At 62.7% G+C, this 60,948-nt stretch overlaps 1 protein-coding gene across 2 annotated transcripts; it reads left to right on the top strand.

Moving 5' to 3' along the window:
* The first annotated feature begins 2,563 nt into the window (after positions 1–2,563).
* On the top strand, positions 2,564–31,603 carry RRP12 (ribosomal RNA processing 12 homolog). 2 transcript variants are annotated; one of them, XM_077823350.1, is made up of 34 exons: positions 2,564–2,757; positions 10,495–10,727; positions 11,815–11,898; positions 12,466–12,542; positions 12,975–13,080; positions 13,463–13,579; positions 13,853–13,991; positions 14,270–14,397; positions 14,761–14,859; positions 15,013–15,104; positions 15,292–15,403; positions 15,628–15,713; positions 15,956–16,070; positions 16,744–16,886; positions 20,122–20,243; positions 21,020–21,084; positions 21,233–21,395; positions 22,465–22,619; positions 23,124–23,191; positions 23,589–23,682; positions 23,968–24,126; positions 24,244–24,324; positions 24,659–24,764; positions 25,171–25,278; positions 25,739–25,896; positions 26,682–26,773; positions 26,981–27,133; positions 27,484–27,653; positions 27,935–28,051; positions 28,576–28,625; positions 28,873–28,951; positions 29,373–29,440; positions 30,075–30,157; positions 31,136–31,603. In XM_077823350.1, exons 1-34 carry the CDS (start codon positions 2,619–2,621, stop codon positions 31,236–31,238), a joined length of 3,864 nt encoding a protein of 1,287 aa, XP_077679476.1. In that variant the 5' UTR covers positions 2,564–2,618; the 3' UTR covers positions 31,239–31,603. The 2 variants fall into 2 exon arrangements, with proteins under 2 accessions (XP_077679476.1, XP_077679477.1); XM_077823351.1 differs by having other exon boundaries at positions 2,574–2,757; positions 27,935–28,063.
* The last annotated feature ends 29,345 nt before the right edge of the window (positions 31,604–60,948 follow it).

Raw genomic sequence — 60,948 nt, 5'->3', positions numbered from 1 at the left:
TTTGAAAACTCGTGGCGAACCGGGGAAGTCCCGGATGACTGGAAAAAGGCTAATGTAGTGCCAATCTTTAAAAAAGGGAAGAAGGAGGATCCTGGGAACTACAGGCCAGTCAGCCTCACCTCAGTCCCTGGAAAAATCATGGAGCAGGTCCTCAAGGAATCAATCTTGAAGTACTTGCATGAGAGGAAAGTGATCAGGAACAGCCAGCATGGATTCACCAAGGGAAGGTCATGCCTGACTAATCTAATCGCCTTTTATCATGAGATTACTGGTTCTGTGGATGAAGGGAAAGCAGTGGATGTATTGTTTCTTGACTTTAGCAAAGCTTTTGACACGGTCTCCCACAGTATTCTTGTCAGCAAGTTAAGGAAGTATGGGCTGGATGAATGCACTATAGGGTGGGTAGAAAGCTGGCTAGATTGTCGGGCTCAACGGGTAGTGATCAATGGCTCCATGTCTAGTTGGCAGCCGGTGTCAAGTGGAGTGCCCCAGGGGTCGGTCCTGGGGCCGGTTTTGTTCAATATCTTCATAAATGATCTGGAGGATGGTGTGGATTGCACTCTCAGCAAATTTGCGGACGATACTAAACTGGGAGGAGTGGTAGATACGCTGGAGGGGAGGGATAGGATACAGAAGGACCTAGACAAATTGGAGGATTGGGCCAAAAGAAATCTGATGAGGTTCAATAAGGATAAGTGCAGGGTCCTGCACTTAGGACGGAAGAATCCAATGCACCGCTACAGACTAGGGACCGAATGGCTAGGCAGCAGTTCTGCGGAAAAGGACCTAGGGGTGACAGTGGACGAGAAGCTGGATATGAGTCAGCAGTGTGCCCTTGTTGCCAAGAAGGCCAATGGCATTTTGGGATGTATACGTAGGGGCATAGCGAGCAGATCGAGGGACGTGATCGTCCCCCTCTATTCGACATTGGTGAGGCCTCATCTGGAGTACTGTGTCCAGTTTTGGGCCCCACACTACAAGAAGGATGTGGATAAATTGGAGAGAGTCCAGCGAAGGGCAACAAAAATGATTAGGGGTCTAGAACACATGACTTATGAGGAGAGGCTGAGGGAGCTGGGATTGTTTAGCCTGCAGAAGAGAAGAATGAGGGGGGATTTGATAGCTGCTTTCAACTACCTGAAAGGGGGTTCCAAAGAGGATGGCTCTAGACTGTTCTCAATGGTAGCAGATGACAGAACGAGGAGTAATGGTCTCAAGTTGCAGTGGGGGAGGTTTAGATTGGATATTAGGAAAAACTTTTTCACTAAGAGGGTGGTGAAACACTGGAATGCGTTGCCTAGGGAGGTGGTGGAATCTCCTTCCTTGGAAGTTTTTAAGGTCAGGCTTGACAAAGCCCTGGCTGGGATGATTTAACTGGGAATTGGTCCTGCTTCGAGCAGGGGGTTGGACTAGATGACCTTCAGGGGTTCCTTCCAACCCTGATATTCTATGATTCTATGATTCTATGAACACAGCAGGAATGGAACTGTAGGAGACAGTTTCTTTGCTCACAGGTCTGAGCCCCTTTCAGACAGCACTCTGCCCAAAAGCCCTCCACTCTCTCTTGGCTTTCATGGGGCCACGGTGCCGGTGCTTGTGTTGCTGTGTGTGGTGCTTCCTTGCTGCCTTTTCTCTCATCTTCTCTGGTCTTTCTGCCTCTTTCACAGACACCCAAACCTTCACAAAAGAATAGCCAGCGAAACCCTTCCACCCTCGTGTGGCTTTGTTTTGGGCGGTGACATGCCTGAGTTTGAGGTGGAGGCTGCTGTTGTTTCGGCCACCTGGGTCCATAAAAGAGCTGACTGGCTTCCTACCCGAAGGGCAGTGGTTATGCACAACATGCTCTTCTGAAACCCCAGCTCCCAGAGTCATGGGATTAGGTCCGACTCTCAGTTTCCTTTAAGGGTTCCAGCCCTAGCCGTGGTGGGTAAAGGCCTGGAAATGTGACCCCTAAAGGCACCAGCATTAGAAGGCCAATAAAAGGACCCACATTGAGTCTCAAACTCATCTCATGATTCTGGGGGCCCTGGTTCATGACTTTTAATGGTTGTGGTGACAAACCGGAGACGGCCACAACTCCCTCCGGAGCCCGTGGGGCTCAGCCCCTCTGACCCTCCGGCTCTGGCGGCTCCCGAAAGCCCCAAGGCCCCCAAGGGCCGTGGCCGGTTCCGAGAACTCAGGCTGTGACCGCTCTGGGCCGGCTCTGGGGCTCTCCGACGGGTGCTGTGTGGGCGCAGGGCGGGGCTCTAGGGCAGAAGCCCCCTGGGGCAGGGGCGGGGCTGAACTGGATGGGGGGAGCCCCTCAGTGCCACCGGTGCTGGGCCAGGCCCGTGGCACGCAGGGCACAGGGGCCAACGCAGCTGCCCCAGTTGTGCCCCCAGGCTCTCGGGGCGGGGGGCGGGAGCAGGCTGGCAGTGAGGGCGGAAGTAGTGGCCGTGGCCGACGAGGGGGGGAGAAAAAAAAAAAAATCCCGTCTGCCCGCAGTAAAGATGGCGTCCTGCCCAGACCGGAAGTGCCGCCACGCCCGGGCCGGAAGGGGCGGCAGAGAGGGCGGAAGTGGGCCGCACGTGGTTTCCGCGTGGCCGGCGCCGCGGCTGCTGTGTCCCGCCAGGCTCGCGATGGGCAAGGCCGGGAGGCTCCGCTCCGGGGCCGCCCGCAAGCTCCGGCGCTGGCAGAAGGGCCACAGCAGCGACAGCAACCCCGAGAGCCGCCGCCACCGCCTGGCCGCCCGCAGCCGCTTCTTCAGCCGGCCCGCGGGTGAGCGGGGGCGGGGCCCGGCTGGGAGCCGGGGGGGAGCGGGGGGCGGGGCTGGGGGGGCCAGGCAGGGGGAGAGGCTGGGGGAGTGGGGATGGCAGCGGGGGGCGGGGCTGGGGGCGCCGGGCTGGGGGGGCCAGGCAGGGGGCGGGGATGTGGGAGGCGGGGCTGGGGGGGCCAGGCAGGGGGAGGGGCTGGGGGAGCGGGGATGGGAGCGGGGGGCGGGGCTGGGGGCGCCGGGCTGGGGGGGCCAGGCAGGGAGCGGGGATGGGGGAAGCGGGGCTCCGGGGGGCCAGGCAGGGAGCGGGGATGGGGGAAGCGGGGCTCCGGGGGCCAGGCAGGGAGCGGGGATGGGGGAAGCGGGGCTCGGGGGGCCAGGCAGGGAGCGGGGATGTGGGAAGCGGGGCTGGGGGGCCAGGCAGGGAGCGGGGATGTGGGAAGCGGGGCTCGGGGGCCAGGCAGGGAGCGGGGATGTGGGAAGCGGGGCTCGGGGGGCCAGGCAGGGAGCGGGGATGGGGGAAGCGGGGCTGGGGGGACCAGGCAGGGAGCGGGGATGTGGGAAGCGGGGCTGGGGGGACCAGGCAGGGAGCGGGGATGTGGGAAGCGGGGCTCGGGGGACCAGGCAGGGAGCGGGGATGTTGGAAGCGGGGCTCGGGGGGCCAGGCAGGGAGCGGGGATGGGGGAAGCGGGGCTCGGGGGGCCAGGCAGGGAGCGGGGATGGGGGAAGCGGGGCTCGGGGGGCCAGGCAGGGAGCGGGAATGGGGGAAGCGGGGCTCGGGGGGCCAGGCAGGGAGCGGGGATGGGGGAAGCGGGGCTCGGGGGGCCAGGCAGGGAGCGGGGATGTGGGAAGCGGGGCTGGGGGGACCAGGCAGGGAGCGGGGATGTGGGAAGCGGGGCTCGGGGGGGCCAGGCAGGGAGCGGGGATGGGGGAAGCGGGGCTCGGGGGACCAGGCAGGGAGCGGGGATGGGGGAAGCGGGGCTCGGGGGGCCAGGCAGGGAGCGGGGATGGGGGAAGCGGGGCTCGGGGGGCCAGGCAGGGAGCGGGGATGGGGGAAGCGGGGCTCGGGGGGCCAGGCAGGGAGCGGGGATGGGGGAAGCGGGGCTCGGGGGGCCAGGCAGGGAGCGGGGATGGGGGAAGCGGGGCTCGGGGGGCCAGGCAGGGAGCGGGGATGGGGGAAGCGGGGCTCGGGGGGCCAGGCAGGGAGCGGGGATGTGGGAAGCGGGGCTGGGGGGGTCAGGCAGGGAGCGGGCATGTGGGAAGCGGGGCTGGGAGGGTCAGGCAGGGAGCGGGCATGTGGGAAGCGGGGCTGGGAGGGCCAGGCAGGGAGCGGGGATGTGGGAAGCGGGGCTGGGGGGGCCAGGCAGGGAGCGGGGATGTGGGAAGCGGGGCTCGGGGGGCCAGGCAGGGAGCGGGGATGTGGGAAGCGGGGCTGGGAGGGTCAGGCAGGGAGCGGGCATGTGGGAAGCGGGGCTGGGAGGGCCAGGCAGGGAGCGGGGATGTGGGAGGCGGGGCTGGGGGGGCCAGGCAGGGGGAGGGGCTGGGGGAGCGGGGATGGGAGCGGGGGGCGGGGCTGGGGGCGCCGGGCTGGGGGGGCCAGGCAGGGAGCGGGGATGGGGGAAGCGGGGCTCCGGGGGGCCAGGCAGGGAGCGGGGATGGGGGAAGCGGGGCTCCGGGGGCCAGGCAGGGAGCGGGGATGGGGGAAGCGGGGCTCGGGGGGCCAGGCAGGGAGCGGGGATGTGGGAAGCGGGGCTGGGGGGCCAGGCAGGGAGCGGGGATGTGGGAAGCGGGGCTCGGGGGCCAGGCAGGGAGCGGGGATGTGGGAAGCGGGGCTCGGGGGGCCAGGCAGGGAGCGGGGATGGGGGAAGCGGGGCTGGGGGGACCAGGCAGGGAGCGGGGATGTGGGAAGCGGGGCTGGGGGGACCAGGCAGGGAGCGGGGATGTGGGAAGCGGGGCTCGGGGGACCAGGCAGGGAGCGGGGATGTTGGAAGCGGGGCTCGGGGGGCCAGGCAGGGAGCGGGGATGGGGGAAGCGGGGCTCGGGGGGCCAGGCAGGGAGCGGGGATGGGGGAAGCGGGGCTCGGGGGGCCAGGCAGGGAGCGGGAATGGGGGAAGCGGGGCTCGGGGGGCCAGGCAGGGAGCGGGGATGGGGGAAGCGGGGCTCGGGGGGCCAGGCAGGGAGCGGGGATGTGGGAAGCGGGGCTGGGGGGACCAGGCAGGGAGCGGGGATGTGGGAAGCGGGGCTCGGGGGGGCCAGGCAGGGAGCGGGGATGGGGGAAGCGGGGCTCGGGGGGGCCAGGCAGGGAGCGGGGATGGGGGAAGCGGGGCTCGGGGGACCAGGCAGGGAGCGGGGATGGGGGAAGCGGGGCTCGGGGGGCCAGGCAGGGAGCGGGGATGGGGGAAGCGGGGCTCGGGGGGCCAGGCAGGGAGCGGGGATGGGGGAAGCGGGGCTCGGGGGGCCAGGCAGGGAGCGGGGATGGGGGAAGCGGGGCTCGGGGGGCCAGGCAGGGAGCGGGGATGGGGGAAGCGGGGCTCGGGGGGCCAGGCAGGGAGCGGGGATGTGGGAAGCGGGGCTGGGGGGGTCAGGCAGGGAGCGGGCATGTGGGAAGCGGGGCTGGGAGGGTCAGGCAGGGAGCGGGCATGTGGGAAGCGGGGCTGGGAGGGCCAGGCAGGGAGCGGGGATGTGGGAAGCGGGGCTGGGGGGGCCAGGCAGGGAGCGGGGATGTGGGAAGCGGGGCTCGGGGGGCCAGGCAGGGAGCGGGGATGTGGGAAGCGGGGCTGGGGGGCCAGGCAGGGAGCGGGGATGTGGTAAGCGGGGCTCGGGGGGCCAGGCAGGGAGCGGGGATGGGGGAAGCGGGGCTCGGGGGGCCAGGCAGGGAGCGGGGATGGGGGAAGCGGGGCTCGGGGGGCCAGGCAGGGAGCGGGGATGGGGGAAGCGGGGCTCGGGGGGCCAGGCAGGGAGCGGGGATGGGAGAAGCGGGGCTCGGGGGGCCAGGCAGGGAGCGGGGATGGGGGAAGCGGGGCTCGGGGGGCCAGGCGGGGATGTGGGAAGCGGGGCTCGGGGGGGCCAGGCAGGGAGCGGGCATGTGGGAAGCGGGGCTCGGGGGGGCCAGGCAGGGAGCGGGGATGTGGGAAGCGGGGCTGGGGGGACCAGGCAGGGAGCGGGGATGTGGGAAGCGGGGCTCGGGGGGCCAGGCAGGGAGCGGGGATGTGGGAAGCGGGGCTCGGGGGGCCAGGCAGGGAGCGGGGATGTGGGAAGCGGGGCTGGGGGGGTCAGGCGGGGAGCGGGGCTGTGGGAAGCGGGGCTGGGGGGGCCGAGCGGGGATGTGGGAAGCGGGGCTCGGGGGGCCAGGCAGGGAGCGGGGATGGGGGAAGCGGGGCTCGGGGGACCAGGCAGGGAGCGGGGATGTGGGAAGCGGGGCTCGGGGGGCCAGGCAGGGAGCGGGGATGTGGGAAGCGGGGTTCGGGGGGCCAGGCAGGGAGCGGGGATGTGGGAAGCGGGGCTCGGGGGGCCAGGCAGGGAGCGGGGATGTGGGAAGCGGGGCTGGGAGGGCCAGGCAGGGAGCGGGGATGTGGGAGGCGGGGCTGGGGGGGCCAGGCAGGGGGAGGGGCTGGGGGAGCGGGGATGGGAGCGGGGGGCGGGGCTGGGGGCGCCGGGCTGGGGGGGCCAGGCAGGGAGCGGGGATGGGGGAAGCGGGGCTCCGGGGGGCCAGGCAGGGAGCGGGGATGGGGGAAGCGGGGCTCCGGGGGCCAGGCAGGGAGCGGGGATGGGGGAAGCGGGGCTCGGGGGGCCAGGCAGGGAGCGGGGATGTGGGAAGCGGGGCTGGGGGGCCAGGCAGGGAGCGGGGATGTGGGAAGCGGGGCTCGGGGGCCAGGCAGGGAGCGGGGATGTGGGAAGCGGGGCTCGGGGGGCCAGGCAGGGAGCGGGGATGGGGGAAGCGGGGCTGGGGGGACCAGGCAGGGAGCGGGGATGTGGGAAGCGGGGCTGGGGGGACCAGGCAGGGAGCGGGGATGTGGGAAGCGGGGCTCGGGGGACCAGGCAGGGAGCGGGGATGTTGGAAGCGGGGCTCGGGGGGCCAGGCAGGGAGCGGGGATGGGGGAAGCGGGGCTCGGGGGGCCAGGCAGGGAGCGGGGATGGGGGAAGCGGGGCTCGGGGGGCCAGGCAGGGAGCGGGAATGGGGGAAGCGGGGCTCGGGGGGCCAGGCAGGGAGCGGGGATGGGGGAAGCGGGGCTCGGGGGGCCAGGCAGGGAGCGGGGATGGGGGAAGCGGGGCTGGGGGGACCAGGCAGGGAGCGGGGATGTGGGAAGCGGGGCTCGGGGGGGCCAGGCAGGGAGCGGGGATGGGGGAAGCGGGGCTCGGGGGGGCCAGGCAGGGAGCGGGGATGGGGGAAGCGGGGCTCGGGGGACCAGGCAGGGAGCGGGGATGGGGGAAGCGGGGCTCGGGGGGCCAGGCAGGGAGCGGGGATGGGGGAAGCGGGGCTCGGGGGGCCAGGCAGGGAGCGGGGATGGGGGAAGCGGGGCTCGGGGGGCCAGGCAGGGAGCGGGGATGGGGGAAGCGGGGCTCGGGGGGCCAGGCAGGGAGCGGGGATGGGGGAAGCGGGGCTCGGGGGGCCAGGCAGGGAGCGGGGATGTGGGAAGCGGGGCTGGGGGGGTCAGGCAGGGAGCGGGCATGTGGGAAGCGGGGCTGGGAGGGTCAGGCAGGGAGCGGGCATGTGGGAAGCGGGGCTGGGAGGGCCAGGCAGGGAGCGGGGATGTGGGAAGCGGGGCTGGGGGGGCCAGGCAGGGAGCGGGGATGTGGGAAGCGGGGCTCGGGGGGCCAGGCAGGGAGCGGGGATGTGGGAAGCGGGGCTGGGGGGCCAGGCAGGGAGCGGGGATGTGGTAAGCGGGGCTCGGGGGGCCAGGCAGGGAGCGGGGATGGGGGAAGCGGGGCTCGGGGGGCCAGGCAGGGAGCGGGGATGGGGGAAGCGGGGCTCGGGGGGCCAGGCAGGGAGCGGGGATGGGGGAAGCGGGGCTCGGGGGGCCAGGCAGGGAGCGGGGATGGGAGAAGCGGGGCTCGGGGGGCCAGGCAGGGAGCGGGGATGGGGGAAGCGGGGCTCGGGGGGCCAGGCGGGGATGTGGGAAGCGGGGCTCGGGGGGGCCAGGCAGGGAGCGGGCATGTGGGAAGCGGGGCTCGGGGGGGCCAGGCAGGGAGCGGGGATGTGGGAAGCGGGGCTGGGGGGACCAGGCAGGGAGCGGGGATGTGGGAAGCGGGGCTCGGGGGGCCAGGCAGGGAGCGGGGATGTGGGAAGCGGGGCTCGGGGGGCCAGGCAGGGAGCGGGGATGTGGGAAGCGGGGCTGGGGGGGTCAGGCGGGGAGCGGGGCTGTGGGAAGCGGGGCTGGGGGGGCCGAGCGGGGATGTGGGAAGCGGGGCTCGGGGGGCCAGGCAGGGAGCGGGGATGGGGGAAGCGGGGCTCGGGGGACCAGGCAGGGAGCGGGGATGTGGGAAGCGGGGCTCGGGGGGCCAGGCAGGGAGCGGGGATGTGGGAAGCGGGGTTCGGGGGGCCAGGCAGGGAGCGGGGATGTGGGAAGCGGGGCTCGGGGGGCCAGGCAGGGAGCGGGGATGTGGGAAGCGGGGCTCGGGGGGCCAGGCAGGGAGCGGGGATGTGGGAAGCGGGGCTCGGGGGGCCAGGCAGGGAGCGGGGATGGGGGAAGCGGGGCTGGGGGGGCCAGGCAGGGAGCGGGGATGTGGGAAGCGGGGCTGGGGGGGGCAGGCAGGGAGTGGGGCTGGGGGCTGGGGGGGGGCCAGGCAGGGGGCAGGGCTGTGGGAAGCGTGGATGGGGGGGCCAGGCAGGGAGCGCGGATGTGGGAAGCGGGGCTGGGGGGACCAGGCAGGGAGCGCGGATGTGGGAAGCGGGGCTCGGGGGGCCAGGCAGGGAGCGGGGATGTGGGAAGCGGGGCTCGGGGGGCCAGGCAGGGAGCGGGGATGTGGGAAGCGGGGCTCGGGGGGCCAGGCAGGGAGCGGGGATGTGGGAAGCGGGGCTCGGGGGGCCAGGCAGGGAGCGGGGATGTGGGAAGCGGGGCTCGGGGGGCCAGGCAGGGAGCGGGGATGTGGGAAGCGGGGCTCGGGGGGCCAGGCAGGGAGCGGGGATGTGGGAAGCGGGGCTCGGGGGGCCAGGCAGGGAGCGGGGATGGGGGAAGCGGGGCTGGGGGGGCCAGGCAGGGAGCGGGGATGTGGGAAGCGGGGCTGGGGGGGGCAGGCAGGGAGTGGGGCTGGGGGCTGGGGGGGGGCCAGGCAGGGGGCAGGGCTGTGGGAAGCGTGGATGGGGGGGCCAGGCAGGGGGCGGGGCTGTGGGAAGCGGGGATGGGGGCGCCAGGTGGGGCTGCGGGACGCGGTGGGCCGCACTCTGTCCTTGAGGGGCCTGGGGCACAAGCCACCCAGTCGATCTTCACACCCAGCTCCTCCTGGTGCTGGGGCCCCCAGGCTGCTCCCCGTGTGGAGCCCCTTTCCCGGGTCTCCTGTGGCGCTAGGTGGTGCAGGCTGGCCCCCCTGGGGTGCTTGTAAGGAGACGCTGGGGCCTGCAGGGGGTGGGGCGGTCCTTGGGCTCTGGCCCAGTGCAGCGCTGTGGCTGAGTCCAGTTTCCAGCTCCCTGGGGGACGGGGGAGGGAGTGGGGCGCAGCATGGGGCTGGGGGGAACAGCTTGTCTATCGGGGTGCTGGTCTCGGGGCAGAACTGACCCGCACCGTGCCATGGGGCCTGCTGCTGGGCGGTTGGCAGGCTGCATTTGGCTGGCAGCTGTGGGATGTGCCCGCTGTCCCAGGTGGGGGTTGTGTGGGAAGATCACGGGCTCTGGGTCGGGGCCTGCCAGCCTGTGTGTCTGAGCGGAGCACAGCGGTCCCGATCCTGGCTGGGGCCTCTGGGTGCGACTGCACTGCAGCCAGTAACACCTCTGCGAAGGTGATGCAAAGCCTGACGTGCCGGGCCGCGGTCCCTGGACTTGAAAGATGCCAGGAAAACGTGCCTGGGTTATAAACCCCTTGGTGTCGTGAGCGCCGGGGGGCAGTGCTGGGAACCGGACCTGGCACCGACTCCTGTGCTGGGAGCTGCAGGAGGCCAAAGCACGGCCCGTGCCCTGGGGGTGTTGAAAACCCAGGTGCTGCGGGTAACGCTGGCTGGGATTTGTTTCTCTCACCCGTTTGGAAGTATCACCTCTCAGCTTGGGAAGGGAAATGCTGCTCTGGCAACGCACGGTTACCTGCCACAGCCAGGGCCACAGGTGGTGAGAGCTGCCTGCTACCTTGGCGGGAATCAGAAGCTACCTGGAAACTGCCAGCGTCTCCGCATTGCACTGGCTAGGAGATGGTGACAGGGCTCTTGAGTTCCAGGACCCCCCTGCCCTGACACAGCACAGCCAAGCACGCCTAAGGCTTTGCCTCCTGAGGGGGAGGAGGCTGGGCTGGATGGGCTGGCCTGGGGTGTCTGCACCCCAGTGAGCAGCCTTATAGACCCCCTGCTCCCTCGCTCACTGCTCTGCCTCCTCGGTGGTTCTGGCCCAGGGCTCTCGTTCCACACGCTGGAGATCTGTGACCCTGCCAGGCCGTCAGAGGTCCATGCGCTGCAGGCCTGGCCCGGCCCGGAGGACCCGTGCGAGGCCAGGTGTTGGGTGCATTGGCTGCATGGCAGTGTGAGGATTAGGGCGCCAGCCTGGGGGAGGGGAGGGAATTCGGGTGTTGGTCTGGCCGGCCCTGAGCATGTCCGTCCCACAGAGAAGAGCGACCTGACTGTGGATGCCCTGAAGCTGCACAATGAGCTGCAGTCGGGGTCCGTGGTCTCGGAGCTGCCGGGCCAGGGTGCCCAGCTCCGCATGGAGGAGGACGACGGACCCGCTGTCAGCGAGAAGTCCTCGCGCACCTTCCTGAGCGGCTTGAGCGACTGCTCCAACGTCACCTTCAGCAAAGTGCAGCGGTTCTGGGAGTCCAACTCCGCGGCGCACAGAGAGGTGGGCGGGGCGCTCAGCTTGCAGGCGGGGGAGACTCTGGCCTTTGCCTCGGGGGGCAGGGGGGATGTGCACTTTGGGGCCTTTGTGAGCACGTTGCCCCCTGCCCACGGGGGGGGTGGGGTGGCGTGTTCTGGTGCCAGGTTCTTGCCCCCCGGCCTGGCCCAGATGCTGTGGAGGGGTGGGGCGGCATGTTCTGGGGCCGGGTTCTTGCCCCCCAGCCTGGCCCAGACGCCGCAGAGGGAGAGGGGCGGTGTGTTCTGGGGCCGGGTTCTTGCCCCCTGGCCTGGCCCGGACGCCGCAGAGGGGGAGGGGCGGTGTGTTCTGGGGCCGGGTTCTTGCCCCCCAGCCTGGCCCAGACGCCGCAGAGGGAGAGGGGCGGTGTGTTCTGGGGCCGGGTTCTTGCCCCCTGGCCTGGCCCAGACGCCGCAGAGGGAGAGGGGCGGTGTGTTCTGGGGCCGGGTTCTTGCCCCCTGGCCTGGCCCAGACGCCGCAGAGGGAGAGGGGCGGTGTGTTCTGGGGCCGGGTTCTTGCCCCCTGGCCTGGCCCAGACGCCGCAGAGGGAGAGGGGCGGTGTGTTCTGGGGCCGGGTTCTTGCCCCCTGGCCTGGCCCGGACGCCGCAGAGGGGGAGGGGCGGTGTGTTCTGGGGCCGGGTTCTTGCCCCCTGGCCTGGCCCGGACGCCGCAGAGGGGGAGGGGCGGTGTGTTCTGGGGCCGGGTTCTTGCCCCCCAGCCTGGCCCAGATGCTGCAGAGGGGAAGGGGCGGTATGTTCTGGGGCCGGGTTCTTGCCCCCTGGCCTGGCCCGGACGCCGTGGAGGGGTGGGTGGGTGTGTTCTGGGGCTGGGTTCTTGCCCCCCGGCCTGGCCCGGATGCCGCGGGGGGGGGGGGGGGGGGGGCAGCGTGTTCTGGGGCCGGGTTCTTGCCCCCAGCCTGGCCCAGACGCCACGGAGGGGGAGAGGTGGCATGTTCTGGGGTCGGGTTCTTGCCCCCCGGCCTGGCCCGGACGCTGCGGAGGGGGTGGGGCGGCGTGCGCTGGGGCCAGGCCTGCGTCCTGTGGTGCTCACCCGTCCCTCTTGCATGCTCTCGCAGATCTGTGCCGTGCTGGCTGCAGTGACGGAGGTGATCCGCTCACAGGGCGGCACGGAGAGTGAGACCGAGTACTTCGCTGCGCTGGTGAGTGGTTGTTGTGTGTGGGGCAGGTCTCAGCTAGAGGTGGGGAGCAGCCTGTGCTGGGGGGCGCTGGAAGGGACTGTGACCTTCCCTCTGCACTGGGCTGTCCTGGGGTAGTTGGATGGGCTGCGTACGGCCAGAGGCTGCGGGGGTCTCCGTGAAGGGCCCTGGGTACTGTGGCAACAGAGCTCTGGCTAGGAGGGCCAGGTGCTGGACACCCCCCCTCCCCCTCCAGCTGTGCTCAGTGGGGCTGAGCCCTGGGGCAGGGGGGTGGTTCCTTCAGTGAGCCAGAGGTGAAGCCGTCAGGCAGTGTGAGTTTGGGGGACATGGACTCCACCATGGTGGGCCTGGGGTGTCCAGCCAGGGGTCCCGGCCAGGCGGTTGCCGTGCATAGAGGGATGGGCTGGGGATCCGTGAGTGGCTCTTGGTGGAGCCCTAGAGGCTGCCTGCTCTGCTATCCCTGCCATGGAGCGCCAGCTGGGTCGTGGGCACTCCCTCCCGCCGCCCCCGTGCTCGCCCCGGCCAGGCCCGGCAGCGGGGTCGCCCCACTCACCCCAGCTGTGTTGCCAGATGACGACGCTGGAGGCCGTGGAGTCGCCGGAGTCGCTGGCTGCTGTCGCCTACCTGCTCAACCTGGTGCTGAAGCGGTGAGTTGCCCCCGCCCATGGGTTAGTCTCACTGCCCCGGGGGGTCGGGGCCTGGGCAGGGTGAGGCAGCGGCCAGGGATGGAAACAAGGTGTAGGGGACAATGCAGGGTGCTGCTTGCAGGCTGGCTGGGCTGGGAGGAGGCATGGGGCGGGGGGCTGCAGGAAGCATTGTAACGTGTGCGGCTCTGAGCCCAGGGGCCTGTGCGGAGCCGTGTGGCCGCTGATGGCTGGTGTCTCCGAGTTGAGCTGGCAGGACCAGCCGTGTCGGAGGGTCCCACTCACAAGGGGTCTCACCCTTGAGCTCCGGGGTGCGGAAGGGCTGGGAATCGCGGCTGGGGGTGTGGGGTGGAGGCAGTGCAGCGCATCTCCCATTGTCTCCCTCCCCGTTGCGGGCCCCCAGCCATGCTGACGCCCTCCCCTCCCTGCCCGCAGGGTTCCAGGGCCCGTGCTGATAAAGAAGTTCTCGGACACCTCCAAAGTGTTGATGAGCATCATGGCCTCGCAGGCCGGCAGCGGCCCCTCCTCCGCCCTGCGGTGGGTGAGTGCAGGACGTGGGCAGGGGGTCACTGGGGTGCGGCTGGCTGGGGGTTGTGAGCTGGGGCAGCTGGCTCGGACTCCCTGCCCTCAGCGAGGGTGTGACTGGTACAGAGCCATCCCCTTGTGCTGAGCCTGCGGGGGGGGACGGACAGGGTGCGTGTGTCTCCCCCAGCATCCTGGGGTTCCTGCCGTCCCTGGATGGGTCAGGCTGGTGGGGGTGCTCGGTGCGGGGGAGGGGCAGTCTGACTTTCGGGGCTGGGGGGGTCAGGCGTGCGTGGGAAGAGCAGCCTGACTTGGGGGACTGGTGGGGGGAGGCAGGCAGTTGCCCTGGCTCGGGAGGGTGGCACCGATACCCACGTGTCCCTGTTGGTCTCTCCCTGCAGGTGCTCTCCTGCCTGGCCACGCTGCTACGGAAGCAGGACCTGGCAGCCTGGAGCTACCCTGTCACGCTGCAGGTTTACCACGGCTTGCTGAGCTTCACGGTCCACGCCAAGCCCAAAGTGAGCCCATCGGGACCCTGTGGGGTGCCCCCTCCTGCCCCCCAAGTGGGGCCCTGTGTAGCTCTGCCCCAGTCTGCAGGATCTTGCTAGGGCCTGGGTCTGGAGCTGCTTGGTCTGTGCGATGCCTTGGGCGCAGGGGTCCCAGCCCCATGGGGGCTGGTCAAGCAGGCGGGTGCACTCCCAGCCCTGGCTCTCGCAGGTGCTGGCCTCCCTGATCCTTGGCAGGAGGCTGCCTGGGGCACCCCCTGCTCACCCCGCTCCCATGCTCGGCAGGTACGGAAGGAAGCCCAGCACGGCGTCTGTTCCATCCTGAAGGGCAGCGAGTTCCTGTTCGGGGACACGGCTCCCACACACCACCCAGCTGCACAGTCCACAGCCCGGTTCTGTGTGCAGGAGATCGAGAAGTCCGGAGGTACGGGAGGGACGGGGACGTGGGGTGCACAGCTGTGGGGGGTGCATGGGGACCTGGCTGGGATGTGGGGCTACTGGGTGACTACCGGGCTCTGGGGTCTGTGCTGGGCTTTTTGGCCCCTGGCCCCCGTGCTGCTGCCCCTGAGCTGCATGCTGTGGGTTCGGTGTTGAGCTCTTGGGGCCCGGCAGCCCCTGGCAGAGGGGTTCAGTCATGGGGGCCTCGCTGGCCGAGCCGAGCAGGGGGCTGTTCTGTGTGTTCATCTCTGCCCCGTTTCTCAGGTACCAAAGAGGCCACCACCACCCTGCACGTCCTGACCCTGCTCCGGGACCTGCTGCCCTGTCTGCCCCTGGCCGCGGTGAAGACCTGCTGCGAGACCCTGCTCCGCGTCATGACCCTCAGCCATGTGGTGAGCAGCCGGCCGGGCTCCGGGAGGGAGGGGACCCATCACTGTCCTCGGCCCCCAGCTTCTCGCCCCGGGACCGACCAGGCACTGTCTCCCGGCCGTGACACACCAGGGCTAGGACTGCACAGCGCCCGCTCCCTGCCGGCCTGGGCCAGCTCCGCGGGGTCAGGCAAGGGGGCCCTGCAGGGTACCGGGGTGTGTGCGGGGGACACCTGGACTCCATCTAGGACAATTCCGCCCCTTCCCGCTGGGTGCAGCGTTCGTGGGGCTCCCGGCTGGGGCTGGGATCTGCCCAGGCCTGTGGATCGAGGGGCCCAGTAGGGCAGCACCTTCCCCCATCGCTCCCTAACGCCATGTCCTTTGCAGCTGGTGACGGCATGTGCCATGCAGGCCTTCCACAGCCTCTTCACGGCCAAGCCTGGCCTGGCGTGCCTGTCTGCCGAGCTCAACGCCCAGATCATCACTGTGAGTGCCGGGGTGGGGGCAGGGGGGCTGAGGGGTGGGGGCAGGGGGGCTGAGGGATGGGGGCAGGGTCACGGGGAGGGGGCTGAGGGATGGGGGCAGGGTCACGGGGAGGGGGGCATCTTTCACTGAGCCCGCCCCGCCCTGCCCTGCCAGGCCCTGTACGACTACACGCCCAGCGAGAACGACCTGCAGCCCCTGCTGGCCTGGCTGGCCGTCATGGAGAAGGCACACAGCAACCTGGCCAGGTAACAGGCTGGGCCGGGATCGGGGTGGCAGGGGTTCCCATGGGGGGTTGGGTGCGGGGGCCCCTGGGGACGGGGGGAGGGGAGCAGGGACCCCATGGAGGGTGATGGGTTGGAGAACGGGGGCCCCGTTGCAGGAAGGTGGGCGGCCGGGGGCTCTCCCTGGTGCTGGACCCTCTCTCTCTTGCAGGCTGCAGAGGGACCTGTGCTGGGGACACCTCCCCCGCCTCTTCACGGCTGCCGTGAGCTGCCTCCTCTCCCCCCACCCACAGGTGCTGGCGGCCGCGACCCAGACGCTCAAGGTACCGTGAGCAGCTGCTCCCCCCGTCCCGCCCTGGCCTGGCTGTCCTGGGGGGGGGGGGAACGACTATTCCAGCCCCCGCCATGGGGCACCAGGCTTTGCTCGGGCAGGCTGCAGTGGAGCGCTGCACGCTGGGATCTGCCCCGCTGCAGCCTGCTCCCGTCCCTGGCCCGCATGGGGCTGAGGGGCGTGGCTAACCCCTCCTGTCCTGACTGCCCCCTGCAGGCTCTGCTGAGCGAGTGCGTTGCTCCCCACATGGCCGAGCTGGGGCCCGTTTCTGCCTCCGCCTCCCACGTCTGCAGGATGTTCAGGTGAGTGGGGCCCGCCTGGCTGTGGGGCTGGGGCTGCCCCGTGGCCCCCTTCCCGCCCCACCTCCGGGCTCTTGTGCCTGCCCCGCGGGAAGCCCCGTGTGATGGGTGCCGGCACAGTGTGTCCTGCAGTGACGGGCGGTGCTGAGCCCCGGGCGGTGCTGAGCCCCGGGCGGTGCTGAGCCCCGGGCGGTGCTGAGCCCCGGGCGGTGCTGAGCCCCGGGCGGTGCTCTCTCCCGGTGCAGGGCGGTGGAGGAGGGCTTGACGTACCGATTCCACGCGGCATGGGCCTCCGTGCTGCAGGTGCTGCGGGCCTTCTTCGAGACGTGCGGGAAGCAGTGCCATCCCTTCATGAGGAAGGTAAGGGGGCAGGGAGAGCCCTGGGTGCTCGCTGGGAGAGGGGCCTGGGCTCGGGGCTCTGGGGCTGGGCCTTGCAAATGCTTCCCATGATACAGAGGCTGCTGAGAGCCGGTCGGTGGCGCTGGCTTCCCAGAGGTGGGCATTTGGGTGGTGAGTGGGCGCTTAAAGCCCCGTCCTGGGCATTCCAAGGGCCGTTCCAGGGTAGCAGGGTGGAGCGGGAGTCCAGCAGCGGCTTCCCAGACCCGGGCTGGCCTACGCTGCAGCAGCTGGCCCAGAGTGGGGGAGTGTGTGCATGGCACCCTGCTGCCCGGAGCCCGGGTTGCTATGGCTAAGGGGCTGCATGCCCCTGTGGGCCAGCCCTGCCCTTCCTGCCCCGGGGCGAAGGAGGTTCCAAGCGCTGTCCTGGGGCCAGAGATCTCTGGGTAGGCTTGCTCCTGCCTCCTTAGTCCACCCTGGCTGGTGCTGGCTGCGCTCCTCTTCAGAGGTGGCTGCATTGGCACGGCCCCACCTAGAGCGCCTGGGGATCTGCTCTGAGAAGGTCTCGGCCTGTGGCCAGGCGTGCGACTGTCTCAGTGGGGCGGGGGCGGGACACCTGCCTGTGGATGGGGGTTGCTCTCTGGCACAGGGACCCTCGGGGAGGAGTCCGTGTGACCACCCCGTCTCTGCTCTGCAGTGTCTCCAGTCCCTGTGCGACCTGCGCCACTCCCCACACTTCCCCCACACCAGCGAGCTGGACCGGGCGGTGGGGGCTGCTGTGGCCAGCATGGGCCCCGAGGTGCTGCTGCAGGCTGTGGCCCTGGAGATAGATGGCACGGAGTAAGTACAACCCCCGGACGGCTGCAGGGAGCCACGGCTGGGCCTCACCCTCCTTCAGACAAACAGCTGGAGGGGTCCAGGGACCGGATCCCAACAGGGCTGTACCAGGAGCCCTAAACCTTTACGCATCCGCATGGAGTCACGGGGTCTGGTCTATGCCCCAGGCTGTCCCCAGTCTGCCGGGGGTGACCCCTTTAGTGGGCAGGACCCAGGGCCTCTCTCTGCACCGCAGGGGCAGGACTCCCCACCGGGCCTCGGGCACCAGCAGTCCCTGTCTCTCCCCGGGGCTCCCTGCAGCGAATACAGCCAGGCCAGACTCCTGCAGCAGGCTTGTGCTGTAGCTTTGAGTGTTTCCAGGGACACAGGCAGCCTCTTCCAAACAAGGGAACTGGCTATTAGTCCCCTGGCCATGGGGGCTGGAAGCCCTTCGTGAAGGCTACAGCACAGACCCTTCTGGGCAGCCCAGCCACGCTCCAATGAACCCCCCGTCAGGCTGCGTCTGACCTCCTGAGCCAGTTCCCAGGTGTCACGGAGCCCCAGGGTCAGTGCTACAGCCCAGAAGGAAGAGTGAGACCCCTCGAGGGCCTGGCCCGCTGAAAGGTTTCTAAGAGCATAAGAACAGCCATGCTGGATCAGACCAGTGGCCCCTCCTGCCTGATAGCCATTGCTGGCCCTGTCCTCCAGGAACTTACCGAGTTGGTTTTTAATCCGCTTCTACTTTTGGCTTTTTCAGCATCCCCTGGCAAGGAGTTCCACAGGCTAGCTGTGTGGTGTGACGTGCTCCATGTGGAGGTTCTCACCCTCCGCCCTGTTAATGTCATTCAGTGACCCCATTCTGTGTGTTATGTGAAGGGCCCAACCCCTCCTGGTCTCTTCCCGCCCCGCACCGCCCCGGCGCCTCCTGCACACTTCGGAACAGCGGATCCCCCGTGGGCGGGAGGCAGGTGCTGATCGGCGGGGCTGCCGGTGGGTGCTCACCACCCACCATGTTTTCCCCGTGGGTGCTCCAGCCCCGGAGCACCCACGGAGTCGGCGCCTATGAAGTGAAGGAGCAAATAACACATCCTTCTTCACTTTCTCCGCGCCAGTCACGATTTTATAGACCTGGATCGTCTCCCCCTGAGTCGTCTCTTTGCCAAGATGAACTGTCCCAGCTTTTTTAATCCCTCGTGCGGGAAATGCTCCATCCCCTTCATCGCTTTTGTTGCCCTTCTCTGCACCTTTCCCAGTTCTCACCAGGGTTCCCTCTAGTTTTTCCCACGCGTGTGCGGAATGAATTTTATGTGCACCAATATGGAAGCGACGTGTGACCCATCACCTCCTTGTTGGTGCACGTAACAAAATTCAAACGGCAGGAGTGGGGCCAAGGGGTATGGAGAGTGGGAGGGGGCGGGCTCTGGCGTGGGGCTGGGGATGAGGGGCTCAGGGCTGGGGCAGAGGGTTGGGTGCAGGGGATGAGGGCTCCGGCTAGGGGTGCAGGCTCTGGGGTGCAGCCAGGGATGAGGGGCTCTGGGCTGGGGCAGAGGGTTGGGTGCAGGGGGTGAGGCTTTGGGGTGCAGAAGGGTGCTCCAGGACTACAGTGGGGAGAAAGGACTCTTCCCTCCCCCCCCCCAGCTCTCTCTCCCCGCAGCAGCATCTGGGCTGGGGGGGAGAGGCGGCAGCTCTGCTGTGGGAGGTGCCCCTCCCCTGGCCCCAGCAGGTCTGGGCTGGGGGAGGGCCGTGGCAGTTGGGGGCCCCTCCCCTGGCTGCGGCACGTCCCCAGGCGGGTTCCCTGGGCACCTGTGCAGCACTAAATGGGCTGCTGCACGGCCATGCAGCTTACAGAGAACGTAGGTTCTAATGTGTCTTCTTTGAGAGGGGGCAGCCAGGTCTGTACTCGGTGTTCATGGTGTGGGCATGCCCCGGATGTATATAGGGGCAGTATGATATTTACTGTCTAGTTACCTCTCCCTTTCCTAATGATTCCTAACATTGTTCGCTTTTTTGATGGCCGCTGCACATTGAGTGGATGTTTTCAGAGAACTCTCCATGGTGACCCCAAGATCTGTTTCTTGAGTGGGAACAGCTAATTCAGATTGCAGCGTTTTGGACGCATAGTTGGGATTGTTTTCCGATGGGCATTTCTTTGCATTTGTCAGCGCTGAATTTCTCCGGCCATTTTGCTGCCCAGTCACCCAGTTTTGTGAGGTCCCTTTTGTAACTATTTGCAGTCAGCTTTGGACTATCTTGAGTAATTTTGTATTGTCCGCAAACTGTTGACCCCTTTTTCCAGATCGTTTGTAATGTGTTGAACAGCACTGGTCCCCGTCCAGACCCCTGGGGGACATCGCTGTTTACCTTGTTCCATTGTGAAAACTGACCGTATCTTCCTACATTTTGTTTTCTATCTTGTAACTAGTCACTGATCCGTGAGAGGGACCTTCCCTCTTATCCCATGACTCCTTACTTTGCTTAAGAGCTTTTGGTGAGGGACCTTGTCAAAGGCTTTCCGAAAGTCCAAGTAAACTATAGCCACTGGATCCCCGCATCCACATGCTTATTGACCCCCTAAAAGAATTCCAGTAGATTGGTGGGGATTGAGTTCCCTTCAAAAAAAGCCATGTTGACTCTTCCCGAGTATATCATGTTCATCGGTCTGTGTGTCTGACAATTCTGTTCTTTACTACAGTTTCAGTCTGTTTGTCCAGTACTGAAATCCGGCTTAGCGGCCGGTGTTTGCCGGGATCACCTCTGGAACCTTTTTTTAATAATCAGTGTCACACTAGTTACCCTCCAGTCATTTGGGACAGAAACTGATTTAATCCAGTTAGCAGTTCTGCAGTTTCACGTCTCAGTTCCTTCAGAACCCTTGGGTGAATCCCATCTGGTCCTGGGGACGTATTGCTGTTTATCAGTTTGTTCCCAACCTCCTCTAGTGACCCCTCAGCTTGGGACAGTTCCTGAGATTGTCACCTAAGAAGCCTGGCTCAGGCGTGGGAATCTCCCTCGCGCCCTCAGCCGGGAAGAGCAAAGCAAAGAGTTCATTTAGTTTCTCCGCAGCGGCCTTGTCTGCCTGGAGCTCTCCTTTCACCCCACTGTCGCTTTGGCAGCTTCCTGCTTCCAGCGTAGGCAGTAGAGTGTTTGGTTTGTGTGAGCCTTTGGCCTGTTCTCCCGGACGCTGTTCCAGCATGGGGGGCGAAGCACCGATCCTGCGGAGCGCCCCCTGCTGCACCTCACCTGTGTGTTCCCTCCACAGGGAGACGCTGGATTTCCCCCGCAGCTGGCTCCTGCCGGTGATCCGGGACCACGTCCAGGGCACGCGGCTCAGCTTCTTCACCAGCTATTTCCTGCCCCTGGCGGCCACCCTGAAAAGCAGAGGTAACTAGTGGGGGTGGGGGAGGGCCCCATGGCGAGGCGCAGCCATGCTGCAGGCAACCCCTCCATTCAGCCTGGTGCAGGAGGCAGGGGGTGTCCCCATACTGGGGGTGGGGTGAGCTGCTGGGGGACATGGGGGCTGTCCCCAGAAGGCATGTCCCCATGGGGCACTGAGCCAACATGGCCCTCGCAGGGCAGGCAGATGGGGAGCACTGGCTGAATAAACTGCACCCTGGCCCATCTCCTGCTGTGGGTTCAGAGGCCATGGTCTGGGTGCTCTGCTCCCCAGGGGCCCTGAGATCAGAGGCTGGTGGTGCCTTTGGTCTCTCAGACTCTGCTGCCCCCCATGGGCAGATTTGCCCCATCGCAGGTGGCCCCGGGACGCTCCCAGGGATGCCCCTCCCCGGGTTAACTCTGGGGTTGCAGTCTGCAAGTACCCACGCAGGGAACGGGTACGGGAGGGTGGGCGCTGCTGTCTAGCCGAGGAAGGCCTAAGGCGACCCGGGGCTGGAAGCTGGAGCGAGACACACCGAGGCAGGTAATCAGGCATGGATCTGTGCCAGGGCAGGGAATTAACCCTGGAACATCGCTCCGGGGTGGGTGGCTTCTCCGTCACTGACCATGTTTAAATCCAGGTGATCGGCTCTGGGGTCGTTGCAGGGCTGGTCTCTGGCCTGAGCTGTCCAGGGGTCAGACGAGTGGGTCCCAGTGAGCCCTTCTGGCCGCAGGGTCTAGGCACCCCCTGCAGCCCTCACGCCCCCCTTGTCTCTTTGCTGCAGCCGTGGAGCTGGCGCAGGCCGGGAGGAGTCTGGAGTCCAAGATCTATGACACGCTGCAGTGTCAGGTGAGAGGCTCAGGCCCTGGGGCTCACAGGGTGGGGCTCCCAGGAGCAGGGGCCTGTAGCTAGGCTGGCTGGATCCTCGCGAGGGGCGGCTCTGCCGTGTCAGGCTGGTGTCCCCTCCGCCCCTTCACGCACCTCCTTTACCTTTCAGATCTGGACCATGCTGCCTGGCTTCTGCACCAGGCCCACGGACTTGGCGGCCTCCTTCAAAGGGCTGGCGCGGACGCTGGGCACGGCCATCAGCGAGCGGGCAGACCTGCGGCTCACCGTCTGCCAGGCCCTGCGCACGCTCATCAGCAAGGGCTGCGAGACAGGTAAGGGCCGGGCCCTGGGGTGCCCCCGGCAAGGGGACTGGGCCACTCGGCAGGTGGAGGGGCACATTGCTGGGGCAGGCGCGCATCCTTCAGCGGACTGGGAGCTGCAGTGCGGCAGGGCCGAGGTCCAGTCTCTAGGGCCTTCAGTCCGCCCTGAGCCCCCCAGGGTGCTGGAATGCCCAATGGTCTTTCCCATCCGGGCTGGGTTCTGTCTCTCCTCCTCCTCTCCTGTCCCGCCGTGTCCCGTCTCTTCCCCCCCCCCGCCCCGGAGTCCCTGGGCGATGCTCTGGAACTGCTCCCTACGAAGCCAGTCAGGACTCTGGGGCAGTCGCCTTCCTGTGAGCAGCCTGTCTGCAGGACACACAGCTCCCCCGGCTTCCACCTTCCTGGGTCTGACCTCGGAGCATTCAGCATCCTCTGCCCCTCCGTGCTCTTCCCCCGGCAAGTCCGCCCAGGCAGGGTCCTGTGGAAGCCAGAGGGTCCTGCCCCCCAACTCCGCAGTCAGACGTGACTCCCAGCCAGCCAGTGAAACAGAAGGTTTATTAGACGACAGGAACATGGTCTAAAACAGAGCTTGTAGGTGCAGAGAACAGGACACCTCAGCTGGGTCCATTTTGGGGGGCAGTGAGCCAGACAACCCCATCTGCCCTTCACTCCATGTCCCAGCCAGTCCCAAACTGAAATTCTCTCCCACCCCTCCTCCTCTGGGCTTTGTTCCTTTCCTGGGCCAGGAGGGCACCTGATTCCTTTGTTCTCCAACCCTTTAGCTCTCACCTTGCAGGGGGGAAGGGCCCAGGCCATCAGTTGCCAGGAAACAGGGTGTTGGCCATTCTCTGTGTCCAGACCCCTGCACACACCTGCCCTCTAGGGCTCTGCAATGATCATACACCCTTATCCCACCCCCTAGATACTTAAGAACTGCCTAGGGGAAACTGAGGCACCCCCACACTATGACAGTCCTGCTTTGTCACAGAAGGTGCCAGGCGTGAGCAGCTGGATCCCTCTTGGGGCGGTGGGTGAGTCCGAGGGCCCTGGGTGCAGACCCTCACTGCTCTGTGCCCCTCCCCAGACGCCGAGCGGGCGGAGGTCGGCCGCTTTGCCAAGAACTTCCTGCCCATCCTGTTCAATGTGTACAGCCAGCCGGGGGACGCTGGGGAGGGCGCAGCCCATCGGCGCTCATTGCTGGACACCGTCCGCACGTACCTGACAATCACTGAGCAGCAGGTGAGGCAGGCGGGGGCCCGGACCAGCCCTGTGGGGCAGGGGGTAGCTTTGCGGCATAGGGCAGCGCAGCCAGCTGTAACGATGGCCCGGGGAGCCCATGGAAGCAGCTCCCTGCGGGGCCTGCCGCAGAACCAGCTGCTGGCGTCTAGGTGCTGTGGAGCCCAGGCCTCGGGATGCTGAGTGACCATGGCTGGGGGGGTCATTCCCCCTGCCAGGGGCCTCACAGAAATGCTGTGTCTGGGTAATGCCTCTGTGCTGGGGAGGAGCACACCCCAGGGAGGTACTGAATTCCCTCTGGAGCTGGCGCGGGGCTCAGCGAGGACCCTGGGGAGCTGCCCTGGGGGGCTCAAGGCTCCGCTGCCTGAACTATTGGCCTTGCTCAGGGGCTGCCGCGTGCTCGCCACCTCCTGCGGGCCAGTGGGCAGAGCCGTGCTGAGCGGGGGTTACGCGGGTGGAGTGCGGCCCCGAACTGATCCCGGGCCGGCGGCTCGTCCCCTCCTGCAGATGGTGTGCGGGTTCCTGGAGAAAGCCAGCGAGAAACTGACCAGCCCCGAGAGCACCGAGTTCACCAGGTAATGCCGCAGGTTAGCGCTCTGCCTGCCACGCCCCTGGGCGCCCCATCCCCGGGCCTGGGCACAGCCGAGCTGCTGGGGGGCACTGCACAGAGCGCTGGAAGGGACCTCCTGACCCCCACAGTTCCTCCCCTCCACAGACTCATCCTGATCCCCCTTCTGACTGGGTGGGTTGTTTGCCCTGCTGGTGCTGGGGGGCTGGCCTGGAGCCTGCCTCTGCTGGTGGCTAGGAACGTCTCACTCGCGGTGGCGGTGTGGTCCTGGCCAGTGCCCCCCCCCACTTGTTCTCATTGCTGCTGGGCGGGGGGGGCGTGGCGCTGAGATCCTTCCCCCCAGCAGGGAGCCGGGCAGAGTCCTGGGCATCCCACCTCCCCTCCGCTAACCCCCTCTGCTGCAGGCTCTCCATCCTGGACCTGATAGTGGCCATGGCGCCCTACACCGACGAGCCCTCCCTGGGTGCCCTCTACCGCACCATCCAGCCCTCCCTGCAGGTGAGTCGCCCAGGCTGGGGCTGGGGCGGGAGGGGACTGGGCGCCCTGCGAGGGCCTCCAGGGTGCTCCACTTCCGGCTCCCCGATCCCTCCATCCCTCGCTGCAGGTTCTCCGGAGGGGGCCTGGCTCCCGACGCCTCTCCCTGGATCTGGGGAGCGGAGCGGCTCTGCGGCTCGGGGGTCTCTGGCTGCGGCTCGCTCGGTGGAGCGGGGGTGAGGCTGGCGCTCGGGGGGAGAGGTGTGGGCAGGGGCTTGGCTGACGCCGTCTGGTGCCGTCTCCCCGCAGAGCAAGGAGCATGGCGTGCAGAAGAAGGCGTACCGCGTGCTGGAGGAGGTGTGCGCGGCTCCCCGGCTCCCCTGCCAGGCCTTCGTCCGCAGCCACCTGGCGGAGCTGAAGAGAGATCTGCTGGGCTCCCTGCAGAGCACCGCTTCCCCTGCCAAGAGGGTGAGCCGGGGCTGGGGGCAGGCGATGAGGAACCTGTGGGCGTGGGGCAGGCGGCATGGCCCGGGGGGAAGGGGGGCGCAGGGGTGTCTCTGGATCTGACCCTGCTGCCCTCCCCAGCCACGGCTGAAGTGCCTGTTCCACGTTGTGAAGCAGCTGACGGCTGAGCACGAGGACTTCGTCGTGGCCCTGGTCCCAGAGGTGAGCGGGGGGGGCTTGGCCCCTGGGGCTGGGGGGTTCCGGGGGGGGCGGCACGCGCAGCCGGGCTGTTCTGTGGGAGTGGGCTCCTTGCAGAGTGCTGCTAAAAGTTGGTGCAAGCAAGTTCCGGGGGCGGGCCGGGGGGGCGGCGGCGGGTGCCGGGGGGGCGGCGGCGGGTGCCGGGGGGGCGCGGGGGGCGGCGGCAGGTGCCGGGGGGGCGCCGGGGGCGGGCGGCAGCGGGCGCCGGGGGCGGGGGGGCGCCGGGGGCGGGAGCCGGGGGGGCGGCGGGGGGGGCGCCGGGGGCGGGCGCCGGTTCTGATGGTGTTTGCGCCGCCAGGTGATTCTCTGCACCAAGGAGGTGTCGGTGGGGGCCCGCAAGAACGCCTTTGTGCTGCTGGTGGAGATGGGGCAGGCCTTCCTCCGCTTTGGCCCCACGCCGCAAGGTAAGGCGTCCCTGCCCCCTTCCCTGCCTGCCCTGCCCCCTTCCCTGCCTGGGCCCTGCTCCCGGCCCGCTCTGGACCCCTGGGTCCTCCGATTTCCACCCCCATCCATGCCAAGGCCTCTCCAATGCTCATTCCACCAGCCCAGCCATATCGCTGCTTCCAGCCCCCTCTGTGGAAGGCCCTGCCTACCCCTCTGTCCCGGCCCTGTGGGGCGCAGAGGCCTGTCCTGCACGGCCCCGGTGGTCAGCATGCCTTCCAGTCCCCTGCCCGTGCTGTGGGCTGCAGTGGGGCCTGCCGGGGCCGGGCACCAGGGCTAGCCTGGCGGAGGCCCCCAGCGGAGCCGGGAGGCCTTGGAGCTGCCCTGGGGCAGGGCCGAGCTAACGCGGGGCCGTCCCGTCCCGCACAGGTGCCATGCAGCGGTTCCTGCTCCTGATCTCCGCGGGGCTGACGGGCTCGGTCACCATGGTCAGCTGCACCGTGCTGGTGCTGACCTGCCTCCTCTTCCAGTTCAAAGGTGAGGGGCTCTGTGGGGAGGGGTGGGAAGGGCTGTGCTGGGGCGGGGGCTGGAACCCCAGCTGCTCGCTTGACGCAGGGCTGAGCAAGGGGTGTCCGACCCCCTGCGGCTGGGGCAGCCCCCGGGCACCTCTGCTGGCGCTCGCAGCCGGGCCTGGGGGTGGGAAGTGGCCCAGCCGCGGGGGCGCTGGGTGCACATGGGGAGCACCGTCGGGGCCTGCTGCACCCCTGGGCCAGCGGCTAGGGGCGCTGAGGCTGGTCAGAAGGCGGGGCGAGAGGGAAGGCCCTGCCCCATGGCTAAGGGGGCTGGCGCTGAGCACAGGTTGTGTTGGGCAAGCGTGTCCTGAGCCAGACTCTCTCCAGCCTTCTCCCCCGGCTCCACCCTCCCGGGGCTGCTGCTGCCCCGGCCTGGGGGGCTGGGGGGACCCCGCTGCCCGGCCTGAGCCCTGTGCCTCTTGCAGATCACATGGGTCTGGCGGTGGTGGAGCAGCTGCTGCACAACGTCTGCCTGCTGCTGGGCTCGCGCACGCGGGACGTGGTCAAGGCCGCCCTGGGCTTCCTCAAGGCAGCCCTGCTGCTGGTGGATGCCCAGCTGCTGGCCAAGCACGTCCAGACCATGGTGAGTCGGGGTCGGGGGGGCAGGCTGGGGGGCCTCCAGAGAGGGAGTGGCTGCCCTTAGAACAGGGTCCCTGCCAGGCGTCCGTGGGTCCTGCCCACAAGCTGGGGGCACATGGAGGGGCCCTTCCCTTGCTGTGGCTGGCTGCCTGCCCCATCTAGGGCCATTGGAGCCCAATCCTGGCCCTGAGGTGGATGCTGCCAATCCCTGTTCCTAGTGACCCACGCGAGGCCTGCCCTGCAGCAGGGGGCCTGGGCGAGGCTCCTTTCCCACAACAGCTGCCAGGAGTCACTGCGCTCCGGCCGACTGCCCAGTGCCTGGGCTCTGAGCGCGCAGGGAGAGCACCCGCCTCCAGGCACCCACCCAGCGCCAGCTTCCCCCTCCCAGCTGGCAGGGGAGGGTGGCAGGGCTGTGAGAGCTTGGGGGGCAGGGGTGACCGTGCAGGGAGGGTGAGGCCTGGCTGGGGAGTGCTGAGCAATGTCTGAGGAGTGGGGCCCATGGGCAGGGGGAGATGGTGCAGGGGTGAAGTGTGCTGTCCCATGGGGGTGGGGGATTGTGGTGAGGGGAACATGCATGCTGTCCCTGGAGATCGTAGGGGGGTGGCTGCACATTCTCTTGTGGGGAAGGGGATGGGGCGGGCACGCTCTGTCCAAGGGGGGGGGCAGAGGATGGGGGGTGGGGGGGCGCTGTCCCAGGGATGGGGGGTTATGGGCGCTGTCTGGGGAGGGCTGGGGATGGGGGACGCGTGCTGTCCCGGGGACTGGGGGTGACGCGCTCTGTCCCGGCAGCTGGAGGCCGTGGGGCGCCTGACGGACGACATGCGACGTCACTTCCGCATGAAGCTGAGAAACCTCTTCACCAAGTTCATCCGGAAGTTCGGGTGAGCGGGCTGGGGAGTCGGGGGGCTGCGGGGCTTGCGCTCGGGCCGCAGGCCAGCCGGGGGGCTCCAGCGCATGGGCTGTCCCCTGGCTTTGAGCTGGGCGGGGGGTGCATGTCTGGGGGAGGGGAGGCTGCTCTGTGTCGGGGGGTGTCGATCAGGGGGCTGTGCCAGGCTGGGGGTTGCTCAGCTCTCTCTCTCTGCCCCCAGCTTCGAGCTGGTGCGGGGGCTGCTGCCCGCCGAGTTCCACAAGGTTCTGCTGAACATCCGCAAGGCGGAGGCCCGGAGCCGCAAGCAGCGAGCCCTGAAGCAGGCGGTGGCCGCGAGCGAGGAGGAGGTGCCGGTGCAGCCCAGGGGAGACAGGTACTGCGGGGAGGGCAGCCCATGAGCCCAGGGCCTGGCACGTGGGGAGCTTCTGCCAGCCACGGCGCTGCCTGGCTTGTCCCTCAGGAGACTTGTGGGGCGGGGACACCTGGGCCCAGGCCTGGGTTCCTCAGGAGTTGGGGAGGGGGGTGAATGACGCCCCAGGGCCTGTGCTGGGGGATGGCGTGGGGTTGAGGAGGGGTTCTCGTGCCCCAGGGCCTATGCTGGGGGTGGCATGGGGCTGCGAGGGTGTCTCATGTCCCGGGGCTGGGCTGGGCTGGGGGGTCTCGGGCTGGGCACTCTGCATTGGCCTGGCACAGCACCCTTTGCCGACTCTCTCTCCGTCCCAGCATGGAGGAACTCCTGGCCGACTCAGACTCGGAGGAGGAGGAGGGCGAGAGGCGCGGCGGCAGAGAGCAGAGGAAGCAGGCACGGCAGAAGAGCCAAGCCTGGCTGAAGGAGGGCGAAGGGGATGAGCCCCTCAACTTTCTGGACCCCAACGTGGCCCAGAGGGTGCTGGGTAAGGAGTGGCTGATGGGGCCCAGCATTGAGCCGTGGCAGGACGTGGCTGTATCAGCTCGGGGACCTTGGCCGTTGCCCCTGCTGTCCGGGTCAGTCCCCGTTCCCCAGTGCACGCAGGCTGGGCTTTGGGGGGCTGTGCACGGTGGGGATAGCCATGGGCATGCCCCAGCTGGGGGTGGGTTGGGTGGCTGGCCGGCCGTGTTCCCAGCCAGGGCCCCTCTCAGCTCGAGCTGTGTGTGCCCCGGGCTCCCTAACCCCTCCGTCTCTCGGCTGAACCAGCTACGAAGCCGAGCAGCGGCAGGCCTAGGGGAGCGAGCCATGACTTCAAGGTGTCGGCGGACGGGCGCCTGGTTATCCGCGAGGGCCCCGAGGACGAGGACGACGAGGGAGCCAAAGGTACCGACCCAGGTGGAGAATGCGGGGACCCGGCTCCCCCACACCTCCTCTGGAGGCTCAGCAACCTGCTCCGGGTTCACCTCCTCCCACCCAATGCTCCACGTTGGGCCACCCCCTCCCTGCCCCAGTGCCCGCAGCTGGCATGCTGTGTGATGGGGCGTGGGCCCCGGAATGTCTCCTGGTCCTGGGCATGGGGTCTGGGGTCACCCCTCTGCTGGGCTCATGGCAGCCTGGGCAGTGCTGGGACAGTCTCACCCCGGGCGGGGGCGCTCTTTTGAGCTGTGGAGCTGCCCGGCCACACCCACCTGGTGACATGGGGCAGCCATAGCAGGCAGGTCTCCCCTTCTGGCAAAGGCGGCCTGGGGCCCCCCCAGCAGCCCTGCTGGGCACAGCAGCAGGGGAGCTGTGTCCGTCCCTGAGCCACCCTCCATCTGGCTATGCCGAGGCAGGAGGTCCCAGCCCCGGTGCTGGGTGGGTCCGGGCCCTGGCTCCCGGCTCTGACCCAGCTGTTCACTGCTTTGCAGGAGTGGATGAGGAGATGGCCGACCTGATGCAGGAAGTGGGGATCCGGAGCGTAAGTACCAGCACTTGTCCCCAGGGCCGGGGTAGGGCTCCGGCCAGTCACGCCCTGCGGCCCCAGTGGGGGCTCGTTCCAGGGGAGAGACTGGGACCCGGGGCAGGCCCTTGTCTCTGCCTGGGGCACAGCCTTGTGGGCAGGGCCTCGCCAGCAAAGCAGATACCCATGGCGGGGATGGCGGCGCAGAGGGATGGGGGGAGCGGGGGTCCCAGCTGCTCCTGGCTGAGCTGCCCTCTCCCTGCAGAAGAAGGCTCAGAAGCGCCGGTTCCGGGAGGAGGTGGAGGACGAGGAGCCGGAGGACGGGACCCAGGCGCACTACAAAGGTGACTCCAGGCTGCGTGGTGCTGGCTCCAGCATGCGTGGGGGCCGGCCGGCCCGCTGCCCCCAGCCCCTGCGCAGCCGGCCGGCTCCCCGAGGGCGGGGCGTCCCGAGGCCTCAGCGTTGACTCCTGCCCCCAGCTCCTGCGGCTGGAGCTGGGTCCTGGGTGGGCTCTGGGTCCCTGCGGGAGCGCTGGGCTTGGAGCCTGGTTCCAAGGCTGGGCTCAGTCACTGGCACACCCTGGCAGCCCTGGGGATCGCCCCCACCTTGCCCACAGCCTGGGGCAGAACTCAGGGGTGTGGGATGCCCAGCTCTGTGCTGGTTCCTGCCTCTTGCCCTCCCCTGGTAGGGACCATGAACCGGGGCCCCCACTCCCAATCTCAGCCCCGGAGCTGCATCTGATGCACGTTTGCTGCTATTTTTCAGCTGGAGGCTCCGGCATCCACCGGCGGCTGGGTGCAGGGCCGGCGCTGGGGGCAGACTACAAGGCCAAGGTAAGGAGGCAGGAGGAGTCACTTTCCATGGGCTCTCAGGGGGGCAGGCTGAGGGGGCTGGGGGTGGAGTAAAGCAGATCCCGGGGGGGATGGGAGGGTGTCATCCCCCCTGGCTGCAGGGCCCCGTCTCCAGGGGCTTTGGGGTCTGCCCTGGGAGGGAGCAAATTGCAGGGCAGTGCTGTTGCCTGGCACCCCTCTTTGCAGCGTGTGGGCTGGGGCACAGCTGCTGTGCTGCCCGAGGCCCTGCACACGGCAGGAAGAGTCGCCTGGGGGCAGTTTCCCAGCCTGGAGCTGCAGCATTTCCCTGGCCATGGGTGCAGGGGGCCCTGCCCTGGGGCGCGTTCCCTGGGATTGTCTCTCTGCCCTCACGGTCTCCTGGCCTGGTTCCCTCACTGGAGCAGGTCTCTGCAGGGCTGGCATGGCCCAGCGGCCGCCCCTGACCAGGGGTGGACTGCAGCCCTGCTGCCTGGTCCTGGAGGTGGCTACAGCCAGACCGGGCTCTGGGCTTGGTGAGAGGGGTGGGGCTGGACCCTGCTGGCCCCGTGGCTGCATCGGGGCCCCCTGCCCAGGGCTGTCAGCATGCCTGCCCCGACCTGGGTGTGCTGGTTCCTCACCCCCCCCGTGTGCTCCCCAGAAAGGCCGAGGTGACGTGAAGAAGAAAGGCCGGCTGGACCCCTACGCCTACATCCCGCTGAACAGAGCCAAGCTCAACCGAAGGTGAGGCTGGGGTGGAACTGGAGTGAAGCCAGGAGTAGATCCCTGTGCTCCGTAACCCTGTGCGTGGCCCTGCCAGCCCCCCCTGCTGGGAGAGGCCGCGGCTGGAGTAGCCAGGATCCCTCCCCGCCCCGCCAGTGCCCTGCCCCCCTCCCCACAGCGCCCCCTGCTAGGAGAGGCCGGGGCTGGAATAGCCAGGAGGCCCCCCCATACACACACAGCCAGTGCCCTGCCCCCCTCCCCACAGCACCCCCTGCTAGGAGAGTCCGGGGCTGGAGTAGCCAGGAGCCCCCCCCCTACACACACAGCCAGTGCCTTGCCCCCCTCCCCACAGTGCCCTCTGCTGGGAGAGGCCGGGGCTGGAGTAGCCAGGAGCCCTTCCCCCCCTCCCCCCCCACAGCCAGTGCCCTGCCCCCCTCCCCACAGCGCCCTCTGCTGGGAGAGGCCGGGGCTGGAATAGCCAGGAGCCCCCCCACACACACACAGCCAGTGCCTTGCCCCCCTCCCCACAGCGCCCTCTGCTGGGAGAGGCCGGGGCTGGAGTAGCCAGGAGCCCCCCCCTACACACACAGCCAGTGCCTTGCCCCCCTCCCCACAGCGCCCTCTGCTGGGAGAGGCCGGGGCTGGAGTAGCCAGGAGCCCCCCCCCTACACACATAGCCAGTGCCTTGCCCCCCTTCCCACAGCGCCCTCTGCTGGGAGAGGCCGGGACTGGAGTAGCCAGGAGCCCTTCCCCCCCTCCCCCCCCACAGCCAGTGCCCTGCCCCCCTCCCCACAGCACCCTCTGCTGGGAGAGGCCGGGGCTGGAGTAGCCGGGAGCCCTTTCCCCCCCTCCCCCCCACACAGCCAGTGCCCTGCCCCCCTCCCCACAGCGCCCCCTGCTGGGAGAGGCCAGGCGCTCCCCAGCTCGGTGGCTTGCTCTGAAGCTGGCTTTGGGCAGTGCCCGCTCTAACCTGTGCCCCCTGCTCCTGCCCCCGCCCAGGAAGAAGGCGAAGATGCAGGGACAGTTCGAGGGGCTGATGAAGGGGGCCCAGCGGGGTGCGCAGACCGGCCGCAAGCACCACCAGAAGGAGCGTCGCGTGTGAGGTGGGGCCCCTCAGGGCTTTGAACACCCCTTCTCCCCACACCCCCTGCCATCTTCGAAGACCCTCCCAGGCCGGATGCTGTTCCCTGCCCGCCCAGAGCCCCGTCTGCCCTTCCTGGGGCTGGTGGTTGGGGGCACGGCGGGGTCTCAGCGTGGCCCCGGCAGGAGGAGATGGACACTGATGGTGCGAGATTTGTTGGGAGCCACCCGTGCCCCCCTTGTTCTGGACACGGGTGGGCTCCCAGCTGCAGCTGGGCCCTCTGTTTTGGGGAGGAGGAAGCTGCCTTGGCACGGAGCCAGGCTGGGGAGTGGGGCGAGCCAGTGACTGGCTGCATTGAACCAGCATGGTGAGAAATAAACACGGTGCCCACCTCGCGCGGCTCCCTCGCCGTTCGTCCTGCCAGCAGGGCCCTGCTGTGCGGGGACAGTGCCCGGGGTGGTGCCAGAGTGAGCGGCGGGGCCAGGCCCCATCGCTCCTCCCCACACTCTGCCTGTTAACCCTCCCCGCTGTGGCTGGTTCCAGCCTCCCAGCAGCCTCCTGCTGCGCCCCCCCCCCCCCATGCTGCGCTCAGACCCATGGCGGGTTTGTCCAGTGCCCAGCGCCCATGGGGCCTGGAAACGGGACCGGGCCTGGCACTCTGGGGTGTGGCTGGGCAGAGAGCGGCCGTGGGGAGGCTGGGGGAACTGTACGCTCACCCCGTTCCCGCCCGCTGGCTCGTGGGGCTGAGAGCCGGGCTGCCGGCCAGTCCCCCCACCCCCAGCCTGTCCCAGCCGGCTCTGCTAGGGCGCGGCGTGTCCCATCCCTGGGCCGGGGCCTGCCAGGGGCGCTCTAACCGGGCTGGACTCCGCTGCTCTGAGCGGGAGCATTGACCCCCCCCAGCCCCCCACCTCATGCAGGCTCGTGCTGCTCCGAGGCCCGTGTGGTTTGTTAGCACTGTGCGGGTACGCGAGGAGACCCTCGCCCCCTGAAGCGGGCTGTAGACCCCGCTGGGCTGGGCCAGGAGAGGGTGGGGACGAGCTGAGGAATGTCTCCGAAAGGCCTCACGGCCCAGCCAGGGCCTCGCTGGGCAGCCGCGCTGGTCAGTGCTCCAGGGAGGAGAGCGGGGCTGGGGAAACTAGGCCGCTCGACGCTTCTGCGGTGGCAGTGTGGCCTCACCAGCCTGCTGTGCCAAAGCAAAGGAGCCAACAGGTCCCCCAGCCCAGCACCCGGCACTGGGCCTAAACCACTGTGGTCACAGGCAGGGAACAGGGGGAGCAGGGGCCCCCCTCCAGGCTGAGGCCCCTGACCGGGAAGTGAGTAGGGCAGGCAGCCAGATGATCCCAGCGTGGGGCCTGCACCTCATGCTGCCCGCAGAGGGAGGCAAATCCCCCCGCAAGGTTGCTGCCGGTCTCGGGGGGGGGGGGGAGATTCCTAAGGTCACCAGTTAGCCCCTGTGCAGGGGAGCAAGACCCATGGGCCGTGTCCCTGAGGGGATTCTCTGGGGAGCCTCAGAGCCCCAGCCCTGAGGAAGGAGGAACAAAAAAATCCAGCCGGGACCCAGCTAATGGTGCAGTGGGTCTTTCTCTCCTTGGCCAGCGCGGCGCCCCCCGTCATGTCCTCTGTACCCAGCAAACACGCTGTGGTGGAGCCCCGTGGCCCCGGGGGGGCACTAAATCCCCGTGTTTCTAACTGGGCCCCCTGCCAGGCCTGCTGCAGCCACACTGCTGCTCCAACAGTGTCTAAACCTGAGCGCTGAGCACCCCCAGGGGGTCACATACCCGATTCCTATACACCCCCTGCTGCCCCGTTCCCTTCCCCCGGGGCTAGGGTGGTGCTGGGTCTCCTCACCTGCACATTGTCTGTGGGGTGCACAGGAATTGCCACCATGGCAGACGGTGGAGCCCGCCTTGCCAGCAGGATGTCCCCTTGGGTCAGGTCGGCTCAAGCCGTGAAGCAGTAGAGGGTGTCGCCCAGCTAACCCTGACTACTTCCCCTCGTAACTCTGGCTCTTCTTGGTAGAGCACAATGTCCAGTCAAGCACAGACTCAGCCAGGGCACGAGGTGTAACCCGAGCACACCCCGACAGGCTGGCACACAGGTCTCCTAGACTAAGGCTGGGGCTGAGCTGGTAGGAGCAGTGCAAATCCCCATCATGTCTCGATCAGTCAAGCCTCAGTTCTCTCGTACCGAGTGCAGTCCCCAAGAGCAAGGATGTGCATGGCCGAACCGCGCTTTCAGGAGCGTAGGCCTGGCGGTGTGAATGGTTTGGCCTGAAAGGGGCTCGTTTGCAATCTCAAAAACCATTGTCTAAAGTTCTTGTTTTAACTCTCCTAGGCCAGTTTGCTGGGGCCGGGGACTGTGGAAATACGAGTGTTAGAATCCAAACCATGTGCTGATCATGTGTCGGGTTCTGCAGCTTCTTGGTGGTGTCACTCAACCCTTGGGCCTGTGACCCTGGCCAAAGGGTGAGGATGCTGGGGGGGGTGGGGGTGGTCAGTAAGCCCTGGTGTCCCACACTGTGGCCTCAGGTGTGTGTACTCTGTCCAGACCCTGCTGGAGGAAGCCACTCTCTTGATTTCTGCTGGGGACTTTCCAACGGGCGTGTAGCTTTCAGCTCTGGGCTCTGCTCTGCTTCCAGCAGCAGCCAGTAGAGGGCACCGATGTGTGACTTTTTCAAGGAGACGGGGCGGGGGGGATATCTTTTACTGGCCCAGCCTCTGGTTGGGGGAGCGATGCTTCCCGGTGTGCACAGGGCTCCAGGGAAGAACAAATGCTTGGCCTGTCTCACCCGCAGGATTGGGTCCAATCAAAGGTTTTCCTCCCCCCACCGTGTTGCTGATATCCCGGGAGCCAATGTGGCTCCAGCAACGCTGCAAACATGCTTTCCGTGCGCCTTTGACTCGGTGGAGTCGTTTGATTCCTGTCCTGGGCTGTGTTTGGCCGTGGCAGACTTCGAGTTTATCATTTTGACAGATCATATCAACGTTTCTTTTTAAGCATTTTTTTCGGCTGGGATCCGCTGGAATGTCCTCGGGGCGTGGTGGAATGAGGTTTGACTTCTTGTTTTTATTTTTTGAATCTCCACAGCTGTGGGACACTGCTGGGGGAGGGCTGAGGAGGAGGGACAGACAATTATTGAGTGGCGCCTGACCTCGGCAGGTGCAGGGCAGGCAGAGACCTCGGGTAGGGCAGCGAGGAGGAGCCCCCGTTCCTGTTTCTACAGCCCGGGGGCCATGCAAGGAGCCTCCTGCACCCACGTGGATATTTTTTTTTCCCTTGATTTCTGTGTGTCAGCTGAAATCAACCTTTACCAGCAACTAAGGAGATCGATCCAAGCCTGGCTGGATTTCAGTATCGGCCCAGACTATTGACTGGTCTTCTTTCTAAAGCAATGCCTTCTAACAGTTCCCAGCTATACCCTGGTTAGCGGCACTTATCTCCCAGTATCCCCTTTTCCTGCTTGGGCTGTGCAATTCCTACCACTCGTAGCGTCAGTTACAAAGGAAATCTCGGCTGGTTCCTCGGAATCTCGTGGGCAGGAGCCCTACGTTCTCTGATTATATTCAATACTTCTCATTTTACCTCTTCCAGGGCTTATCCTGGGCTGAGAGATGTGTTGGTGGAACAAGCCATACAGAGAGATGGCTAGTTGTACAGTGCACACATGTACAGTTTCTAAGTTGGGTGAAAGACACAGATTGGACTTCTGCAGCCCTCAGGAAGTTTGAGCTGTGGAAATTCCAGCCTGTTTGAGTCACACAGCAAGCTGTTCTTAGCTAGTTTAAACTTGTTTTTTCTACACTCCACTCTGGCCTTTGGTTAGCCTAGAGGAGACAATGGAGACCTGGCACCGGACTAGAGCCGTTATTCTGGTCTCTTGCCCAGGAGGCATTCTCTAGTTAGAGGTGGGCTTCTTATCCATAAGTAAATTCTGAGCAGCTTTGGGCTGAAGGACGAAGAGTTGGAAGGTTTCTTCCTGAGCATCTGAGCTTTCCTGGGAATTGGTATTTTAATTTTAGCTTAATTAATGCTCCCTCTCCAGGATTCCCCTGTTGGGATGCGTCTCTTGATGCCTATTGTCTCTAGCTCTGTGAGGAAGCCAGTGGGTGAGGTTGCCACAGGCAGTTAGAAGGGCAGAGAGAGAACTGTAGATGTTAACACATGTTCGAGGCACATTTGACACTTATGCTTCAGACACGTGGACTCTGGGCCTCTGTGACATCTTGTGACTGAGGTCCACAGACTCATGAAAGTATTTCCTTCTATCAGTGCTGGATTTCCACTTTTCAGCATCACTGAATGGCCCTTGGTCTTGTGTGAGGAGCCGGGAGTACAGGAGCGTCCGATCTACTTCTCTTTCCCAGCTATTGTTTTGTGTCCCGCTGTTGCATCTACTTGTGTGCTGTCTTCTCTCCCACTCCACGCTGCTCAGTCTCTCCATGTGAGAGTTTTTCCAGGCCCTGGATCGTTCTTGTCACCCTTCTATGAACCCTTCTAGTCCTGCGCTCTCCTGGTGAGCTGGGGGCTGGAAGCATTCCTGCATACAGCATACAGAATAGGCCATACCCTTGATGCATAGAATGGCATCGGAAAATGGTGCAACCCAACATCTTGTTGGCATTTTCCTGGCTGCTGACCGCTGAGCTGTGGGTTCAGGGAGCTCTCTGCACGCTGTCCTGCGCCCGTTACCTTGGCACCCAGGGGGTGTAAGGAGTTCGGATTGTTCTCAGCCGCATGCAGGTCCTGGCTGCCTTCATTCTGCTACTGTGGGGCACGCGCCAGGAGCTTTCCAGCCCCGCTTTCTCTGGATTCATGCAGCGCTCGTGCTGCCTTGTCCCCTCCAGCAGGAGCCAGGGGAGCGGTTCTGTTCTCACTGCAGGCGTGTCTGAGCCAGTCCGGACACCACCGTTGTGACGGGAATGTCTGAGACGACGAGCTCCTGGGGGCCAGCAGGGCATTTCCTAGGGGTGGGGGCATAGTCTGGGCCCCCAGGAGCTTATCCTGGGCTGAGAGGCTCTCCCACCAGCTCCTCTCTGCCTCATTACTCCCCTCCAGCCACCTTGGCCTCTGGCTCAGGTGCATTGCATCTACAGCCCGGTTCCAGCCCTGTCCCTGGGTTGGAGACAGGATCTTGGGTGGTCGGCGTAGAGGAGACCCATTGGCGTTAACTCCCCATCTCCCAAGGCCTTGGCAGAACCGTTCCCAGGCTGCAGTGTCTCACCCCGTCTGGCTGTACATGGCCCAAGCGGGGGGGGGTCCAGCCTGTCCCTGGGGAGAAGCTTCTGCAGCTTGAGCCATCAGCTCCTACCTGGACAGCTGGACACCGACTCCCTCCTGGCCCGGACCCTGCAGTGCCCCCCTGCCCCTGACCCAGTTCAGCAGCATCAGAGCTTGTCTGGTCTCACCGTTAATTCTCTGGGCACCGGGACACAGGACTACGCGGAGTCAGCCAGTGCAAGCCTCCAATCCAGGCTCGGTGAACAGGTGAGGGGAGAGGAGGTTGTCAGCGATCATTAGCAGGGGATGGGAATGCTTTGTCTGTCTGCTAGTGCACCCCACCAGCCTTGGACACCCCTGTGTTCACCCCACACTAGCCTAGAAAGGGTTTCATGAGACTGCGACCAGGCCACTCCTGAGGGGAACGTGGCCTAAGCAGCCCCGCTCGATGGTGGAGCAGGTGGGGTGATATAAAGCCAGGAGCTGACAGCACAAGGGGGATGCAGGGTGGGGAAGTCTGCAAAGAGGGAAAGGAGAACACCCGGGGGAGAGCCAAAGCCCTAGGTGCACCCAGGCTGTGGTGGAGAAGGAAGCCTGACAGACAAGTGGGAGAAGGCTCAGGGGAAACGCGCAAGGTTTGGGACGGAGCCAACCCCAGCTGCTGATTTGAGGGTCCCTGAGCTGGAACCCAGAGCAGCAGGCCAGGTTCCTCTGCCCGCCACTGGGGAAGTGATGCAGTCTGGGCAGCAGAACGGAAGATGGCCTGAGACAGATCATCCGAAAGGGGGAACCACATAATGAGGGGGCCGCTGTGCCGAGCCACGAAGAGGGAGCATGGCAGCTCCTGGAATGCCAGAGGGGCCGCTGTGCGAACGAGAGCCAGACGGGAATCGGACCGAGTGGAGCTATTCCCCAGACGTGCCCGCAAGGAGGACCCCCAGTGGGGAGTACACCCCCGTGACAGCCCAGCACAGGCCTGGAAGAAAATTAGCGACTGTCACTGGCTGCCGGCTCTGATGCCGTTGGGATGAGACAAGCAGATTCCACCGATTTGGGCGACATAGTGCACCCTCTACACGCACGTCCTATGTCACTTGAAAGCTTATTTCGTCTGCTTTACGATGACATACAATGTGGAGCTGTCGAGTGGTGTCGTTACCATAGAAACGGGGATGAACAATGACCCCATCAACGGGTTAAAATTACCACTTTGAACTGTTTCCCTTTGTTTCTGTTACTTTGAATGACTGTCTTATGCCGAGACACAACTGGATTTCTTTGTGGCCTCAGAGCATCACAGCAACAGGCAAGCATAAATCAACCTCTAATGGTGTGCACTGGGATCGCTGAAATGTGATCGTGCTGGTGACATTTCTGGTCAATATCATTATCGGCTTCTTGTTCATCTTTCTGATCTCTGCCAAGAGCACGGGGGCTGCCCCAGGCTCCAGATGCTGCACCCTGCACGAGCGCCGCTGACTTTCTGGGGAAAGTAAGTGACTCTTCTTTCCCATGCCTCAGTGATAGCCCAGCCTCATGGGAAACGTCTGCAGGCTGCTCTTGACATGCCTGTCTAGCCATTGAATGGAAGCCATCCTTACCGTCCATGAGTGCTAGCGTCTCCTTCCTGGACGAGCTTGACCCCAGCAGGACATGGGAGAATTCCATTTGGAATGAACACACTGGGATGATGGGGTGTCTTCCCCCACACAGGTGTAAAAGGGGTTAATCCTGGGTGTGTGCAGTGGAGGTGAGTCCTCCAAGCAGCCTAGAGAGGCTGCACTGGGCTCAGCCTATCCGGAAAGGGCTGCAGGGAGCAACCAATCAGGGCCCAGCAGGCTCACATAAAAGAAGCTGCTGGGCCAGAGGTGGTCAGTGGCTGCTGGGAGCTGAAGGACTCAGGACTGTATCTAGCAGGCTGAGTCTCCTACGGCACCGTGGACAGAACAGCTGCTGGCAGGGACCAGGGGAGCGAGAGGGAGCTCCTGGCTGGCTGCTAGGACTGGCAGGCTGAGGCCCTGAGGCAAGGGTGAAGAAGGTGCTGGGGCTGCAGGGAAGTGGCCCAGGCAAACATACTGAGCAATTGGAAGGGACACAGCACATGTGTCACGGAGTCCCCAGGTGATGCTCTGGAACTGCTCCCTACGAAGCCAGGCAGGACTCTGGAGGAGCCTCCTCTCTGGTAGCTGACCTCTGTAAACTACAAATACCTGCTTCGGATAATATGCAGAGGCTTCATTTTGGCTTTTTCAGACTGAAGGATTGAAGAGGGGTTATACAAACCACTTGCATTTGAAACCGGCTCATCCAGCTCCCTCAGCAGAACGTCCACCAAACACTTGGATGACTTATGTTCCTGGTTTAGTTTGCTAGCAGTTTGGATAGGATCAGCTAATGTCACTGCGCTGCCTAGAGCAATGGTGGACTGGCCTTGTTCACGCTGTGCATGGGACGAAATTGCAGAACCACAGTGGTTTTCTAATCTTGCCTGTAATTTGCTACTGGAGTATCTTGCGCTGTGTACATCTGAGAGCAGTGCAGGGCTTTAGATCTGTGTAGGCCCTTGGACAGAAGAGCCTTCGTGGTGTTGTACATAAGGTCATTGTCTAGCTCTTCAATCAGCTGACAAAATGCAGTGTCATAAGGTGACTACTGTACTGTAACTAGCTGGTTTTGCTTTGATTCGTTTCACTCAAGTGGGAAGAAAGGCAGGTGAGTGATAAACTGCATCCTTAGCAATCAAGTCTTCCACAGATCTTCTGCACAATGTGTCATCATCTCTTTTGAGTGCTGCCTTCTTTCGTTTGGTGCGCTCTTGACGGTTTCTATTTTAGGAATTTTGTCTGTTTTGTTTTTTCTCAAGCAAACAATGCGACAGGCCCAGGCTCGGGAGGATGGGCTTGCTCTGGTAACTAGAGAAGCAGATAAACACCATGTTTCTGATTCAGCGTTTGTTTTCTTTCCTGGGTTCAAGACAGCTCTGACATGCACCAACTTTGACTTGCGTGTGTGTTTCTGAATGCAGCGCTCGTGCTGGAGCATTGATGGCAAATCCTCTAACCTAGACAACTCATCCGGTAGCCATCAGTACAATTTCTCTCTCCTGCCTTCTGCTGCCTGTGGCACCAAATTCTGCCCAGTGATGATGGCTTTTGGCAGTTTGGCAATCTTTGGATTTTCTTGACAAACAAATTTTTCAGAGTTTGTGGAGAGTCTTTCTTTTTGGTGTAAGCTTTAAGGAGCTTGTAATCTCCATGTCTTCATAGACCGTAACTTTATACGTTAGTATCCAAACTGCCATTTTTACTTAGTGAGCATCGAAGCTGTGTAGTGTTGTCTCTAATACTGAACTCTGCGTGTCACTGAATTCAAAAGCCAGATTTTAGACTATTTCAAAGGCTGGTTCTGCATGCGTAGGCAATTACACATTGAAACGTTCTACCAGGCAGACTCAATGCTACATTGTCTGTACAAAAGCTTACAAATGGAGAAGCATTACAGGAGGAATTCATATCTGCCACTATGCAGCAATTGCCTTGCCCTGGGGCATATTTTACTGTGAGATCTGGTCAATTTCAACTGAAAATATAAAAAACTATTAGTCACTTAAAAGCGGCAAAGAGTCATGGGGCACCTTATAGACTAACAGCCTGTCTATTAGCCTATAAGGTGCCCCAGGACTCGTTGCCGCTTTCACAGATCCAGACTAACACGGCTACCCCCTGATATTAGTCACTGGTGAGACACGCTGACAATTAGGAATATGCGGTGTGAAAACATTTCATGTTCGTATATTGCAAAATGTTGCTATTTGCCATTTTTGCCACATGCTAAACAGCTTCAGCATTTCTGGAAAACAAAACAAACTTGCCCATGCAAACCCAAGCCAATACATGGCTGTGGGGTAGCTTTAACTCAAACACCACAAGAGGGGGTTGGATTTAACTTAAACAGTAAAACTGCAGTCATAGTCTTGTTGTAGTGAGTTTCTGGAACTGTACAAAACGACAATTTCTCATTGGGGTACCTGTTTTCCCCTCGGCAACAGACTTACAGCACCAGTTGGCAACTCCACATCATACCTCAGTGAACGCCACGGAAAGTAAGCTTCTGAATGATGTGGGGTAGGTACATTAAACTCCAAACCTACGCCCCTTTTGGAGAATTACCCTCTGAGGGGTGTGGCATTCCCTCGCTTTCCGTGTGCTCTCTCCTGGAGTCAGTGCTTCTGGTTCCCCATGATGCTAATAGGACAATGGATAATTAAAAATAAATTTAAGGAAGGACTAACAGCCAGCTGTTCTTGCCAGAGGTTCCTGAGTGGGCAGTGTCCAGTGGAGGTCACTGCGTTGGCTGAGGGCTCACAGACTCTGTCCGGGGGGGAAGAGTGCTGGAGTTCTGGAAAGCAATAGTCGGAATTAGAAGTGGGTATGAATTTATACACAAGGGGCAGGAGACAGACACAAGGCTTGAGTGCTGATACTGACAGGCAGCTCGGCCTTCTGGGACCCAGCTGATGCCTGGTGGGATGGTTCTCATAGGGGGAACATCACCGCTGAAGGGCATGATCTATAGGAGAGAGGTCGCCATGTGTCTGACAGCCTGATGTAGCCAGGGAGGGGGGACTGGGGACCCGTGATGACGGTGAAATGAGTGTACAACCAGAAAAATTAGCTTATGAGCACAAAATTCTCGTGCTGGACGGTTGCAATGTAACCCTATTTCTCACAGGTCAGAACACACAAGAACCCCCCAATTGAGAGAAACAAAACAGGCTGCTCCCTACAGAGGGGCACAGCTCACCCCTCCTCCCTGCTTTGAACTGGCTCTTTTCAGACGGATTCCAGTCGAATGCTTTGCTACAGAGCGTGCAAGCAGGATCTGGAAAGATTGGGGTGGGGGACCTAACTCTTAAAGCGACAGTTTAAATTCCAGCACAATCCTCAATCCACCACCGAGAGGAATGGGAATTAAAGACGACGCTGCAGCCAGAGCCCTGGGAACACCTTGAACCAGTTCCTGGGGACTGGGAACTCCCCAGCTGCCTGCAGGAACACACAGCGCTGTCCAGGGCGGTGAGGGCAAACCCCAGGGTGCAGGGTCTCTAACCACCCTGGGGGAAGCAGCCCCTCGAGTGTCTGGGAGGGAGGGCACAGAATCTCTGCTCAGACAGGGCTATCCGTTACTGCAACTGGCACCTCCAAATCAATGCCACTGAAAACAGCCTGGCAAACAGCCTGTCTACTCCCCTGAGCCTGGGGATGACGGCAGCACTGGGACCTTGAAGAGATGAAAGGGGAAGTCCGGAGCCACCCTCACCCACCTCCAGCCTCTGTCCCTTCCTTACCCTGCTCCAGCTCCCAGCCAGGTCAGACTCAGAGGTTTTCTGTAGCAGTTGCTGGGACAGATATTGCAGCTGCACGTGGCATCTTTGGGGGATCACGTTATATTTTGTGTTTAAAACAGGGAAACCTCAGAAAGCCACTACGGTGAGATGAGCCAGACAGTGGGAGCTGTAGAATGGCCCTAGCCCATTGCATCAGCCCAGGGCACATGTATTTGTGTGTTCCTGGCTGTAGTGAGGCAGTGGCCTCCCTCCAAACTGGAGTGAGGGACCACTACACTCCCCCTGGGGCAGAGCTAAATCCCCCCCCACACGCAGGACAGGAAGCATAAAAGGAGAGCCCTTGAGCTCAATTGGGGCTGGAGCACTGGAGGGAGCAGACGTCTCTTCCAGGGAGCTGGGATCTCAATAGGATCCTGGACTAGCCCCCAAGTGGAGCTGTGCCCTGCGGCCAGAGGAGATAGATGACAAGGAGGAGCTGCCGGGCCTGCCATCAGACGAGTGCCCCGAGGAGACTGAGGACTTGTGGACTACAGAGCCCTACACCCAGACTGTGGTAGGAAGTAGTCCTGAGGAACTAGACTTTAGTCTGGTTTTCCTGCCGGAGAGTGAGTTAGCGTGTTTCGGCAGGATCCCCACCGACCCAGTGGCAGGATTCCCCTCCACTGTTAGGGCCCAGGGCAGGGACCCAGAGTAGTAGAGGGGGCCTGGGTCCCCCTGCCACTGACAACCCCACCTCTGGGGTGGCAGCTGACCACCCCACACCACCCCCGCCCCAGGGCCTGGGCTGCTTTGGTTTACCCAAGCCAGATGGGGAGCCATAGATTTAATTGCCGTCTGCCCTAGCCAGGCAATTGTGGGCTCAAGACTGTTCGTGGCTGTGCCCCACTCAGAGGGCCAGAGCTTCCCCATAGACTACTAATCATTACCTGCCTGCAGTGAGGCGGAACGGCCTCCCCTGCTCTCGAGAGTGAGGCACCGCTACTGGGATCTCTGGGGCTGAGTAATGGTCCCAGGAGGCCAGACAGCAAGGCCTGAAGAAAGGGCTGAGCTGTCCCAAGGGGGCTCTGGTTCTTGATCTCAGACGGGACCTGAGCTGGTAACCAAGTGAGCAAACGCAGCTGAGGGGCTGGAACATAGAATCATCGAATACCAGGGTTGGAAGGGACCTCAGGAGGTCACCTAGTCCCACCCCTGCTCAAAGCAAGACCAACCCCAACTAAATCATCCCAGGCAGGGCTTGGTCAAGCCTGACCGTAAACACCTCTAAGGAAGGTGTGACGCAGCAGGGAGGGGGGAGTGTTGACCTGGGAATGGCGCAGGGGGGTTTCACTGGGGATGGGAGACCTGAGAGCCTGTCACCTCTGCCCAGGAATGTGGACGAAGGCAGCAGGAGACAGGCTGTTGCGGGGGGTTTTGGTTTCACTTTTGTGCTGGGTGGTGGAACGCAGGGAACCCCAGGGCTGGGGTCTAAGCTCCCTGCCCCCCAGAAGGACTCGACTGAGGGATCCAGGTTGTACCTACAAGCTCTGTTTGGGACTGTGTTCCTATTGTCCAATAAACCTTCCATTTTACCTGTGGGCTGAGAGTCACGGTGAATCCCAGAAGAGGGATGCAGGGCCCGGACTCCCCCACACTCCATGACAGAAGGAGATTCCTTCACCTCCCTAGGTAACGCATTCCAGTGCTTCACCACCCTCCTAGTGAAAGAGTTTTTCCTAATATCCAACCTATATATCTAATATCCTAGTTTTTCCTAATAGCCAACATCCGACACCCCTAAGCCCTGGGTGGAGCTGGGCTGACCCTTAGCATGATTCTCTCTCAAATCTGTTTTTGCTGTGCAGCTTTTGCCCTAAGAAGACGGGGTTGCTTTGTGAGGGCTGGCTGGGGATGGGTGTACCTGGGGACGGATGTACCCTGCGCCAGCCCCTGCAGGACGAGTTAACCACAGGCTCTGGACCCTGTCAGACCTGCTGGGAAATCCCAGGGAGGTGTGGAGGGACTGCAAACCCCACCCCTGGTCTGGTGGGCAAGAGGTGACACTTGGGAAGCTGGAAACCTTACGTTGGTGTCCGGGCGGGAGGCCAAAGGTGAAGTGAACCCCGAAACTGTGACCATGGCCAGCTCGGCACATTTTACTCCTTCCGCTCCGCAGCAGCTGGAGAAGAGCTGGAGGATGGTAGTGCAGGAGGTCGGCAGAGGCTTGACTCATGGGGCTCAGGCCAGCCTGTCCCCCTCTCAGATCTGTGGCTCCCTACCTGGCACCTGGCCCTGCTACCCGGCGTGATCCAGCTCCTTGGCAGGACCCGGTGCTGGCAGTGGGCTGGCTTGGAGCCAGGCTGCTCTGAAGAGCTGACTGCTGCATAGGGCTTTACGAAAAGGCTCAGGAAAGGCACCAGCTCCCCACACTCTGAGAACAGTCTTGGGCCAGGAGCAGGAGGTGTTTTGCTAAGGTGCTAGAGAGCTGAGCAGCTGGGGGTGATGCCGGGACTCTGCCATGCTCCGTGATGGGCCCCGTATCTCTGAGACCCCTCCCCCAGGCGCATGCCATCCTCAGTGGGGATTCTCTCAGGCCCCCCTGCAGGTGAGGTGTGGCCAGGCCTGCTCCTGTGGGGGCCGTGCACCAGGCCGGCGTCCGTCTCGTGCCCGTAGAGTCAGTCGTTATGGCTCGGCCCTTGGAAGTGACCCAAGGCCCCTTCTCCCCATGCCCTGCGGGGATCAGAGTCCAGGCTGCTGATTTTTCTTGGGGTTCCCCTGCGCACCCCAGAGCCAGCTCAGCCCAGCGGCAGGGGAGAGCTGGGGTCTGTTCCAGGGGCGGCATCCACCTCGGCCAGTGCCAAGTTCCAGCCAGCAGCACCGGCGTCACGGGGGCCCAATTCAAAGGCAACGGATGCCCCAGGTGTCACCCGGCGCTTGATGGGGCTGCAGCGGGCTCCTGCTTGATGGTGCTAGGAGAAGGCGGGAGCCCTGGGGAGTCGGGGTGGGGGGATGCAGGCCTCTGGCTTCTAACTCAGCACGTTGGCCTGCCCGTTTCTCTGCGGCCCCCTGCTCTCTGGCAGCAGAGCTGCACCCCGAGGCTTGCACAGCGGGAATGTGGCTTTCTCACAAAACTATTCACTCGTTTCTGAAAGATAAAGTGGCCCGGTGCACTCTGGGAGGTCTGGCAGGCCCTGGAGCCCGGTGCACTCTGGGAAGGCGGGTGGGCCCCAGTGCACTCTGGGAGGTCTGGCAGGCCATGGAGCCCGGTGCACTCTGGGATGGCGGGCAGGCCCCAGTGCACTCTGGGAGGTCTGGCAGGCCGTGGAGCCCGGTGCACTCTGGGACGGCGGGCGGGCCCCAGTGCACTCTGGGAGGTCTGGCAGGCCGTGGAGCCCGGTGCACTCTGGGACGGCGGGCGGGCCCCAGTGCACTCTGGGAGGTCTGGCAGGCCGTGGAGCCCGGTGCACTCTGGGAAGGCGGGCGGGCCCCAGTGCACTCTGGGAGGTCTGGCAGGCTCCGGAGCCCCAGTGCACTCTGGGAGGTCTGGCAGGCCCTGGAGCCCGGTGCACTCTGGGAAGGTGGGCGGGCCCCAGTGCACTCTGGGAGGTCTGGCAGGCCGTGGAGCCCGGTGCACTCTGGGATGGCGGGCGGGCCCCAGTGCACTCTGGGACGGCGGGCAGGAACAAGTGACCCAGATTTGGCCACCAGTGTGGATGTTGTAAGAACAGTTTTGACAACCCGAACGCCCTGGATCAGTTCCCAGGAACTGACCCTCCCCTCCCAGAGGCTGCCCCATGCCGAGCTCTAGTGTCTCGTGCCCAAAGGCTGAGGAGTCGGAGAACAACGGCTCTCCTGCCGATTGTTCAGGCCTGGGTACTCGGGCGCTCCCCTGGGAACCACGGAGAAGCCAGCGAAAAAGACGAGCGTTTTACTGCACCAGATGCGAGCGACCTGCCAGCTCTGGAGCCGCGTGAGAAGACGCACGTACAACCATTGACAAAACAGGGACGTTCTGGCACAAAGCCATGGCGGGGCAAGCTGGGAAGCAAAGACCGTAACACGGGCAAGTGGCCAATGACCCGACAGTGGGGCGGCACCGCAGGCGCCTCAGGAAAAGAAACCAAACCTCTACGGACAGTACGGCCCACACACAGTGGGAGCGTCCTGAGCCGGAGTCGTGAGACGGGGACACGCCAGGCGAAGGGCAAGAGGAAAAGGATGTTTGAACGTTGAACCACGCCTGGGGCTGACCTGATGGGAGGAAGACAGTGGCAGGGAACCACACCGTGCGAGGAGGGCGGATTGTTAAAAGACCTGCTCACCGCGGGATTTTGTGGGGCAGACTCCGGGCTGTACTGGGGCGTACCACACACACTGAGACGCGGCTCACGAGGAGGCTCAGCACTGCAAGGAACGCGATAGATGGTTATCGCTGGGGTGTCTGGTGGGGCGTCGGGCGAGCTGACGAGCAGTTTGGAGGCCTCGACTCTGTTGGGCTGTTACACCCAGCCCGTCCCCGGCAGGTCTGGCCTCCTGGCACAGGAGAGAAGCACCAGAAGCGCTGCCCTCTCCCCGTGCTGCAGGCAGTCTGGGATAGCGCTGTGGGGCTGGGGGAGTCTGGCTCAGCAGGGCTCCTGTTCTGAGAGCTCTGAGCTTCATGCCTCTCCCTGGGGACGCTGAGCCTGCGGCTGGGCAGGAGGAACGCCCCGTGCCAGTGACCAGGGGACTGGGAAGGGGGTTCTGCCATACCGCAGGGACTGACTTAACCAGTGATGAGGAGGAGAGAAAAAGAAGAAGGTTCTTGAGTATCATCATTATGGATTAGTGTCATGTGCAGGGCAAGGAGCATCTGGCCGGGCAGGGGATGCGAGTTCAGGGCCCCACTGTGTCTGTCTCGTTGGGGTCCAACGGGCTGTGTGGGTTTGCAGCCATGAAGGAACCCGGGGGTCTGCCGGTCGGGATCAGAGTCGAGGTCTGTCTCTCCCAGCCCTGTCTCTTCCAGTGGCCACCACCAGCTGCTTCAGAGTGGAATAATCTGCCCCCACCCCATTAGGTCTTATCCTGGTCTCGAATCGATAGAGATTGGCTCGAGCCCTGGAGCAGGAGGTTAACATCCCTGCCCAAAATGTGTTACCAATATGAGCGCTCCGGAGATTAGTGCTGCCCAATCCTCTCCTAAGCTTGCTAAATTCTTGATCGTGGTGACTTCCTGTGGCAGTGAGTGTTAGGGGGCTTATTCCTTCACCCACTTACTTCCCTGGTCCTTCTCACATGAACAGAGAGCAACAATACCCGAAGTCCAAAGGTGCAAACAATTTGATGTTTATTGGGGTGAACTTCCAGCAAGCACAATTCCAGTTTCCTTCCTTAGTATCCTCCTTCCCAGCTCTGACACCACAGAGCCTTACACCTGTGTCCCTGTTCCCATTCCTGCCCTTAGCCAAACATGATTCCAATTTCCCCACCCCCATTCCCTGTTCCCATTTCCCCCTTTAGCAAAACATGATTCCAATTTTCTTACCCCCATTCCCTGTTCCCATCTCCCCCACACACCCACCAAAGCAACAATCTAATCCCCCAGAGCCATCGCAAGGCTCAGTGTTCCCATCAGTGAGTTTCACAGTACTTCCTTTAATCCAGTTTGAATTGCCCCCACTTAATTTCATCGAGTATCCCCTTGTTCCTGTGTTGTGACTCTGCGAACTTCTGTTCTCCTTATCTCCCAGCTCTAGCCCACCCTGGCGGGCGTCCCCTCGGGTTTGTCTCCTCTCTGTGGTAACAATCCCCAGTGTTTGGATCCCTCACATATCACACACAATGTGTTAACAGCACAGGGTGTGGGGGAGTCAGGGCCCTACACTCCCACTTCCTGCGATTCACCATGACTCTCAGCCAGCCAGTAAAATGGAAGGTTTATTGGACGACAGGAACACAGTCCAAACCAGAGCTTGTAGGTACAACCAGGATTCCTCAGTCAAGTCCTTCTGGGGGGGGGGGGGGGGGCAGGGAGCTTAGACCCCAGCCCTGGGGCTCCCTCCATTTCCCCAGACAGCTCCAAACTGAAACCTCCTCCAGCCGTCTCCCCCAACCTCCCCCGGATCCTCCTCCAGCCTTTGTCCAGTTTCCTGGGCAGAAGGTGTCACCGCCCCAACCCCCCTCCTGGGCTCTCAGGTTACAGGCTCAGGTATCTTCCCTCAAGGAAAGTCTCCCCTCCCCAATGCAGACAGTCCCAGTAAAACTCCCTGCAACATCCCCAGGTCGATGCTCCCCGCTCCCTGCTGCCTCGCAGAAGTCAGGAAATGCTAGAATCAAGGCTGCGTCCCCTGGTGCATTAGCCTTAGCACAGACTGCAAGGACGTGGGCACGCGCTATTTCCCCGCTCGCCGCCTCATTCCATGCGCGGGAGGGACGGTGCTCACTGAATGAGCAGCTTCTCGGGGCTGTTCCCTCCTTGTTGTTCCGTCTGGGCCCCCCGCCTTATTTATTGCCACTATCCAAACCCTGCTCTGAAGACAGGAATATCCATTTCATCATCTGGACCCATGGAAAAGAAGCCCTTGAGGAATTCCACCATGATTTCAACAATTTCCATCCCACCATCAACCTCAGCCTGGTCCAGTCCACACAAGAGATCCACTTCCTGGACACTACAGTGCTAATAAACGATGGTCACATAAACACCACCCTATACCGGAAACCTACTGACCGCTATTCCTACCTACATGCCTCCAGCTTTCACCCTGACCACACCACACGATCCATCGTCTACAGCCAAACTCTGCAATACAACCGCATTTGCTCCAACCCCTCAGACAGAGACAAACACCTACAAGATCTCTGTCAAGCATTCTTACAACTACAATACCCACCTGCGGAAGTGAAGAAACAGATTGACAGAGGCAGAAGAGTTCCCAGAAGTCACCTACTACAGGACAGGCCTAACAAAGAAAATAACAGAATGCCACTAGCCGTCACTTTCAGCCCCCAACTAAAACCCCTCCAACGCATTATTAAGGATCTACAACCTATCCTGAAGGATGACCCAACACTCTCACAAATCTTGGGAGACAGGCCAGTCCTCGCTTACAGACAGCCCTCCAACCTGAAGCAAATACTCACCAACAACCACATACCACACAACAGAACCACTAACCCAGGAACCTATCCTTGCAACAAAGCCCGTTGCCAACTGTGCCCACATATCTATTCAGGGGACACCATCACAGGGCCTAATAACATCAGCCACACTATCAGAGGCTCGTTCACCTGCACATCCACCAATGTGATATATGCCATCATGTGCCAGCAATGCCCCTCTGCCATGTACATTGGTCAAACTGGACAGTCGCTACGTAAAAGAGTAAATGGACACAAATCAGATGTCAAGAATTATAACATTCATAAACCAGTCGGAGAACACTTCAATCTTTCTGGTCACGCAATTACAGACATGAAAGTTGCGATATTAAAACAAAAAAACTTCAAATCCAGACTCCAGCGAGAAACTGTTGAATTGGAATTCATTTGCAAATTGGATACAATTAACTTAAGCTTGAATAGAGACTGGGAGTGGCTAAGTCATTATGCAAGGTAACCTATTTCTCCTTGTTTTTTCCTAACCCCCCCCCCCCCCGCCAGACGTTCTTGTTAAACCCTGGATTTGTGCTGGAAATGGCCCACCTTGATTATCATACACATTGTAAGGAGAGTGGTCACTTTAGATAAGCTATTACCAGCAGGAGAGTGAGTTTGTGTGGGGCGGGGGGGTGAGAAAACCTGGATTTGTGCTGAAAATGGCCCAACTTGATTATCATACACATTGTAAGGAGAGTGATCACTTTAGATAAGCTATTACCAGCAGGAGAGTGGGGTGGGGGGAGGTATTTTTTCATGCTTTGTGTGTATATAATAAGATCTTCTACACTTTCCACAGTATGCATCTGATGAAGTGAGCTGTAGCTCACGAAAGCTTATGCTCAAATAAATTGGTTAGTCTCTAAGGTGCCACAAGTCCTCCTTTTCCATTTCCTCTATGCTGCTCACCACTGTGGGATGCCAGCACTGCCCACGCACTGATTTACTGTCACACCCCCCTACCCCGGGTGAGATGAGAAGCGGGGGGAGGAGGGGTCAGTTCCACTGTAGAGACGGGCCTGAGACCTGGAGCTTCCAGTCAAAAATATCTACTAATGAGACACTGAGTACCTGACTTCTTCCGGACCCTTCGCCTTGCAGCACAATCCCTGCGCAAAGCACAGCGCTGACGGATTTCAGCTGCGGCACGTCCGCAGCGTGTGTCAGAGCCCAGGGGCTGCTGCTGAGCTCCGACAGAACCAGGCACACGCAATTAGTAACCCCCCGGGGAAAGTTTGATTAAGTGACTTGCCCAGCATCTCACAGGAACTCTGTGGCAGAGGCAGGGACAGACTCCAGTTCTCCAGGGCAGCATTCGAATGCGTTAACCGCGGGATCATCCTCCCTTCTTCTGCAGTCCCCGCCTCGCTCGCTGCCCAGCCCACGGCGCCAACAGACGAGGCAGGGCCCCGAGGCAGCAGCCTCCGTCGCTGCCCAGCCCTGAGCCAGCCCCGGAGCAGGCCCAGCCGGTGCGCTGGCAGAGACAGGTGCTGAGGGAGAACAGCGCATGCCCCTGTCATCGCAGACTGTGTCATGACAGGCAACCTTCACTCTGCCGTTTCCTAGCTGTTGAGTGTTTGACTTTGTGACCATCATAATGGTCTTTTAACGGGGTTTTTTGTATGCACTTTTGTACTTTTTAAAAAAGCAAACCGAAAACCAGCAATTCCCTCACAGGGCACCGTATTGACACCACCCTGGGCCGCCCCCACCTCCTCAGGGGCCGCTCTGACAAAGGCAGGGCAGTGAACCCCAACGGGCTCACTGGGATCTGGCAGTGAGGTTCGTCTGGCCTGAGCAGGCCCGTGTACCCCAGTTCATTAATGTCATGTAAGGTATCGCTTGAGAGCTAATGCCCTGCTGATCGTTAACACCCTTGTGTCGGGACGATAACCCCCCGAGGGCCCATACAAATATGAAGGAAATGTGGAACTAAAATGTGTTTTGCAAACTAGGCTGGGAGCGGGGAAGCAGGTTTCTCCCAAAGGGCAAGCCAGCGCCTCCAGCCAGGTGACATCGGCGTCCAGTGGCAGTTGCATGACAGGTGGCCAGTCATTTGCTTGGAGAGGGTGGGAACAGATTAATTTGCATGTTAGCAAATACCAGCAGGGGAAGAAACCAGCATGGTGCTTCCGTCAGCCCCAGCCTCTGTCGCCTTCCTCAGGGCTTGAAGGAACTCCATTTCAACGGCTCACTGGGCTTTAAGAGAGAGGGGTACAGATGCCCAAATCATCCTTTGCCCAGGGGAACCAGCCCCCTGTGCTCCTGTGGAAGGTTCTGCCTGAGGGGACCTAGACAAATTGGAGGATTGGGCCAAAAGAAATCTGATGAGGTTCAATAAGGATAAGTGCAGGGTCCTGCACTTAGGACGGAAGAATCCAATGCACCGCTACAGACTAGGGACTGAATGGCTAGGCAGCAGTTCTGCGGAAAAGGACCTAGGGGTGACAGTGGACGAGAAGCTGGATATGAGTCAGCAGTGTGCCCTTGTTGCCAAGAAGGCCAATGGCATTTTGGGATGTATAAGTAGGGGCATAGCGAGCAGATCGAGGGACGTGATCGTCCCCCTCTATTCGACATTGGTGAGGCCTCATCTGGAGTACTGTGTCCAGTTTTGGGCCCCACACTACAAGAAGGATGTGGATAAATTGGAGAGAGTCCAGCGAAGGGCAACAAAAATGATTAGGGGTCTAGAACACATGACTTATGAGGAGAGGCTGAGGGAGCTGGGATTGTTTAGCCTGCAGAAGAGAAGAATGAGGGGGGATTTGATAGCTGCTTTCAACTACCTGAAAGGGGGTTCCAAAGAGGATGGCTCTAGACTGTTCTCAATGGTAGCAGATGACAGAACGAGGAGTAATGGCCTCAAGTTGCAGTGGGGGAGGTTTAGATTGGATATTAGGAAAAACTTTTTCACTAAGAGGGTGGTGAAACACTGGAATGCGTTGCCTAGGGAGGTGGTGGAATCTCCTTCCTTGGAAGTTTTTAAGGTCAGGCTTGACAAAGCCCTGGCTGGGATGATTTAACTGGGAATTGGTCCTGCTTCGAGCAGGGGGTTGGACTAGATGACCTTCAGGGGTCCCTTCCAACCCTGATATTCTATGATTCTATGATTCTATGAGGGCTGGGATCCACTGGCAGCTTACACTGGCATAGCTCGGTCTCTCAGGGGTGTGACAGATTCCCCCCCCCCCCCCGAGAGGTGTGGCTATACTGGCCTGACCCCTGTGCCCTAGCAGCCGCCTCTGGGGAGGGGGGTTAACTACAACGACAGGGGTTGGAGTCACTTGGCCGGTGGTAACCAAGACTGGTGGAGACTTAGTGTTACAAGCAAGCTTCTGGGATCCAAGACAGAGCCACAGATCCTCGTGCATGTTTGGACAGGCTGAGCACTTATGGCACCCAGAGTTACAGGGCAGGTGGTGACCCGGCACCTGACTGGTCTGACTTGCACCCCACACCGGGACAGGTGAGGAATATGCAGAGTTCAGCTTGAAGGACTCCGGTTACGAGTCAGTAACCTCCGTTTCTCCTTCGAATGGCCTTGGCATGGTCCCACCTGGGCTGGACTGGCAAGCTGCACCCGTACCAGGAATGGAGTGAGCAGTGTTAACTGAAACCTGATTTGAGTCCTGCTTTGCCACATTCGGCTTCAAAGCTGGACCTGAGGGCCAGCGAGAACATGTGACCCGCAGTCCAAGTGGCAGCATTCCAGAGTTCTGTATCTGGGGTGTGTCTGAGACACCTCGAACCTTGGGCAAGGGGGATGTCAGCTAATGGGAACGCCTTTGTCCATAGTCCCTATGAGCCTGCCCCTTCTCAGTGTCCGCATGAGAGACAAATGGTTCTCGTGACTGGCTGAATGCTTTAGTCCTAGTTCCCGCTTCCCAGCGGAAGCAGTTTAGCTGCCCCCATGGGGGTGTGAGACTTAGCAGAACACCCAGAAAAGCAGCTTACCTAGACTGGTTAATGGGAAATCTGTAACTGCTGCGGGGAGAAACTCACCTTACTTTCACAAAAAGAACAGGAGGACTTGTGGCACCTTAGAGACTAACCAATTTATTTGACCATAAGCTTTCGTGAGCTACAGCTCACTTCATCGGATGCATACTGTGGAAAGTGTAGAAAATCTTAGATCTAAACTTTCCACAGTATGCATCCGATGAAGTGAGCTGTAGCTCACAAAAGCTTATGCTCAAATAAATTGGTTAGTCTCTAAGGTGCCACAAGTCCTCCTGTTCTTTTTGCGAATACAGACTAACACGGCTGTTACTCTGAAACCTCACCTTACTTTGTCCTTGTGGAAGTCTCTGCAGAGGGGCCCAGCCCTAAGTGCCCGTAATTCACTCTCACGCCTTGCAGTGCCCATGCGATGGAAATGCTGCAGTGACACATGCAGCCTGTTAGCCCATGGGCTCTGGCCTGATGGGTGATGGGATTTTCTGGGTTAGGGTTTTTTTTTCTGGGCTGAGCAGCTCAACTAAAATGATCTTGGCCTCTTCTGCTTTGTTTTCCCCACACTGGGGGGCTGCACTGGGGGGCTGGAGGGAAGGCAGACCGGGGACGCTGGTGTCAGGAGCTGAGGGACACATCCACAGTCGACCACCCATCTCACCCTGCTCTCTGACAAAACCTCGGACGTTTCCCATTCCTGTGTCTGGGTGTCCCAGCGTGGGAAGATTTCCTGCCTCGCTAGGGTTTTCAGTGACCACTCATGGGTGCCCTCGGCTCTGCCGCTCTTCCCTGCACCAGGCACCTAGTGATGGGGGAGCTGTGGTGGTGGACACGCCAGTCCCAGAAAGCCAGCGCCTCTCTGCTAAGGTGAGAACAGGCTGCCAGGCACCTCCCTGCTTGTTTCTGACCAGCCCTGCAGTGGTGCTGTCTGCAGGCACTGAGATGGCCATGCCGGAGACAGGAAAGACTGCTCTGAGCTCCCGAGGTTTAGAGGTACCCTTGGCTCTGGGGGATTCCACTATTCCCAGCTGTGACCCTGCTGCCATGAGCTCCCCAGCCCAGGGGGGATGTGACTGATGTGCTGACAGTGGAGGATTGAATGTACAGCGCTGAGCACCCGCACCACGCAGCACAAGTCAGCAGACTGACAGTGCCAGGCAAACACAAAGGCAGGCACGTGTCCCCAGGGCCCTGCTCCTGCTCCCATGGCATTGCGCCCGAGCCCAGGGCAGTGCCTGGAGCCCAGGCTCAGCCTGCTGCGTACCAGGGGGCTCTGCACCTCTCAGCCACAGGGAATGAATGCACATGGCTGTTCCAGGCACCCAGGGCTCTCTGTGGGTCTCAGCCTGCCCTGGGAGGGGAGCCCTGCAGCTACTCAGCTCTGGGAGAGACCTCCCCACTCCATTCCCCCAGTGGGGGCTGAGCTGCTGGGGAAGGGGATGAGTAGTGACTGATCATAGGAACGGCCCTGCTGGGTCAGACCAATGGTCCATCCAGCCCCGTGTCCTGTTTTCTGCCAGGCCAGGGCCGGCTGCTTCAGCAGGAATGAACGGAACAGGGCGCTTCGGAGTGCTCCAGCCCCTGTCGTCCAATCCCACCTTCTGGCAGAAAAATAACCGTCCAGCTGCCTTCACCCGTCAGAGAGAAGCGCAGGGAGGCATGAGCCCCTTTCCCTCCCTCTGACCTGCGACGTGGCCGCTCCTTGTGCCCGAGGAAGGAAACATCCGGTCGGCTCAGTGCTGAGCCCTTTGCAGGGAAGAGCCTTGTTCATTCAGGACCTGGAGCCGCGCTCGCCCATCACCAGCTCTGCTGGCAGGCGACGCGGCTTCCTCTGAGTCACCGGAGGCAGGGGCGTCCGTTTCAGGCTCGGGGCTCTGCCTTGGGGGCCTCAGTTCCACATGCCACATCTTGCCTCCGGACCTGCAGGTAGAGCCGCAGCTCCCCTGTGTCACCGCAGCTCAGGCGCAGGGCCCCCCGCCCTTCGCCGTGGTGAGAGGTGGGCAGATGGGCCCAGAGAGGCGAAGGGACGTGCCCGTGGCCACGGGGTAATTCTTTGGAAGAGCACGGCACAGGATCCATCTCTCCTGTTCCCCCGGCCACCAACCCACGAGTGCATTGGAGCATTTCTCCCCCGCGCCAGGCCTGGGCTTGTGCTTGACCTGCTGCCTTCCTCCCGCCTCGATTTTGCACCAAGTTCTCCCAGTTCCCAGCCATTCCTTTGGCTCTTCTCCATCCCAGGGCCAGGAACAGGCTCTGGCCTGATGGGTGATGGGATTTTCTGGGTTGCCTCTTGTGACGCAGTAGGGAGCGGGGCGATGTGATGCAGCAGAGAGGGGGGAGTATGGGAATGTGGCAGGGGAGTTTCCCTGGGGATGGGAGACCTGAGAGCCTGTAACCTGAGCCAGGAGGGGGAGGGGGAGGTAGCATCTCTGCCCGATGCCCGGGAATGTGGACAGAGGTGGCAGGAGAGAGCCTGCTGGGGGGGGCGTTGGTTTCAGTTTTGGGCTGGGTGTGGAATGCAGGGATCCCCAGGGCTGGGGTCTAAGCTCCCTGCCCCCCAGAAGGACTTGACTGAGCGATCCTGGTTGTACCTACAAGCTCTGCTTGGAACTGTGTTCCTATTGTCCAATAAACCTTCCGTTTTACTGGCGGGCTGAGAGTCACGACGAATCCCAGGAAGAGGGGTGCAGGGCCCAGACTCCCCCACGCTCTGTGACAAGTGGTGGTAGAGGTGGGATGTACTGTACCCCGTGGACAGTGCTTCCTGCAGTAAGTGACTGGGGAGCAGTAAAACGAAGGGGGATTGACGGGGACCAGGCGTGCTGAAGATTCAGAGAGAGACGGTTTCAGGGGGCGGTTAACCCCTGGGAGTGTGTGACCAGAGAGAAGGACTCTTGCAGAAACAGGGTCCCCCGGGGGATTGCAGCGAGCGGTCCCAGGGCAGAGGAGTCTGCAGCTCGACCCTGGCAAAGAGGTGGTGACCTCAAGAAGGACTGGCACATGAGGGGTTCTTCCTGGAAACCGTGGAAAGCTGCCCAGGCCTGCGAGTGGCCAGCAGGGAGATGTACGCTAAACGCCTTAAGAGCGACCTGGTGGAGGTGGGCAGGCAGAGTGGGCTGCGCATTGGGAGGTCCACCAAGGAACAGCTGATTGTCCAGTTGGAGGAGAGGGATCGCTTGGATGACCCGATCCCTATCCCTGAGGGAAGCCACCCGGTGGATGCAGCGTGGGCCCTGGGGCCTGACCGGGCTGGGAGGGGTCAGACTGCTGCCGAGGACATCCCGAGATCTTTCCTACCTATGCCTAGGGGAGGGGTTGGGGGAAGCCCAGCGAATACTGAGGGCACCCTGACCCCGGCAGCCAGCAGGGGATCCTCCCAGCGGAACTCCCCATCTCTGGAGCGGAGGCCGCTGGAATGGGAGAGGGAGATGAAAATGAGGGAGCTGGAGGATCATGAAAAGCAGCGTCAGCATGAGGAGACGTTACAGAAATGTGATCTGGAGGAGAAGGAGAAGCAGCCTCAGTATAAGCTGGAGGAGAAGGAGAAGCAGTGTCAGCATGAGCTGGAGCTGGCCAGGCTGAGGAGCAGTGGGGCCCCAGCTGTGGTGAGTGAGGGGGGACCCAAGACTGCAAGGAGCTTTGATAAGTGCTTCCTGGCCCAGAGGAAGGAGGGGGAGGACATAGATAGCTTCCTGATAGCCTTTGAGAATGCCTGCGAGATGAACAGGGTTGACCCTACAGACAGGGTCCAGTTTCTCACCCCCTTACTGGACCCCAAAGCCGTGGAGGTGTACAGCCGAATGACAGGGGCGGAGGCAGGGGACTACGAACTGTTCAAACAGGCCCTGCTCCGTGAGTTTGGGCTGACCCCCGAGAGGTACCGGAGAAGGTTCCAAAGTTAGCGTAAAATGCTTGAAGTCACATACCTACAACTGGTCAACCGGATGCAGGGATATGCCCGCAAGTGGACAGCTGGGGCCCGAGCTAAAGAGGACCTGCTTGACCTATGCGTACTGGAGCAACTGTATGAACAGTGCCCTTCCGACCTGAGGCTGTGGTTGGTGGACAAAAAGCTCGAGAACCCACAGCACGCAGGACAGCTGGCCAACGAGTTTGTGAACAGTCGGTCAGGGGGTAGCAGGGAAGAGTCCCAAAAGAACAGGCCTCCCACTTTGCAGAGAGAGAGTCACCATGGGGCCTCCCTGCGGGGAAATATGGAGAAGCCCCTCCAAAGGGGAACGGCTGGCGTCAGGACCATCCGACCCACTCAAGGGGACCAACGGGACATAAGCTGCTATCACTGTGGCCAGAGAGGCCACATATGGACCCAGTGCCCCAGGCTCAGGGACAGACTGAGCAGACCCAACCTACCCAGGGTTAACTGGGTAGGGACCTAGCTGGACGAGGGGCAGACAGCCCAGGCAAGGGGGGCTGACAGCTAACCACATACTCAGGAGGGAAGAGTACCCTAGGCCAGCTTCTCTGGAGGGCTGGATGCTCCGGACTCAGGGGTCTTGGTTTACGGGGTGGGCTTGGGGCTGTCCCTCCAGAGAGAGTGCCTTGTTCCCCTGGAGGTGGACGGGAGGAAGGTCAATGGATACTGGGTTATGGGTGCGGAGGTGACGCTGGCCCAGCTCGAGGTGGTGGCCCCAGATCGGGTGGTGCCTGACACCCACCTGACCCTGACGGGGGTGGGTGGGACCCCATTCAAGGTGCCCGTGGCGAGGGTACACCTGAAATGGGGGGCCAAGGAGGGCCCCAAGGATGTGGGGGTACACCACCATTTGCCCACTGAGGTGTTGATGGGGGGAGGGGACCTTGAGGACTGGCCAAGCAAATCCCCAAATCGCCCTGGTTGTGACCTGTAGCCAGAGCTGGCGAGGGGCACTGCTCCCTGACCTCGGGGAGGGTACCACACCGGAGGTGCAGGACTCTTCCCTGGTGGGGAGGGAGCGCCGAGGGGCACGGCTCAGAGAGGCTGTGGCCTCAGACCCGGCCAATGAGAGGGAGCCGGATCCCATCCCTTCCCCAGCCGCTGAGTTCCAGGCCGAGTTGAGGAAAGATCCCTCCTTGCAGAAGCTCAGGGACCTGGCCGACCTCAGGGTGGTACGGACCATGGGGAGAGGTTGCCAGGAGAGGTTCCTGTGGGAGAAGGGGTTCCTGTACCGAGAATGGGCTCCCCCGGGGAAGTGGAGTCCTGTGGGATCAGGAGGCAGCTGGTGGTCCCCCAGAAGTATCGCCGCAAGCTACCGTACCTGGCCCATGACATCCCCCTCGCAGGGCACCAGGGAATCCGGCGCACCCGGCAGAGGTTGCTACAGAACTTTTACTGGCCCGGGGTGTTTACCACTGTCCGGCAGTATTGCCGATCCTGCGACCCCTGTCAGAGGGTAGGGAAGGCCCGGGACAAGGGGAAAGCGCCTTTGAAACCTTTGCCCATCATAGAGGAACGTTTCCAGAAGGTGGCCATGGACATAGTGGGACCTCTGAGCAAGACAACCCGGTCGGGGAAGAAATACATTCTGGGGGTGGTAGATTTCGCCACCTGCTACCCCGAGGCAGTGCCCTTAGCTTCCATTGAAGCAGACACCGTAGCAGATGCGCTCCTGACCATTTTCAGCCGAGTGGGGTTCCCCAAGGAAGTCTTGACAGACCCAGGGTCCAACTTCATGTCGGCCCCACTCCAGAGCTTGTAGGAGAAATGTGGGGTCCGGCACAACTGGGCCTCAGCTTATCACCCCCAATCCAACAGGCTGGTGGAGAGGTTCAACGGGACGCTAAAGATGATGCTGAAAACCTTTATGAACCAGCACCCGCAGGATTGGGACAAGTACTTACCTCACCTGCTGTTCGCGTACAGGGAGGTGCCCCAGAAATCTACCGGATTTTCACCTTTCGAACTGTTATATGGCAGGAGGGTGAGGGGCCCCCTGGACCTGATGAGAGACAAATGGGAGGGGAAGGCCACTCCCGATGGAGAGTCAGTGGTGGAGTATGTCCTGATCTTCCGAGAGAGACTGGCTGAACTCATGGGCCTGGCCAGGGAGAATTTGGCCCGAGCCCAGAGGAAGCAGAAGGTCTGGTATGACCACAGGGCACGGGCCCATGCCTACGCCACTGGGGATCCAGTGACGGTTCTCATCCCTGTGAGAAAGAACAAACTACAGGCCGCCTGGGAGGGTCCTTTCAAGGTTGTCAAGCAGCTCAATGAGGTAAACTACGTGGTGGAGCTGTCGAACCGGGCGCACCACCGCCGGGTGTACCATGTGAATATGATGAAGCCATATTATGCCAGGAGGAATGTGGTGTTGGCCGTATGTGGACATTGGGAGGAGCAGGGAGATGACGCTTTAGCAGATCTATTCCCTGGGACCAGAGCTGGTTCCCCACTGGAAACAATTCCCCTCTTGGATCAGCTAACCCCTGCCCAGCAAGCTGAAATCGGGGGGTGCTGCATCCGTACCAACAGCTGTTTTCCAACCAGCCTGGATGCACTAATCTGACTGTCCACTGGGTGCAGACAGGGTCGCACCCTCCGATAAGATGCTCCCCCTTCCGAGTCACAGAGAAAACTGCTCAGGACCTGGAAAGAGAGGTCAGAGACATGCTGGCTTTGGGGGTGATCCAGCCATCTGCCAGCCCTTGGGCCTCGCCGGTGGTGCTGATCCCCAAAAAGGATGGGTCAGTCCAGTTCTGTGTGGACTATGGGAAGCTCAGTGCCATCACTGTATCTGATGCCTACCCCATGCCCAGGCCAGATGAGCTCCTAGACAAGCTGGGAGGAGCTCGGTACCTTACCACCATGGACCTTACAAAGGGCTACTGGCAAGTGCCGCTGGATACAGATGCCCGGCTGAAATCGGCCTTTATCACGCCTCTGGGGCTCTATGAGTTCCTGACCCTGCCTTTCGGCCTCAAGGGAGCACCGGCCACCTTCCAGCACCTGGTGAGACTTTGTCTCCCCCTTCCCTGTCTCCAAGCCTCCTTTCTTGTCTGCTCTTTCCTCTCTCACAGCGGGGGGCTTAGCCAGCCAGGACTGCATCTTCTGCAGCACGGCGGGAAGCCTGGGACCTAAAACCTCCCTGTGCTGGTGGGAGTTTGCCAGGTCTCAGCCTCGCTGATCAGACCACGGGCCGGGCCCATGTTTCTCCAGAGGTGAGGTTGCAAGTGAGCGTCAACATCAGAGGCAGAAGCTGCGCTTTCTCCTGGCTCCCTTTGTGTGTCTTTGTCTCTGTTTGTCTGAAAAGAAGCAGGATCGGGCTTTAACACCAGTAAGAATGACGCCAGCTCCAGCCCGTCTCAACTTGCTGCTTCTCTTTCCCCCACAAGGATGGCTATTACCACCTCGATACCAGCTGAGAGCCTGTGACATGGGGGGGCCTTGCTAAAGCCTCTCTCCAGCGAAAAGGGAACGTTGTGTACGTGGGGTAGGCTCAGCGGCAAGCCTTGGTTAATGTGTCACAGTTCTACGGCTTTAACCCGCCCCCATTCTTTCCCGTAGCTCTAATGAAGGGCTGCAAGGTAGGTGGCTGGCTGGTGGGTTTGCCCTGGGCCCCAGCCGGCTGAGAGCTCTGGGTACCAAACCCTGAACCGGGTTTAAAACGGTCTCATGTTGGACAGTGCCTGGGTCAGGTGGGTCCTGCTAAGACCTTCGGCTCTTTGGGCCCATAGAGTCCATTGAAATTAAACCCATGCAGTTTAGGGGGTGCCAGTCAACACAGCGCAGCTGGAACCCCCTCTGCTCACAGACCCCAGTGGAACAATGCAGATTTACACCAGTGGGGATCTGGGCCCATTAACGTTAACGGAGCAATGCAGATTTACACCCCATTACAGAAGGGATGTGGACAAACTGGAGAGAGTCCAGCGGAGGGCAACGAAAATGATCAGGGGGCTGGGGAACATGACTTACGAGGAGAGGCTGAGGGAACTGGGATTGTTTAGTCTTCAGAAGAGAAGAGTGAGGGGGGATTTGATAGCAGCCTTCAACTACCTGAAAGGGGGTTCCAAAGAGGATGGACCTAGGCTGTTCTCAGTGGTAGCAGATGACAGAACGAGGAGTAATGGTCTCACGTTGCAGTGGGGGAGATCTAGGTTGGA

Source organism: Eretmochelys imbricata, chromosome 7 (assembly GCF_965152235.1).
Source record: "Eretmochelys imbricata isolate rEreImb1 chromosome 7, rEreImb1.hap1, whole genome shotgun sequence".
Classification (NCBI taxonomy): domain Eukaryota; kingdom Metazoa; phylum Chordata; order Testudines; family Cheloniidae; genus Eretmochelys; species Eretmochelys imbricata.
This window is presented reverse-complemented; position numbering and strand designations above follow the sequence as displayed.

What these genes read in the sequence shown, in the direction of transcription:
- RRP12 (XM_077823351.1), top strand. Translation starts at nt 2,619, where the DNA reads ATGGGCAAGGCCGGGAGGCTCCGCTCCGGGGCCGCCCGCAAGCTCCGG. An exon ending in CTCAACCTGGTGCTGAAGCG is followed by an intron (nt 12,543 to 12,974) that starts GTGAGTTGCCCC and finishes CCCTGCCCGCAG; the next exon opens with GGTTCCAGGGCCCGTGCTGA. An exon ending in CCAAGCACGTCCAGACCATG is followed by an intron (nt 25,897 to 26,681) that starts GTGAGTCGGGGT and finishes CTGTCCCGGCAG; the next exon opens with CTGGAGGCCGTGGGGCGCCT.